Source organism: Triticum urartu, chromosome 1A (genome assembly GCF_056163025.1).
Source record: "Triticum urartu cultivar PI428250 chromosome 1A, HENAU_Tu73, whole genome shotgun sequence".
NCBI classification, from domain to species: domain Eukaryota; kingdom Viridiplantae; phylum Streptophyta; class Magnoliopsida; order Poales; family Poaceae; genus Triticum; species Triticum urartu.
In genome coordinates, this window is record NC_141873.1 from 238,788,207 (window position 1) to 238,860,295 (window position 72,089).

Here is a 72,089-nt window from a genome sequence, read left to right on the forward strand (position 1 = left end):
CGCAACCTTACAAGTCCCAACAAGCCCTACTTCACGCCAATTCCAAACTTCATGAGCATAAGAGGAGACCATGAGACGACCACAACCAAGACGACGCTACGGCTACAACAACCACTTCGGCATCTTCGCCAAGTGCTATCAAGGCATCTTCACCTTTGGACGTACGGCATCTTCGCCTACTTCCCGTGAGTTCGCCTACATCGACATCATCAAGTACAAGGCGACCACCTACGAGCGAGGGAAACACTTCCATCTTCGGAAGCCCCTCAAGGAAGATGGCCGAGCATGGGAAATTCCCGTCGGTCATGGAGACGAGCTACGAGGTGCCACATCAGACGGGCCTCCTACAACAAGACGGCGACAAGAAGGTCGAGCAAGGGGCATCCCCTTCGACCACGGCGACGAGCATGAACTTCTTCAACTACATGCAGACGACGGCCCAAAAGGACTCATTCTCCGAGTCAAGCTACGAGACCACACATGAGACCTTATCTTTGGTCTCGGAGGAGAGTGATGATGTGCCATCTTCGGCCTTCATCCATGGCTACGACTACGACATGATTGAGCGCCGAGACATTTGCACCAACATCTCTACGACACCGACATGTGACGAGATGCCCCAATTGCCATGTGAGGAGAGCCACCACCCCACATGTGATATGAGTGACTCCACCATATATGACATTGAGTGCATCTCCTATGAGAGGATGAGTGTGACCACCACTAGCCCCACACTTGAGAGCATGCCACACATCCTATGTGAGGTTGAGAGCCATTTGAGTGACTCCACCAACCATATGAGTGAGAGCATCATACCGGGAGTGAGTGAGCCAAAACACTTAGTGAGTGTGGTAGTTTACACGGCATGTGAGGCCACTATGATTTCTAAAGACTTAACCTCAACTCCGAGTGTGTTTTCTTTTTTGGTGCTAGGTCTCCTACATGATGACACGCCTATCCTCGACGAGTCCATACCTCCAATGGAGACGACGATGGCCATGGTGGACGATGATGCACCCCCTACATGGTTCCATCAAGATGAAGATGACCACAACTTCGTCTTCGACACCTCACCTACAACACATGAGCGATGCTCCAAAGGTAACATAGGTGATGGTGCTTATCTTGTCCCACTAGCATGGACTATTTTACGAATGATTTCTTGCATGATGTTGATCCACCTATTCCCATGCTTCATGCTAGTGCGACTTCTTCATGTCATCACTTACCTATTTATGATGAATATGATGATGAGCATGTTGATTTGCCAAGTTATGATGCTATGCTCCATAGGATATCATGTGAAAATTCTATTGGTCACATCATGTTTGACAATCCTTTGAACTTGTCATATGCTATTAGTGAGATCTCCCATATCGCATCATTTCAATCTCAACATAGTAGATATGCATGCCCCATTCAAATAAATCCCATTTGCACTTATGTCATAGATGACGAGATGATGGTCATTGGCTTTTGTTTTTCATGTGATGACATTGCCATGCTTCCTTTACATGATTGGCGCAATTCATCTACTATGCCATGCCATGATCACAATGTTCCAACTATGCATTGTTTTGGATGTTGTCAATATTCACCACGTGATGTTTCCATTAATGCTCATGAGGAGACCCCCATAGTTTCCTCATACATATTAGGAGATTTTGATGCATTCCATACTTTGCATGATTCCCATAATTGCTTGCACCATATGCATTCCATGAACAACAATGCTCTACATATTTGTTGTGGTGCATTACACAATTTGAGTCTCCATTATGCAATACATAACAGCAAATCTATCATGATCGATGACATGTTTCTATATCACGCCTCTCATTTATTTGAGCATTGGCTATTTTGTGCTAACCAACACTTGCATGTGTGCATCATGATGGATGATGTGTACATACACCACGCACACACAATTTTCCCTCTGTCTTTGTTTTGTGTAGGTACTCACGTCTACTCATCAACCTCTCAATCCCAAGAGTTGACGAAACAAGCTCTTGAGAGCAAAGATGACTTGGGATCCCGTGAACTATCCTTCCCACCGCTCTCTTCGTGCAACGACTACGCGCATCTCTTTTACTTGGCTCTCACACGGATAGGGGCTATATACCACTTGTCGCTTCATGCTCATTTTACCGTGTTCACTTTGCATGCTATGCTTACTTCTATGCCTTTACCATGCAATTGTGACCCTTGCGTGCATCTACCCATGATTCACCATTATGCTACTCCTATGTGTATTTGCATGCTTGGTGGAGATCCTTGTTGCTATTGCCATGTTTATCATATGCCTGATGCTATTGATTCTATTTTGCTCATATCATCCTTTCATGCTTGTGCTATGTCATGTGAATTATCCATGCACACTATTTGCACCCATGACATGCTTGACATGATTACCTCTAGTACATTGCATCTTTGCACTACTATCTTGCACCACTGGATCGCTTTGATTGCTTGCTTTGTCGCATCACCCATGTTCCACCATTACTCGCTTTCTTGGGTTGATGACATACATGTTCATGCCTCTCACATGATATATCTTGTTCATTGTCTCCTGCCTCCAATTGTTGCATCTATGCTTATTGATCTTGGAGACTTGGACACTTTACTTGTGATGCATGCTTGCTTGATTGCACCTATTCTATTTGGTTGCACTCGCATCATATGCCTCCATACTATGAAATGCTCCCTTGTTGATGTAGGGTGGAACCCTAGATGGCCGATATTTCACGAAAGGAGCAGATCCCGCGATGAACACGAAGAACACGAGGGGGAAACGAGGGGAAACATGAGAGAAACACTCAAACCAACAAGTATGATCACACACGTGCTAGATCCTCGAAACACAAAGAGATACAAGATCCGAATCCAACAAAGGACGATACATAGGGTAACCGGTTCTTCTCCGTGAGGAGGTCTTGATGGGGCCGCCCTTGAGGGGGTCTTGAATCCAAGGTGGATCTTCTCCAAAGAGGGGCCGCCGTCTCTCTCAAGGAGTAGATCCGATATGGATGAGCAAAGCTCTATCTCACAAATGAGCTAACACAACGCTGAGTATATATAGTCTAAGGGGCGAAGGGGTACATGGGCCTCGGCCCAGATGCACTACACGCAGTTTGGGAAGGCCGGATGTCCGGGCGACGGGTCGGATGTCCGGGGCTTCACGGAGAGCCGGATGTATGGGCTGGAGGAGCTAACTTAGTTGCTCTCTGTTTGGAGGGTGCCAGATTTCCAGGGACGAGGCCGGATGTCCGGGACTTGGCGAGGCACCGGATGTCAGGGATTGACGCCAGATGTCTGGGGCCTGTAGCACTTGGCGGCTGAGAGGCTGTTGTTGTAGGGGTCGTCTCCAGCGGCTGGATGTCCGGGCCTGGGGCCGGATGTCCGGGTCCTGGATCTCTCTTAGTCTTCTTCCGTCGTCGCTTTCGCGCACGCTTGGCCTTGGTCCTTGGGTTCTCCATGGTATCCTCGGGTGTACCTGAGTATGCACAAGGTCCGCGCTGGAAGTAGCATCCATGTCTTACAGGCGGAAAGGAGCGAGTTCACCTTGTGTCCAATGGCGTATGCTCGAGTGTACATGGGGATGATCGTAGGATGCTCCACATCATCTCCCCTCCTTTGGGAAAGATCCGACCTCGGATCGTGATCCTCATCACCATGGAAACGGTTGTTGTAGACGGACTTGTAGTTGGATGGAGTTGAATACATTGCGCAATCCAAGTACTCCAAGTTGTCGCTGGAGTGGTATACATGCAAGAAAATAAAACACAAACGACACTCCAAAATACAATGGTTAGTGCACACAAAGTGTCCATCATGTAATAATGAGTCCGTGCTACAAGATTGATCATGACAAGGTGCATGAAGCTTATCCAAAATATATGGAATGGTATGCAAAGCGTTCATGGGATAAAAACATTCATTATGCACACAAATGTGTTGTGCATATGATCAATGCAACCACGGTGCAAAATGATGTCATAGTGAGACGGTTTATCAATAGCACGAATATGGTAATGGATGCTCAATGTGATGTGATCATGCAATTGATGGTAGGAAATAAGATCATGATGCATGAATATGCCATCAAGGTATATCACAACAAATTTTCTAAGGAAATGCACAAGCTCATATATCATGGATGACATAGAAAGACAAGATGCAACAAGGCAATCATAATATGAGTCAATCCATGCATAAGATGCAAATTTTTCACGTGTATGATATGTCCATCGAGCATGACATGTGTGAGCACAATCAACAAATATGGAGGTGTTGGTGTACCAATGCTCAATGTCGTGGCATGAGTGGAGGTTCGAAGGTGCATCCAATAAGTCCGAGCGCTCCTCAACTTGAAGGTCCATCGAGCCAATCTCCAATGTCGCTCCTCCGTTCGTGAGATGTATCATGTAGACAACAAGAAGGAGACAACGATGAAAGAATGACCCATCCAATATGCGCATTTGAGAATGGCTCAAAGGGAATGAGTTCACCTTTATGAGAATGTCAAAAATGTTGGTGTTGTGCATCATGTACGCCTTCACATGACCAAGGTGTTTCATGACGGTGCCACCTTGTGAATCCTTCAAAATGAAAGAACATGACAAACACTTGGAAAAACAAATGACGTTAGTGTAAATGCAACACCTATCATTCAGGTGGTAAGATACCCAACAAGTGTTTTCATCATGCTTATCATAAGAAATGACAATATGTGGCATGGTATGAAAGCATAAGATGAGACTACAACCAAAGACAATAGGCTCAAGTAAACAAGCATGCATCACAAGTAATATGTCCAACTCTCCAAGACCAATAAGCATAGATGCAACAATTGGAGGCAAGCGACAATGAACAAGATGTATCATGTGAGAGGCATGAACATATATGTCATCAACCCAAGAAAGCGAGTAAGAAAGGAACATGGGTGATGCAACAAAGCAAGAAATCATAGCAATCAAGTGGTGTGAGCTAGTAGTGCGAAGATGCAACATACTAGAGGGAATCATGTCAAGCATGTCATGTGTGCAAATGGTGGTCATGAATAATGCACAAGACATATCACAAGCATGAAGGCAAGATATGAGAAAAATATCATCAATGTATTGGCGAGAGGCCATATGTAAATAGCAATGGGACATCATGACTCTCCCAACACAACAAGCAACACAAGGATCTCCACCAAGCATGCAAATACACATAGGAGTAGCATAACAGTGAATCATGGGTAGATGCAAGCAAGGGTCACAATTGCATGGCAAAATCATAGAAAGAGGCATAGCATGCAAAGTGAACACGAGAAAATGGGCATAATGTAACAAGTAATATATAGCCCAAAGCCGTGTGAGAGCCAAGTAAAAGGAATGTGCGAAGTCGTTGCGCGAAGAGAATGGTGGTAAGGATAGTCCACGGGATCCCAAGTCATCATTGCTCTCAAGATCTCGTTTCGTTAACTCATGGGATTGTGAGGTTGACGATTTTTCATGAGTACCTACACAAAACAAAGACAAAGGGAAAATTGTGTGTGCGTGCTATATGTACACATCATCCATCATGATGCACACGTGCTTGTGTTGGTTAGCACAAAATATCCAATGTTCAAATAAATGAGATGTGTGATATAGAAACATGTCATCCATCATGAGAGGTTTGTTATTATGTATAGCATAATGGAGACTCAAATTGTGTAATGCATCATGGGAAATATGTAGAGCATTGCTATGCATGGAATGCATATGGTGCAAGAAATTATGAGAATCATGCAAAGTATGGAATGCATCAAAATCTCCTAATATGTATGAGGAAATTATGGGGGTCTCCTCATTAGCATAAATGGAAACATCACATGGAGAATATTGACAACATCCAAAACAATGCATAGTAGATGAATTGCACAAATCATGTAGAGGAAGCATAGCAATATCATCACATGAAAAACAAAAGCCAATGACCATCATCTCGTCATCAATGCCATAAGTGCAAATGGAATTTATTTTAATGGGGCATGCATAGTTACTATGTTGAGATTGAAATGATGCAATATGGGAAATCTCATTCATAGCATATGACAAGTTTAAAGGGTGGTCGAACATGATGTGACCAAAAGAATTTTCACATGATATCCTATGGAGCATAGCATCACAACTAGGCAACTCAACAAGCTCATCATCATATTCATCATAAATAGGTAAGTCATGACATGAAGAAGTCGCACTAGCATGAAGCATGGGAATAGGTGGATCAACATCATGCAAGCAATCATTAGTGAGATACTCCACTAGTGGGACAAGAGAAGCACCATCACCTATTTTACCTTTGGAGCATCGCTCATGTGTTGTAGGTGAGGTGGCGAAGACCAAGTTGTGGTCATCTTCATCTTGATGGAACCATGTGGGGGTGCATCTTCTTCCACCATGGCCATCGTTGTCGTTGGAGGTATGGACTTGTCGATGGTTGGAATGTCGTCATGTAGGAGGCCTAGCACCAAAGAAAACACACTCGGAGTATAGGTTAGGTTGTTAGAAATCATAGTGGCCTCACGTGCCATGTCAACTACCTCACTCACTAAGTTATGTGGCTCACTCACTTTCCGTATGATGCTCTCACTCATATGGTTGGTGGAGTCACTCAAATGGCTCTCAACCTCACATAGGATGTGTGGCATGCTCTCAAGTGTGGGGCTAGTGGTGATCACACTCATCCTCTCATAGGAAATGCACTCAAGGTCACATATGGTGGAGTCACTCATCTCACTCATGGGGTGGTGGCTCTCCTCACATGGCAATTGGGGCATCTCTTCATATGTGGGTGTCGGAGAGATGTAGGTGCAAATGTCTCCATGCTCAATCATGTCATAGTCGTAGCCATGGATGAAGGCCAAAGATGTCACATCATCACTCTCCTCTAAGACCAAAGATAAGGTCTCATGTGCGGTCTCATAACTTGACTCAGAGTATGAGTCCAATATGGGCGTCGTCTTCATGTTGTTGAAGAGGCTCATGCTCGTCGCCATGGTCGAAGGGGCTGGCCCTTGCTCGACCTTCTTTTCGTCATCTTGTTGTTGGAGGCCCATATGATGTGGCACCTCGTAGCTCGTCTCCATGATCGAAGGGGGGCTTCCAAAGATGGAAGTGTCGCCCTTACTTGTAGGTGGTCGCCTTGGACTTGATGAAGTTGTTGTAGGCGTACTTGTAGGAAGTAGGCGAAGATGACGTACGTCCAAAGGCGAAGATGCCTTGATAGCACTTGGCGAAGATGCTAAAGTGGTGGTGGTGGTAGCCGTAGCGCCGTCTTGGTTGTGGTCGTCTCGCGATCTTCTCTTTTGCTCATGAAGCATGGACTTGGCGTGAAATAGGGCTTGTTGGGACTTGTGCATTTGCGCTTGTGGAGCATCATCATGATGATGGTGTCGTTGTTGTGCTTGAGCTTGTAGTAGATGTCGTTCGTCGTCGTCGTGCACATGGTGCTTGAAGGTTACTTGCCCTTCATGACGATGTGTATCATGAACGTGATGGTGGTCCCATGGAGATGTGGACGTGGACGATGTGCGCTTCATCGCTTGGGCACTCTGAAGATGATTGACTTGCTCGCCGTCGCCTTGATGATGATGAAGGGGAAGAACGTTTGGCCAACAAAGTCTGAATTTCGTCCATCCTTGCATCTTGCTCCTCCTTGTGCGCGGAAAGCTTGTTGTCGATGTAGTCTCTTTTCCTTGCTTTGGAGTGACGAATGTCGATGGAGAGGTTCTCGATGCGCTCTCGCAATCTTGATTGTGCGCCTTGAATTTGTCATTGTAGATCGAAGATTGATGCTATGGTGATGTAGTTGTTCACGCCATCGTTGTTGTGGAAGACCGGAGGTGAAATGCCTTGCCTATCTATCACAATACTCGAGCAAACATGAGTGGAGAAAGGAGAAGAACTATACCAAATGTACCTTGACCGATGTTGAAGATGGATCAATCATCACTCAATTATGTAACAAGGAAATTGCACAATTGGTACCAATTCTTGTCGGTTTCTCACACCTACACAAATAAGGCTTATAGTGGAGCTCGGTGAGGACAGTGGCACAAAAATTTGATGCAAAATGTTAGCAAGAGTCAATAATGTTGAAAGAGATTCATAAATTTGCAAGTGTAACGAGTAGACCAATAGCAATATGTGGCAAACAGAAACACACACACAGATAGATAAATGGGGTTGTGCAACCAAGGAATGAGGTCAAAATGTGGAATCCACGGAAAATGCTCTTGTTGCACAACTCTAGAGAGACACTAGCACGATTGCTCAATAGGCGGATACGACACTTGTGCACAACCTATAGGAGACAAAAATGCAACGACTTCTATCCCAAGTATGCTATGTATATGATGTTCCGGTGGTATGATCCAAGATGATCGGATATGACAATCTTATGAAGTGTGGTATGATGCTATGGCACTTGCTTACAAGCTTCTTTGCTCTCTCTTTTTTCTTAAAAGCTTATTCTCTTTTTTTGTATGGTCACTTTTGCACAATGTACAAACCAAGATAGCAATTGTATATATGCGGGAACAAACTTGTGGCACAAGGGATGATATGATACCAATATGATATGGTATGTATGCAATGTATGGTGTAGGTCACTAATATGCATAAGTAACGTTGCTGACAATACTCAAATGGCTAGTCTCGGTAGGAAAGTGACGCAAAATGGGCTAGGGGTTATCAATGCAATGGCAAGGGGATATACAATGGAGGGATACCACGATACCAAGAAGATATGGAGGTTACCGTCAAGGGTTTGTCATTTGTAAGCCATAGACGGATGATGGTGAAGTGGTCAATGTCGATGACGAACTCGAGGTGATGATGAGTGGCGGTGATCTTGATGGAGATACCAAGATGATGGTGACTCGTCCCTGAGTAGCCGAAACACCTTAGGAAATGGAAAACCGCAAACTCAAAATCTCAAATGTCAAATGTGAAATGCTGGTAGCGGGAAAGCGGTGGTGGTTGCGGAAGTGCAATGATGGGTTGCGGAGTACGCAATGCGGAAATGGAGGGTAAGGTGGTGGAATATACACGGTGTCGGAGTTGGAAGCACGATCCCTAAGTAGCCAAAACACCTTAGGAGACACAACTCTCAACACAACAAAATTGGGTTAAGTTCGGATAGTGGAAGTGTATGGTGGTCAAGCCTATGCGGAAGTTATGGTGGTGGTGGTTGATGTAGAAGCAACCATCCCTAAGTATCCTAAACACCTTAGGAGACTTGAATCACTACTCAAGCAAGCACAAATGCTATAAGGAACAAAATTGCTTAGGTTGCGGAAGTCGGTGGTGGTTATGCGGAGGTTGTGGTGGAAGCCCTAGGCAAAGATGCCAAAGTTCGAAAATTTTGATGGATTCAAATGGTGTTGGTAGTATTTTTGTGGGAAGGGGGATGTCAAGAGCTTTTCAACGAGCTAAAGAACATCAAAACGGACTCCGGATGAATTAGTTATGGTCAAAACGGTGAAACGTGCTGACAACAACAATCTATATGAATGACATCATCTGTAAGCACAACTTAGTGGAACTACTGCTCAAGGGTCGTCTGTATACATGGAGCAATATGCAAAAACATCCTTTACTCGAGCAACTTGACTGGCTTTTCACCTTTCTCCACTAGACTCTTGCGTATCCCAACACGATAGTCAAACCTCTCTGCAAACCGGTCTGTGATCATACTCCCTGTGTGGTAAGCATCGAAACAAAGATTCCTCGTGGCAAATTATTCAGATTTGAATCCTACTGGCTTCTACACCCGGGCTTTATGGATGTGGTCAAAAAAGTCTGGGACCGACCTATTAATTGTTCTAATGCGGCCACAGTTCTGTGTCGAAAATTGAAAATGTTACATCAAGAATTAAAGGTGTGGAGCAAGAATATCTCTAGATTATCGGTGGCAATTGAAAACACAAACAAAACCCTTACTGAGCTGGATGATCTTGAGAACCTATGAGCTCTCACTCTTCCCAAATGCAATTTCCGTAAGATCATTAAAACACATCTCCTCAGATTGTTGGACTACCAAAAATAGTATTGGAAGAAGAGATGCACCATTCGTTGGGTTAAATTCGGAGATGAGAGCACCAAATTCTTCCAAGCTGTTGCAACAGAATGTTACAGAAAAAATAATGTGGCTATTCTGCAAACTCCAGATGGTCTCATGGTGGAGGATCATACGGGTAAATAAGCCCTTCTATTTCAAGCATATACTGACAGACTTGGCACTTCGAACCCCACACAGATGCTATTCGATCTCCCTTCCCTCATCCGCCCGACTGCGAACCTCGACCACCTCACGGTTCCATTCACCAAGGACGAAATAGACCCGGTAGTCAAAGAAATGCCCGCAGACCAAGCACCAGGTCCTGATGGTTTTAGTGGAATGTTTCTCAAAGCTTGCTGGGAAATCATCAAACAGGACTTCTATACCCTCTGTGCGCAATTCCATGAAGGAGATCTTTACCTACAAAGCATAAATGATGGCCTAATCACTCTAATCCCCAAGAATGGTTCTGCCACCACAGCCAATGATTACCGCCCGATCACTCTGCTCAACTGTTGTCTTAAGTTAGTCACAAAACTTATGGCCAACCGCTTGCAAATGGTTATCCTGCACATTATACACCGCAACCAATACGGCTTCATCAAGGGGCGTTCGATCCAAGACTACTTAGCCTGGACATTCCAATATATTCATCAGTGCCAAGCATCCAAGCGGCAGGTAATTCTCCTAAAGTTAGACTTTGCTAAAGCCTTCGACACGATCGAGCATGAAGCGATGATCAACATCATGAAACATATGGGGTTTAATGATAAATGGGTGTCATGGATAAGAACAATTTTTCCTCGGGACGATCCTCCGTACTTCTCAATGGGGTGCCGGGACAACAATTCCACTACCGACGTGGCGTCCGACAGGGAGACCCTCTCTCCCCGCTCATTTTCGTCCTAGCCGCCGACCTGCTATAATCTGCAATTAATGATGCCTTTAGGAGAGGACTAATTAACCTGCCCTTCCCGTCCAATGGCAATATGGAGTATCCTATCGTCCAATATGCTGATGACATCATCCTACTAATGCCTGCCTTCCCTAGACAAGCTATGATCATCATGAACATTCTGACCGACTATGCTCAGTCCATTGGCCTGAAGATCAATTTTCACAAGTCTACACTCATCCCCATCAACTTGGATGCTGATCTGGCCAACGATATTGCAAGGATTTTTGGGTGTTCCATTGGCTCCATGCCCTTCACCTACCTCGGCCTGCCCCTCGGCACCTCCCGACCCACAATACAAGATTTCATGGCACTTGCCAGTAAAGTTGAAAGGAACCTGACCTCAACGCTTTCCCTTATGTCTTATGCTGTCAAACTGACATGGCTCAACACCTCAGCAACATCCTTGCTCATTTATGCAATGTGCACATTAAAGTTCCCACCAAAACTCATTGAAATGTTGGATAGAATCAGGAGAAGATGTCTTTGGATCAAGAAGAATGACTAAGGGGAGAAATGTAATTCTCTTGCGGCATGGGATATGGTATGTAAACCAAAAAAACAGAGGAGGCCTTGTAGTGCTCAACCTCAAGATCCAGAATGAGGCCCTACTCATGAAATTCCTTCACAAATTTTATAACAAGCTGGACATTCCTTGGGTGCAACTCGCTTGGGACACGTACTATCACCAAAAAATCCCGCACACAGTAAACCCAGTCGGATCATTCTGGTGGAGGGTTGTACTCAAGCTGACTCCTTACTTTCGTGGGATATCTTGCATTAACATTGTCTGTGGCACCACGACCCTCCTATGGAAAGATCTCTGGGCCGAACAAGTACTCCAGGAGTCACATCCCCAGGCCTTCTCACATGCAACCAATGAAGATGTCTCCGTCCGCGACTTCTTGGGGATCACGTCACTGGGGGCGGCCTTCCATCTACCGCTCTCTCCACAAGCGCTAGACGAGATACGGCACATGAAAATGATTGCATCATCGTTTCAACCCACGGCTTCCTCGTCGGACGTTTGGCACTACACTTGGGGTAAAACTATCTTCAAATTCACACACTACTACCACTTCTTCTTCAAGGATGTCCAATCTCACCAAGTGTTTGGATGGCTGTGGAAATCAAAGTGCACGATGAAGTTGAATGTCTTTACATGGCTCTTGCTCAATGACAGGCTAAACACCCGGAATATGCTAAAACGACGGCACTACAACATTGGTGAAGATCACAACTGCCTCTTGTGTGGACTAAGCATTGAAGAAACGGTCGAGCACATGATCTTCACATGCACATTCAGTAGGAAATGCTAGCATACTTTGCATATTAATTGGGAGCCCTTCCCTGGTCGGATACAAGCTATCGAGGTCCAAAAAGCCAACCACCCCATGCCTATGCTGTTTGAAAAATTTACTGTGGCGGCGTGCAGCATATGGAAGGAGAGGAACAACAAGCATTTCAGAGCAATAGATCCCTCTTTTCGGTCCTGGCTCGATAGATTCAAAAAGGAGTTTGAACTCCTTCAACATAGGGTCAAAGAGGACCATAAGCCTCTTGTACTGAACTTTGTAAACTCACTACACTAGACCCTCTTGCATTGTCTCTACTAGCTTGGCTTGGACACAAAGTCACCAAGCCTCCCCCCTCCCCACCATGTAATTATCACCCCTGTACAGTGTTACTTGAGCTTTAATACAATTACACAGTAGGAGCCTTTCCTACTGTTTCCGGTAAAAAAACGGTGAAACGTGAAAGGCTGAAGTTACAGGGGCCGGATATTCGGGGGTGGGGGTTAGATATCCGGGGTCTGATGTCCAGAACCGTGCGGAATTTGAGCTCCAGGAGCCGGATGTCTAGTCGGGGACCCAGATGTCCGGCCCGATGGCCGGGATGTCCGTCCCGACGATTCCAGATCTTTTTTGGAGCGGAAATTTTCGAATTGGGGGCGGAAATGGACGATTCCAAAGTCAAAATTGGAGAGATTTCGTGGATGGAAAGTGGGGAAAAGTGGGGATATCCTAGATCCACTTGAAACCAAGCAAATCCATGGATCAAATCCAACAAAAGTTCGTCAAGCGAACAAATCACAAAAAAAATTGGGGCTATTTTTGGTGGGGATTTTTGAATTTAGGACGAAATCAACAAAATTAGGCTAGAAAACATAACGGGGAGGCTCCGAAATCGTGATCAACGTGGCTCATGATACCAAGATGATGTAGGGTGGAACCCTAGATGGCCGATCCTTCACGAAAGCAGTGGATCCCGTGATGAACACGAAGAACATGAGGGGGAAACGAGGGGAAACACGAGAGAAACACTCAAACCAACAAGTATGATCACACACGTGCTAGATCCTCGAAACACAAAGAGATACAAGATCTGAATTCAACAAAGGATGATACATAGGGTAACCGGTTCTTCTTCGTGAGGAGGTCTTGATGGGGCCGCCCAAGAGGGGGTCCTGAATCCAAGGTGCATCTTCTCCAAAGAGGGGCCGCGGTCCCTCTCAAGGAGTAGATCCGATATGGATGAGCGAAGCTCTATCTCACAAATGAGCTAACACAACACTTCCCCTAAAATGTAGGTGGAAGGGGAGTATATATAGTCTAAGGGGCGAAGGGGTACATGGGCCTCGGCCCAAATGCACTGCACGCAGGCAGGAAAGGCCGGACGTCCGGGCGATAGGCCGGATGTCCGGGGCTTCACGGAGAGCCAGATGTCCGGGCTGGAGGAGCTCACTTTGTTGCTCTCTGTTTGGAGGGTGCCGGATTTCTGCGGAGGAGGCCGGATGTCCGGGACTTGGCGAGGCGCCGGATGTCAGGGATTGACGCCAGATGTCCGGGGCCTGTAGCACTTGGCGGCTGAGAGGCTGTTGTTGTAGGGGTCGTCTCCAGCGGCCGGATGTCCGGGGTTGACGCCAGATGTCCGGGGCGTGTAGCACTTGGCGGCTGAGAGGTTGTTGCTATAGGGGTTGTCTCCAGTGGCCGGATGTCCGGGTCCTGGAGCTGTCTCCGTCTTCTTCCGTTATCGCTTTCGCGCATGCTTGGCCTTGGTCCTTGGGTTCTCCATGGTCTCCTCGGGTGTACCTGAGTATGCACAAGGTCCGCGCTTGAAGTAGCATCCATGTATTACATGCGGAAAGGAGCGAGTTCACCTTGTGTCCAATGGCATATGCTCGAGTGTACATGGGGATGATTGTGCTCACACATGTCATGCTCGATGGACATATCATACACATGCCAAATTTCAATCTAATGCATGGATTGACTCACATTATGATTGCCTTGTTGCAGCTTGTATTTTGATGTCATTCATGATATATGAGCTTGTGCACTTCCTTAGAAAATTTGTTGTGATCTTTCTTGATGGCATATTCATACATCATCATCATATTGCCTACCATCAACTGCATAATAACTCATTCATATTGAGCATCCATTGCCATATTCATGCTATTGGTAAACCATCTCACTATGACATCATTCTGCACCATGGTTGCATTGATCACATTCACAACACATATGTGTGCACAATGATTGCATTTTCGCCCATGGATGCTTTGCATATCTTTCTAGATAATCTTGATAAGCTTCATGCACTTTGTCACAAACAATCTTGCCGCACGGACTCATTCTTACATGATGGACACTTTGTGTGCGCTAACCACTATATTTCCAAGTGTTGTTTGTGTTTGCTCTTTTTGCATGTATACCACTCCGGCGACACCTTGGAGTACTTGGATTGCACAATGTCTTCAACGTCGTCCAACTACATGTCCATCCACAACAATAGTTTCAATGGTGATGAGGATCATGATCCGAGGTCGGATCTTTCCCAAGGGAGGGGAGATGATGTCGGCATTCTGGGAACGGGGGTCCCCAGACTTGCCTGCCTGCGGCCTGCGGCGTGGCTCGAAAGGGGGCCCAGCATGGCCCATCTTTGTCAACACAGACCCAAGACCCTCGCGAGGGGCCAAGCCTCGCAGGGCGGACGACATGGAGCTTCCTCAGGCATGACCTCATCAGGCTGGCTCGCGAGGAGGCGGAGAGATCAAGGCGGGGTACCTCACGTGGTGCCCGTGATGCAAGCCATGACGACCAAAGGCGCCAGGCGGGCGCCAGCCGCGCAGTGTCCTCCTTTCCCCTTTGGTGCAAAGGGGGGCAAGCGCAGCCGCGGAGTACCGAGGCATCAGGCAAAGGTTGCCATTTCGGTGCAACAAGACCAAGACCTGGAGGACTGCAAGACGGAGGTCATCGTGGAGCCCAAGACGGCGTCACCACCAGAGCTTTGTGCAGGCGAAGACTACTTTTGTCAGGATAGCTGGTACTAGCTGTCCCCCTTCAAATTAGCCCGCCATTGTTGGCTCCCTTCCCGGTCGATATTTGGGAAGAGGACCAGGGCCTCTATAAATAGGACCAGCCACCCACATGGTAAGGGGGTTCGATCGATCGGCTAGAGATCGAAATCAGAGAGAGAATCAAGAAGAGAGAGAGAGAGAGAAGGGTGACTGAACTCCTCCTAGCAGTTCATCCCCCCCAGTCAAGAACAGACCCTCGCGAGGCTGTTCTTCCTTGTATTGCTCATCATCATCAGCCCAAGAGGCAATCCACCACACCACACACTGGATTAGGGTATTACACCACAACGGTGGCCCGAACCAGTATAAACCCTGTGTCTCTTGTGTTGTTCTTTCCATAGCTTAGATCTTAGCGAGGCGGAGGGGCGCAGGTAGGTAGAAGGCGAAATCTCCGCGTGCACCCCACTGTTCGAACCTCAAGGGTCTGCCGGAACCCGAAATCCGACATTTGGCGCACCAGGTAGGGGTGCGCCGGAATTCGTCTTCCACCGCCCCGTTCTCCTCCGACCATCGCGTCCATGTCTGACGCTCGTCGGGCCCGTGCCGAGCGCCGGGCCGCTCTCGCTTCCCGCGTCGCCCAGACGGCTCCTGTCGGCGGGCGTCCTCGCCATTCCCCATCACCTGCCGTCAATGCCGCCACCGGCCCGGGGGGGACGAGCAGCAAGCGTCGACTCAGCATCCGTCCGTGCGACAAGATGGCCGCACCGCTACTCCCTCGCTCACCCCAGCTGGTTCTTCGTCCCGCGCGCTCCACGCACCCATGGAGGCTCGAGCTGCGCTCATCGCAGCAAACGAGCTCCTGCGCTACCGTCCCGTCGACGACGTCTACGAAGAATGGCTCGACCGCGTTGCCGAGCTTGTCCGCGCCGCAGGGGGCTCTCCTGCGCCGTCCGTTCCACTGCACCGCACCCCGCCCCGCACGGGCGACGAAGCTCCAGCGGCGTCCCGGCCGCCTCCTCCTCAAGAAGGCGCCATGGCTCCAAGGTGCGTGGCCCCTGGGCGGAACCCGCTCCGTCAGGTGCCAGCGCGGCAAGAGCAGAGCGGCCAAGAAGTCCCTCGCCCGCAAGAAGCTGCCCGAGCGCTCCCTGCTCCAGCGCGTCGTGACCATGCTCCTGCTCCCGCACGTCAAGACCCCGTGCTGCTCCCAGCTGCAGCGCGTGGGGACATGCAATACCAAGCTCTCCGCCACCCAAGGCCTCCCGTGGCCACAGCAGGCTGCCGTGCCTTCACCGCCGAGCTACGCAGCGTCGTCTGGCCCGGCAAATTCAAGCCAGACTTGCCTCCTCGTTACGACGGCACGGCCGACCCTGCGGAGTTCCTCTAGCTCTATGAGCTAGGCATCGAAGCTGCCAATGGAGACGAGAAGGTCATGGCGAACTGGTTTCCCATGGCGCTCAAGGACGGGGCCCGCACCTCGCTCCTGAACCTGGCTCCACGCATGATCTCCTCCTGGGACGAGATGCGCACCCGCTTCATCGCCAACTTCCAAGGTACTCGCGACCGGCCACCCGCCGTGAGCGACATGCGCCGCATCAAGCAACAACCTGGAGAGACCCTGCAGAAATACATCCAGCGCTTCAACAACGCATGCCTCAAGATCCCCAAGGTGACTGAGGAGGCCATCATCTCAGCCTTCTCAGACGGCGTGCGTGATGTCAAGATGAAGGAGGAGCTGGCGATGCATGAAGACCTGTGCACTTCCTTGGAGCTGTTCAACTTGGCAACCAAGTGCGCCAGGGCTGAGGAAGGGCGTCTCTCCCTCCTCGAGCTGCCTACCGCAGACCCAGAAGAGAAGAAGCCCTAGGCCAAGGATGTGAAGCGCAAGGGGGCTTCCGTGCTCGCGGCAGAACCAAACACCAAGCGGGGCAGAGATCCGCCCGAATCCAAGGGCAGTCGGTACTGTGTGTACTACGACCTCCACACCCACAACACCAACGAATGTCAAGAGCTCCGAGCCATGCGAGAAGGAAGGATCGGCCGTCGCCGCGACCGCGGTGACCGGGGCTACGGTCGAGGAGGAGGAAGGAACGCAGGACGCTGGGAAGACCATGGCCCGCACCAAGGGTGGCGCGATCAACCTCGCGAGGATCGCTGTCAAGACCCGCCTTGCGAGGGAGACTGGAGGGATCAGCCTCGCGAGGATCACCCGCAAGGCAACGCAGGCCTCCCTCCGCTGCCGCCACAGCCAAGGAGAAACGAGGACCGCCATCAGGACGAGGGGGCTGGGGGCTTCTAAGAGCCGCGCGCGATCGTCAGCATCCTGGGCGGGGCTCAAGCCCCAGCCTCTCAACGCATCTTCAAGCAGTTCGCCCGCGAAGTGAATGCAGTCCTCCCCAAGCTCGAAGCCACGCGCCCTCTTAGGTGGTCGGCGTGCGCCATCACGTTCAGCTCAACAGATCAGCTCAAGTGTGCGGCTACAGCCGAAGTCCTCCCGATGCTTTGTTCCCCAATCATCAGCAACGTGGTGGTCACCAGGACCCTCATCGACGGCGGGGCAGGGCTCAACATCCTGTCCGTGGAGACATTCAACAATCTCCAAGTGCCCTACAGCCAGCTTCAACCAACCAAGCCTTTCTCCGGAGTCACCGACGGCTCCACGGTCCCGATTGGGCAGGTCCGCCTCCCTGTCACCTTCGGGGCACGCGACAACTACTGCACCGAGCTCATCGACTTCGACGTCGCTCACATTCGCCTGCCGTACAACGCCATCCTTGGGTACCTAGCGCTGGCCAAGTTCATGGCCGTAACTCACCACGGCTACAACATCCTCAAGATGCCAGGAAGTGGCGGAGTCATCACGGTGCCCTGTGAAGAGAAGGACGCGGTGTGTTCCCTGGAACGAGCCTTTCAAGCCGCGTCACTAGAAGACCCGGATCGCGAAAACAGGAAGCTTCCCGAGACCGCCCCCAAGAAGAAGAATACATCGTCAGGCGCGGCCCCTCATGTGGCAGGCCCCTCTGGGCCCGCGCCTGCCCAGGGGGAACCTCCTTCCATCGCATAGGAAAGCGCGCCCGGCGCCCTCCTCAGGCAGGGCTCGGGGGCTCACCCCTGGAGGGCCACCGACCTGGCTAAGGTCACGAGGGAGGCGCTTGGGCACCACATGGAAGCGTGTTTCGAAGCACGTTTCCCTCAAGAAGGAGTAAGGCAAGGAGAGCTAGACCCTCAGGAGTTCGTCAACAAGGCCATTCAGGAGCTATAGGAGTCAAGAGTCGTGAAAGGCGGCCGCCGCCTACCAGCAGTGGCTCCCCATCCAGGCGAGGATGGTGGGCTGCGCGTCTGCATCGACATACCAGGGCTCAATTGAGTCGCCTCTCTAGAGCGCCTCTGGCCCTCGCGAGTGGGGCACTGCGGAGGTCCACCCCACAGCTACGTTCGCATGCCTTACGGCTTGCCGAACACGGCTGCCACGTACCAGCGCCTCATGAGGGACATCGTAGAGGCTCAAGAGGCCAGGCGTTCTGCAGCCCTGGCGGAGATGGAGATGGTCCGCGAGGAGCCACCAGCGCCTCCCGAGCTTCCCGAGGCCCCTGGGCCTGGGGGCTCGTGAGGATCGGCTTCCGTAGGCCACCGAGTCTGCTACACCAACACTCCTTCATCCTCAACATCATCAGGTGACATCTTTCAAGTTTCATTTCCAGCTGGGAGCGCCCCCCCAGGGCTGCATTATTCCCAGGCCGTGTGGGTCCGTCCCTGCGGCATGTACCCCCTTTTTATTCCATGTTGTTAGCTTAGCTTGTTGGGGGCGCCCCTCGGGTTGCATCATCCCCAAGTCGCTCGGGCCTGACCCAGTGATGTCCGACTTCCCAGCATCTATTTGAATGAATCCACTCCTTCGCGGCTAATGTGTTTGACCTAGTTGCCCGCTCAACTGACGCCAACTGACGGAACTGCTCCCAAACGGCACGACGCTTGCGCAAGGGTCCGTCCCTGCAACGCCGACAAACTTGAATGACTGAGCTCTGGCCGCGGCAGCCCCGCATGGTGCCACCTCGTCAAGCCTTCAGTGCCTCATTGCCCCTCGGAAGCAACCAACGGCTGACTGTCAATTTTCATGGCAACCCCTCGTTCTTTCTATGAAGGGTCTACAGGATCTCCTAAAGGAGCTGCGTCAGGCGAGGCCCTTGCGGTGTCTCCTTCACTCTCATCCGCGCGAACCGCTTGCACGTTAAAGGGGGGGTGCCTGAGCATCGCGACTCAGGGCTCCTACTGGCTCTCCAGCCCTAACCCTCTGGCCTTGTCCATGGCATCGCGACCTGGCATTCCAGCGACGGCTGAGACTCGCTCGAGGGCTGGGACCCGAGGATGTAGAGCAGAAAGGGGAGCAAAGGAGAGAGGGGAGGGACACGCGAGGACCTCGCCGGGCAACCTCACGCCTGCCGATGCACGGACCCGGCGACACACCAGAGAGCGGCCCCTGATTCTCGAGATAAGTCACCACCTGGAAGCACCAGCTACCGTGGCACCATCCCCGGACCTGATGCAATCCCGTGTTAGCGACGCCGCTCTCCTTTCTCACCGAACGACGGCTGCTTGGGCGCCAAAGGGGACCTCCTGAGCATCGCGACTCAGGGGCTCTTACCGGACCCCGGGTCGCTCACCTCCTGGCCTTGACCACGGCATCGCGACCTGGCATACCAGCGATGGCTGAAGCCGCCTTGGGACTGGGACCTGTCGGCGCAGAGCACCAAGCCCTCGTGAGGTTCGAAAGGGGGAACTGAGCTAAGACGGAATGAGCAACTCGCACAATTCTACGACAAGGGTTATATTAACAAAACAGGATCACAAGCACCTTACAAGCCCCCACGGGACGCGTCTTTGATTCCTCGCAGGGAACAAATCCTAAAAGGACGCTAACTACATGCGCCCCTGCAAAAGACACCATCATCAACAGTGGGCCGTCAAGCACCGGCGCCAACCCCATCCAGATCAGAGTCGGCGACGGCCTGACGAGCCCGCCCTGCTCCAGGAGCGGCACCGGCTCGGGGGCTCGTAGCTGTCGTCGCTCATCTCCGGAGTCGCGAAGAGCTCGCCGGAGTCGCTGGAACCTCCGACGCCTCCGCCGCCTGGGGAGCCGCCAAGGGAGCGGTCGGCGGGCCCAGTCCTCGCCACAGCAGGGTCCCGACCACCTCTCCCGGGGCAGCACTCCAGCCGGCGCCCGTTCGCGTCAAAGACCTTGAAGAACATCACTGAAGCACCATCGTACTCCAAGTGAATCGCGAAGGCGCCTCTTGTCCTGCAAACCCGGGCGATTTCACCCCAGCCTCGAGTCATGAAGACCTCGCCCGGGGCAACGACCGCGACCTCTACCTTGGTCGCGAGGGTGCTGCAGCCGGCGTGCTGCAGCCAAAGCTCCAGGAGTTCTCCCTGCGGGATGATGGAGGCAAAGAAGGGAGGAAGGCGAATCCAAGACTGAGGAGGCATGGCAGCATGGAGCACGAACTCTCGGGAGGAGCCCTCGGTGTGGACCCCAGGGGGGACGACCCACACCTTCGTGACCCGTCTGCGCCGACGGCGGTGCCGCCCGTGGCGATCAGCATCAGCTCCTTCAGGGCCCTCGATGAGGGCGTGCAAGGGAAGCGGGAACCCCGGCGGTGCCCACTCGCACCAGGGCCTCGACACCACCTGATGGGCCCCCTCGCCCGGGCTGCGTAGGGCGAGCCGTTTCTTCGGCGGGAGCGGGTCTGGTTCCTCTTGGGGAGCCTTTCCCTTCTCTGCCGTCGAGAACCGGCGGATCGGAGCCATCGCGGCAAGACGGAGCAAGGACCGGGAAGAAGGAGAAGCAAGAAGGGATGGACTGGAAGGGCGCGCGCCGTTCCATACTTATGGCCGGCGAAGGCCAACCGCCGACCCCCACGATCGTAGGTAATCATGACCCGCTTTGCATGCAGGGACTAGTCCAATCCGTGCAGTTGCCGAGGCGCCATGGGGAGGTGGAGGCGCTCACGTCCAATCAACTGCCACACGGCGCCCAAGGCCGCAGGCTGTTAGGGCCCGCGGCGCTTCGCCCTTGCCCTTCCGCCTCCCTGCACAGCCAAGTCCGGGCGCGCCTTGGGCCCGGGGGCTACTGTCGGCATTCTGGGAATGGGGGTCCCCAAACTTGCCTGCCTGCGGCCTGCGGCGTGGCTCGAAAGGGGGCCCAGCACGGCCCATCTTCGTCAACATAGACCCAAGACCCTCGCGAGGGGCCAAGCCTCGCGGGGCGGACGACACAGAGCTTCCTCAGGCACGGCCTCATCAGGCTGGCTCGCGAGGAGGCGGAGAGATCAAGGCAGGGTACCTCACGAGGTGCCCGTGATGCAAGCCATGACGACCAAAGGCGCCAGGCGGGCGCCAGCCGCGCAGTTTCCTCCTTTCCCCTTTGGTGCAAAGAGGGGCAAGCGCAGCCACGGAGTACCGAGGCATCAGGCAAAGGTTGCCATTTCGGTGCAACAAGACCAAGACCTGGAGGACTGCAAGACGGAGGTCATCGTGGAGCCCAAGACGGCATCACCACCAGAGCTTTGTGCAGGCGAAGACTACTTTTGTCAGGATAGCTGGTACTAGCTGTCCCCCTTCAAATTAGCCCGCCATTGTTGGCTCCCTTCCCGCTCGATATTTGGGAAGAGGACCAGGGCCTCTATAAATAGGACCAGCCACCCACAGGGTAATGGGGTTCGATCGATCGGCTAGAGATCGAAATCAGAGAGAGAATCAAGAAGAGAGAGAGAGAAGGGTGACTGAACTCCTCCTAGCAGTTCATCCCCCCCAGTCAAGAACAGACCCTCACGAGGCTGTTCTTCCTTGTATTGCTCATCATCATCAGCCCAAGAGGCAATCCACCACACCACACACTGGAGTAGGGTATTACACCACAACGGTTGCCCGAACCAGTATAAACCTGTGTCTCTTGTGTTGTTCTTTCCATAGCTTAGATCTTAGCGAGGCGGAGGGGCGCAGGTAGGTAGAAGGCGAAATCTCCGCGCGCGCCCCAGTGTTCGAACCTCAAGGGTCTGCCGGAACCCGAAATCCGACAGATGATACGGAGCATCCTATGATCATCCCCATGTACACTTCGACTACTCCTCAAGCCCCAAGAGGACATACGATGAGACCTCGACCATACGCCATTGGACACAAGGTGAACTCACTCCTCTTCGAACGATCACTTTCCACATATGAGACATGGCTACTACCTCATGCATGGACCTTGAATATACTCAAGTACAACCGAGATGACCATGGAGGATCCAAGGACCAAGGCCAAGCATGGAAGAGGAGAAGGAAGAAGAAGCAGGGACAAGCTTCTGGAAAGCCACAAACTTCCGGCCTCTGCCCGGAACTTCTGGCCCCCGGACCTTCCGGCCTGTGTGGAACCTCTGGCCCCCAGAGGCCAGACCAGCCCCGAGCGCGCCAACTCTCCAGATAGCCTAGAAGCCGACCGGAACCTTCCAGAACTTCTGGCCCCACCCGGAACTTCCGGCCTGCCTGCGTGCAAAGACTCGGGCCAAGGGCGCCCATGTATCCCCCTCTCACTTACCCCTTCGTGGGCTAGCACTATATATACTCCCCCACTGTAACATCCCAAATTTTCAATTTGGAATGTTATACATTAGATCATCAATGCATATCATATTTTATTTTGCATTTTGGTTGATCCTAGAAATTCTACGCAACGCAAGGACCCACGGAGAGAGTTGGGGATTTCGTTATTTTCATATTTGAGTTTTCTCAAATTTTGAGAATAGGATCATTTGATTTTATTTATTTTATCATCAATTATTTCTATTACAAAAATATGAGAGAGGGAATAAAATGACTTTCCCAAAATAAAGAAATATTGAGGATTTAATAATAAAATCAAATAAGATTTTATTTTGGAGTTTTTCGGTGTTTTATTTGAATTTAGGAAAAATGTGCGTTTTTCAAAATTGCATTTAGGTCCCAAATAAATGTTCACCTTGTGCGGCTTGATTTTAGAAGCCCGTGAAAATTTATTTCGGAACTTTTGAAGTCGGTTTAATATTTCTTTTTATTTTTCTTCCTAGCAAAATAATTAAAAAAAACGAACCGACCTACGGGCCGTGTCCGATTAGGACTCCGGCCCGCCAGGGCTTTATAAGCCGGGGCAGCCCACCTGGGGGAAACCCTAGCCCAGCCGCCGACCCCGCCCCAGCCGCCCGACCCCGCCGCCCCCAGCCGCCCGACCCCGCCGACGCCGCCGCTCGCTGCCGTCGCCGCTGCCGGATCCCGCCGCCCGAGGTTCGCCGCGCCGCGACTTTCGTGCCATCGTTTTTTCCCTAGTTTCGGTTTTTTTAAATAGATCAGTTTTTCCGGTTTATTTAAATAGCGAGCGTTCGTCCGTTCGTTCTAGCGAACGTTCGTCGTTTTTCTTTTTTCTCAGATTAAATCCGCGATTTTTCTGATCGCGATTCTTGATCCGATTTTTGATCTAGTATAACTTTTCGCTCGTTTATCGGAATCAGGCGATTCAAGCGCCTAGAGATTCGTATCGAAACCCTCTATTTGTTTAATCAACTTAAACAAGATTTTGCTACTGTAAAATTTGCCATAGATCCAGATTACTAGAACGAAGTTGTTTTCTTTCGCCGTTTGACTTTCGTTGCTTCGTTCGATTTGATTCTTTTTGCCAACGGGAGTTCTTAAGTTGAACCTTCTGGTTAGATCTCTTATTTGAGTTTTACCTGTGCATTAGATGAGTACTTATTGTATGCTTGTTTGTTTGTCTGCGATAGAATACCCGGAGTGCGTCGCCTGTTACTTCGAATCATTAGGTTTCGCGGATCATCAGCAAGGCAAGTAACACTTTGATCATACCTTTCCTACTACCCAGTTTTATTGCATTAGATCAATCCTCACACATTGCATGATTAGGATCTAATTAAATTGTGGGATGGGAAGTAGATGAGGTAGAAACTATTACCTATTTATTATCAAACCTTTGGGAGTTACTTCTACGTTTGCTTATTATGCCATGCTATGCCAGTAGACGTGGATTGGGTGAGTGATATCCATGACAGATGTGAGATTGTTAATTAATGGTTTATCTAAGGTGGCAACTTAAACACACATCTGGGTGGATTGAGGCACCTGGGGATTCCAGGACTTGCCTGTTTTCTTTTGGACCGCCACCCAGACTCAAAGGGATCATGAGACTATTCATACTAGAAACTTCCGTGTGCAGCCACAAGCTATTATGGGCTCTAGCATAGTTGACTAAGTCGTGCAAACTCTTACAGTGGTAGACTAGCAGATGTAGGGGATGTAGGTGGTACGGTCTACCCGATCGTAAGGTGCTAACGCTTCTGAAAGACTATGTCTCGGTCATCCGTCTTCTCAAACACCATGTAGTGCGAGAAACCAAACAGAGGCGATCGAGTCTTGTGGGGAAAAGTGCGCAAACCTCTGCAGAGTGTAATAAACTAATCATGGTTAGCCGTGTCCCCCGGTTATGGACATCTTGAGTATCTAGTACTTGGATTATCATGTGTATCTCAACATGTTAATCTAAATAAATTTTGTTGGGTTATGTTTAATGATGATGCTTAATTGGGATTGAGAATGCTGTCAACCATTCTCAATGTTTAACAACTACCATGATATTTAAATAAATTTTACTCCTTTGAAGTAGGGAAAAATTGGCTTTACGCAAAACTGTAACCATAGAGCTTTCCACCAGCCAAATATGCATATAGTATAGTTGTTTCATTCCATTACTCTCTATGTGTTACCTTGCCAACATATTCCATGTGCTGACCCGTTTCGGGCTGCAACGTTAATGTTGCAGACTTTTCAGACGACGATTAAGGAGTTTTTAGGTCGTGGTTCTATACTCAGTGATGCCGTTGGAGTTGATGGACTCACTTATCTTCCAAGCCTTCCGCTGTTATCGTTATTAGATGGCCTTAAGCCATATTTATTGTAATAAGTTCTCTTTTGAGACACTCGATGTAATAAGTGTGTGATTGCTACTCTGCTATAAATCCTCCGAGTACTGTGTGGTGTCAGCATTACTGATCCAGGGATGACACCGAGCACAGAGATCAGACTGTTTGAGGTCTGGTCGCTACAGAGATGGTATCAGAGCACACGCTGACTGTAGGACACGACCACTAAGCTAAAGACCTAGATCACTATTCACTCTCTTATCTTCTGACCTCTCATCTTTTCTACTCATTTAGGATGGCGGATGCAAGGAACAAGTTCACGCAACCGGATGAAGATACACCCTTTGGACGTCACCTGAAGGAAGTCACTAGATACCTGAATATAGGAGTACCAAGCTTCACAGGAACCTACAACGCCACATTACCTGAAGAAGAGCGCTGGATGATTCAAGTTCAAGTTCCAGGAAGGACGTTCATGCCAGTCACTGAGCCCATAGAGTTTTCTTTTGATGCACCAACTTGGAGTCTAGGAAAGAGCATGGCAGCTCACATCGCCATGGGACGCATTGGAGTATTCTACCGCAAGGATCTCAAGGATACTATCTACCAAATTTGTGGGCGCCGAGATGAGCACTGGGAGATGATCAGCACCAGGAAGGATAGATCAATCGCAGCTTTTATCCAGGAGTTAAACCAGCACATTCGACGACAGGAGAACCAGATGTGCGCCGACATGATAGATCCGAAGAAGGCTAAGACTAGAATCAAGGAACTAGAGGAAGAACTCAAGGCTACACGTGAAGATTATGAAGAGGAAATTGACGTATTGGTGGAGAAGAATGACGACCTGATCAAGAAGATCAGAATATTTATGGGAGGCCCTACGCCAGTAGATGAAGACGAAGAACCCAAGGAGATTAGCCCGGAAGACTACATCATCATCGACGACACCGACTCGGAACCTGGTAGTAGCGATGATGACTATGTTGATGAAGCTGGAGCAGATATTATGGAGTCTACAACCGAAGAATATATCTAGTAGACCACCTCATCCGTAGTAGTAGTCCACCATGTAAATATAGTAGTCCGAGCACTTTTGTGATAGATAGATCGATTGTATGCCCTTGTTTGATTGAATGAAGTGAATTGTTTGCTTTTGCCTCATGTGCATATGGGTAGTGTTTTCTCTTTAGACCCCCTCTATTCTTACATCTCATCTTTTCTAAACCCTCAGATGCCTTCGAGACGTGACCCCGGGATTTGCCTTTCCACTGGAGCTCACCCAGTTGATCCAGCAGCACAACACATTGATGCAGTTGCTAGTCCAGAATCAAAACTAGGGGACCAACAACAACAACCCACCACCACCACCACCTGTTGACCACTTAGCCCATTTTCTTAGGCTGAATCCGCCGGTGTTTTCCTGTAGCACCGAGCCGATAGTAGCAGATGATTGGCTCCGCAAGACAACTAGGGAATTGACCACAGCAGGATGTGGAGAAGGTGAAGTTTGCCGCACATCAGCTAGAAGGACCCGCAGCATCATGGTGGGAGAATTTCACAGCCACTTTCCCAGTCGACACTGTCACATGGGACCAGTTTCTGCAGGCTTTTCGTACTGCACATGTTTTAGCAGGAGCTATGGCCATGAAGAAGTGTGAGTTTCGCAACTTGCGCCAAGGAGGATGGACAGTTGGCCAGTACGTGGAAGAATTTAGTAAGTTAGCACGTTTTGTCCTAGATGACGTCGCTACGGATGCAGCTAAGCAGGAGAAGTTTCTGGAAGGACTGAATGATGAGTTGAGCATGCAGTTGATGGTAGCCACCTTCAACAACTACCAGGAGTTGGTAGATCATGCTCTTATGATTGAAGGGAAGCAGCAGCAAATTGAGAATCGCAAGAGGAAGTATGGACAAGGAAAGTACAATTCAGAAGCTCCGCAGAAGCCACGTTTTACCCCTAGACCGGGAGGACATTTTCAGCATACCCATGGAGGAAGTAGCTCGCACAATCACAATGGCACCAAGAATGGAAATGGCAATGGAGGAAGCAACGGCCAGAATCGCACCAACCCATCAACCCCGGCCAAGAAGGACCCGAGCCAAGTCACTTGCTTTAAGTGTCAGAAGACCGGACATTATGCCAATGAATGTCCTGAAGGCCAAAATGGCAATGGAAGTTCTGGGAAGAAGCCGAACCCTTTTAACAGGGGACAGGTGAACCACGTTAGTGTGGAGGAGGTTGAAGCTTAGCCCGATGCAGTAATAGGTAAGTTTTTGGTTAAGTCATTTACTGCACTCGTTCTTTTTGATACTGGTGCATCGCATTCATACATCTCAAGGGGATTTGTGGATAAGTATAACCTATCAACCCAAGCCCTTAGGTCACCCATGTTAGTAACCTCGCCTGGAGCAAAGTATGTGGCTAGTTTATGGTGTGATCGGTTACCATTAAGGATTGGTAACTATGTTTTTCCCCCAGACCTAATAGTATTGGAATCTCAAGGATTGGATGTGATATTAGGCATGGATTGGTTATCAAAGTATGAAGGGAATATTGAATGTGCTAGTAAGTCAATCTTGCTTACCACACCAGAAGGGAGAAGGATCAAGTATGTATCCCGGCATGTGCCAAAGAGGACTCAAGTAAATTGCCTAACAGGAGTTGTGTAGGAGGAAGTACCAGTGGTAAGGGATTTCCCTGAAGTATTTCCAGAGGAGTTGCCAGGCATGCCACTGGATAGAGATATTGAGTTTTTGATTGAGCTATTGCCAGGCACAGGGCCAATATCAAAGAGACCATATAAGATGCCAGCAAAGGATTTGGTGGAAATTAAGAAGCAGATTAAGGAGTTACTGGATAAGGGATATATCCGCCCAAGTTCTTCGCCTTGGGGATCGCCAGTACTTCTAGTGGAGAAGAAGGATGGATCGTTAAGGATGGTTGTTGATTATCGAGGATTGAATGAAGTTATGATCAAGAACAAGTACCCACTACCAATGATCAATGGTCTGTTTGATCGATTTCAAGGAGCAAAGGTATTTTCCAAGATCAATCTGCGATCAGGATACCACCAGTTGAAGATTCGAGAACAGGATATTCCTAAGACAGCTTTTACCACCAGGTATGGGCTGTACGAGTATACCGTTATGTCATTTGGTCTGACTAACGCACCTGCCTATTTTATGAACATGATGGACAAAGTGTTTATGGAGTTCTTGGATAAGTTCGTCATAGTGTTCATTGATGATATCCTGGTTTATTCGAAGAATGAAGAGGAACACGAGGAGCATTTGCGTTTGGTACTTGGAAAGCTCAGAGAACATCAATTATATGCCAAGTTCAGCAAATGTGAGTTTTGGTTGAAGGAAGTAGGATTCCTCGGACACGTTATATCTGGAGAAGGTATAGCAGTTGATCCCACCAAAGTTGATACCGTGACCAAGTGGGAAGCCCCAACAACAGTTGGAGAGATCCGGAGTTTTCTTGGACTCGCAGGATACTACCGGAGATTCATTGAGAATTTCTCAAAGATTGCGAAGCCTATGACTGAGTTGTTGAAGAAAGATACCAAGTTCATATGGACAGAGGAATGTGAGGCTAGTTTCCAAGAGTTGAAGAAACGCTTAGTTACCTCACTAGTGTTGATTTTGCCAGACCAGACCAAAGATTATGAGGTGTATTGCGATGCTTCACGTCGAGGACTTGGAGCAGTGCTTATGAAGGAAGGGAGAGTTGTTTCATATGCCTCAAGACAACTAAAGCCTCATGAGTTAAATTATGCCATGCATGATTTGGAGTTAGCAGCCGTAGTACATGCACTAAAGACCTGGAGGCATTTCCTCATTGGAAACCGTTGTGAGGTGTACACGGATCATAACAGTTTGAAGTACATTTTCACCCAGAAGGAGTTGAATCTCAGACAAATGAGATGGTTGGAGCTTATCAAGGATTATGATATGGAATTGCATTATCACCTCGGAAAGGCTAATGTAGTAGCTGACGCATTAAGCCATAAGAGCCATGTCAATATGTTAATGACGGGAGAAATACCCAAGCAGTTAGCAGATAATCTTCGTGAACTATGTGTGGAAATAGTTCCGAGAGGCTATGTAGCAGCATTGGAGATTCAGTCAACTTTGATGGATAGAATCAGGGAAGCTCAGAAAACTGACAAAGAGATTGCCGCTATAAAGGAGAAACTGAGCAAAGGAAAAGCTAAAGGATTTCGTAAGGATGAACACGACACCCTATGGTTTGAAGACCGTGTTTAGGTGCCCAATGACCCGGAGATTAGGAAGTTGATTCTACAAGAGGCACACGATTCACCATATTCGATTCACCTAGGAAATACCAAGATGTATTTGGATTTGAAGGATATTTTCTGGTGGACCAGAATGAAGAAGGATATTGCAGAGTATGTAGCAGTTTGTGATGTATGTCAGAGAGTAAACGCAGAGCATCAGAAGCCAGCAGGATTGTTACAACCATTGCCGATACCCGAATGGAAGTGGGATAAGCTAGGCATTGATTTTATCATGGGATTGCCCAGGACTCGTTTAGGCTATGACTCGATTTGGGTTGTAGTTGATCGATTGACTAAAGTAGCTCATTTCATCCCAGTAAAGACCACTTACACCAGTGCTAAGTTGGCAAAGATATACATGACCAGGATCGTATGTCTGCATGGAGTTCCAAGGAGTATCGTATCAGATAGAGGAACCCAGTTTACCTCAAAGTTCTAGAAGCAGTTGCACGAAACTTTGGGAACCAGGCTAGAATTCAGTACAGCTTTTCATCCACAGACAGATGGACAGACCGAGAGAGTCAATCAGATTTTGGAGGATATTCTGAGAGCTTGTGCGCTAGATTACGGATCTAGTTGGGACGACAATCTGCCATATGCAGAGTTCTCTTACAACAACAGTTACCAAACCAGTTTAAAGATGGCCCCTTTCGAAGCCTTGTACGGAAGGAGGTGCAGGACACCATTGTCGTGGGACGAAGTTGGAGACCGCCAGTTGTTTGGACCTGACTTGATTAAGGAGTCTGAACAGAAGGTGAAGTTGATTCGCGATAGGCTCAAGGTAGCTCAGTCTAGACAAAAGAGTTATGCAGATTCTAAACGGAAGGAGACAGTTTACGAAGTCGGAGATAGAGTTTATCTTCGAGTATCTCCACTTCGGGGAACAAAGCGTTTTGGAGTTAAAGGGAAGTTAGCGCCGCGATTTGTAGGACCATATCGAGTTTTGGAGCATATGGGATAAGTGGCCTACAAGTTGGAATTGCCCGAAGGATTGTCAGGAGTTCATGATGTGTTCCACGTTTCCCAGTTAAAGAAGTGTCACGCGGAGATGGCTGACATACCTTCGAGAGACACAGTGCCATTGGAGACTATTCAGTTGGATAATGATTTGACCTACGAGGAGAAACCAATTAAGATCCTCGAGTTTGCCAGTCGAGTCACTCGCAGCAAGGTTATCAAGTTTTGCAAAGTTCAGTGGAGCCACCACACAGAGGATGAAGCCACCTGGGAGCGAGAGGAAGATTTGCTCAAGGACCACCCTCACCTATTTTCTAGCCAACCCAAATCTCGAGGGCGAGATTCATCTTAAGGGGGGTAGGTTTGTAACATCCCAAATTTTCAATCTGGAATGTTATACATTAGATCATCAATGCATATCATATTTTATTTTGCATTTTGGTTGATCCTAGAAATTTTACGCAACTCAAGGACCCACGGAGAGAGTTGGGGATTTCGTTATTTTCATATTTGAGTTTTCTCAAATTTTGAGAATAGGATCATTTGATTTTATTTATTTTATCATCAATTATTTCTATTACAAAAATATGAGAGAGGGAATAAAATTACTTTCCCAAATAAAGAAATATTGAGGATTTAATAATAAAATCAAATAAGATTTTATTTCAGAGTTTTTCGGTGTTTTATTTGAATTTAGGAAAAATGTGCGTTTTTCAAAATTGCATTTAGGTCCCAAATAAATGTTCACCTTGTGCGGCTTGATTTTAGAAGCTCGTGAAAATTTATTTCGGAATTTTTGGAGTCCGTTTAATATTTCTTTTTATTTTTCTTCCGAGCGAAATAATTAAAAAAAACGAACCGACCTACGGGGCGTGTCCGACTAGGACTCCGGCCCGCCAGGGCTTTATAAGCCGGGGCAGCCCACCCGAGGGAAACCCTAGCCCAGCCGCCGGCCCCGCCCCAGCCGCCTGACCCCGCCGCTCCCAACCGCCCGACCCCGCCGCCGCCGCCCGTCGCCGCCGGATTCCGCCACCCGAGGTTCGCCGCACCTCGACTTTTGTGCCATCAGTTTTTTTAAATAGATCGGTTTCGTCGGTTTATTTTTTCCCTAGTTTCGGTTTTTTTTAAATAGATCGGTTTTTCCGTTTTATTTAAATAGCGAGCGTTCGTCCGTTTATTCGTTCTAGCGAACGTTCGTCGTTTTTCTTTTTTCTCGGATTAAATCCGCGATTTTTCTGATCGCGATTCCTAATCCGATTTTCGATCTACTATAACTTTTCGCTCGTTTATCGGAATCAGGCGATTCAAGTGCCTAGAGATTCATCTCGAAACCCTCTATCCGTTTAATCAACTTAAACAAGATTTTGTTACTGTAAAATTTTCCCTAGATCCAGATTACTAGAACGAAGTTGTTTTCTTTCGCCGTTTGACTTTCGTTGCTTTGTTCGATTTGATTCTTTTTGCCAACCGGAGTTCTTAAGTTGAACCTTCTGGTTAGATCTCTTATTTGAGTTTTACCTGTGCATTAGATGAGTACTTATTGTATGCTTGTTTGTTTGTCTGTGATAGAATACCCGGAGTGCGCCGCCTGTTCCTTCGAATCGTTAGGTTTCGCGGATCATCAGCAAGGCAAGTAACACTTTGATCATACCTTTCCTACTACCCAGTTTTATTGCATTAGATCAATCCTCACACATTGCATGATTAGGATCTAATTAAATTGTGGGATGGGAAGTAGGTGAGGTAGAACCTATTACCTGTTTATTATCAAACCTTTGGGAGTTACTTCTACGTTTGCTTATTATGCCATGCTATGCCAGTAGACGTGGATTGGGTGAGTGATATCCATGACAGATGTGAGATTGTTAATTAATGGTTTATCTAAGGTGGCAACTTAAACACACATCTGGGTGGATTGAGTCACCTGGGGGTTCCAGGACTTGCCTGTTTTCTTTTGGACCGCCACCCAGACTCAAAGGGATCATGAGACTATTCATACTAGAAACTTCCGTGTGCAGCCACAAGCTATTATGGGCTCTAGCATAGTTGACTAAGTCGTGCGAACTCTTACAGTGGTAGACTAGCAGATGTAGGGGATGTAGGTGGTATGATCTACCCGATCGTAAGGTGCTAACGCTTCTAAAAGACTATGTCTCGGTCATCCGTCTTCTCAAACACCATGTAGTGCGAGAAACCAAACGGAGGCGATCGAGTCTTGTGGGGAAAAGTGCGCAAACCTCTGCAGAGTGTAATAAACTAATCATGGTTAGCCGTGTCCCCGGTTATGGACATCTTGAGTATCTAGTACTTGGATTATCATGTGTATCTCAACATGTTACTCTAAATAAATTTTGTTGGGTTATGTTTAATGATAATGCTTAATTGGGATTGAGAATGCTGTCAACCATTCTCAATGTTTAACAACTACCATGATAGTTAAACAAATTTTATTCCATTGAAGTAGGGAAAAATTGGCTTTACGCAAAACTGTAACCATAGAGCTTTGCACCAGCCAAATATGCATATAGTATAGCTGTTTCATTCCATTACTCTCTATGTGTTACCTTGCCAGCATATTCCATGTGCTGACCCGTTTCGGGCTGCAATGTTAATGTTGTAGACTTTTCAGACGACGATTAAGGAGTTTTTAGGGTCATGGTTCTATACTCAGTGATGCCGTTGGAGTTGATGGACTCACTTATCTTCCAAGCCTTCCGCTGTTATCGTTATTAGATGGCCTGAAGCCATATTTATTGTAATAAGTTCTCTTTTGAGACACTCGATGTAATAAGTGTGTGATTGCCACTCTGCTATAAATCCTCCAAGTACTATGTGGTGTCAGCATTACTGTTCCAGGGATGACACCGGAGCACAGAGATCAGACTGTTTGAGGTCTGGTCGCTACACCCACCTCCTCCTAGTTAGGGTTAGCATTGGTTTAGCTCATTTTAGAGATAGAGCATTGCTCATCCACATCGGGTCTACTCCACGAGAGAGACCGCAGCCTCTATGGAGAAGATCCCTTTGGATTCAGACCTCCTCACGGAGAAGACCTTCTCACGGAGAAGACCGGTTACCTCTTGTATTGTCGGGACCCCGATTCTAAGTCACACCGATCTAGCATGTAACACCTCATATCACTTTGCGGCCTCATGCACGGTATCCCCACGGGTGTCGCCTTACCATGTCCCGGAACCGTTTGTGCCTTTTGGCTCACGTATATGATAGTGTCGCTAGCATCCATATGACAGAGAACCCGGGCCGACATGGCTAGTCGTGAACCCAAAGCGGCACAGACCTATGGAGACAGGCATACATGAATCACATCGAGCATGTCGGTCAACAGCGTATGAATCAGGGCTGTAGCACTGGGCTAACAGGACTCCGGAAGTCACCGCGTGACATTTCCCTGAAGGGACAGACATAGGAACGAAGTGGAACACATGCCGGCCAGTCAAGTGTTCTGAGCAGTAGTGCTGGGCTAGCAGGACTCCGGTGAACCGGGCTGTAGCGGACTACTATGGCTCAAGGAAGCACTAGACTACATTTCCCCATAAGAGAGGCTGCCAAGGACAAACAACTAGATTGTCGGATCCCACACATAGCAATACACGTCACACGTACGCATAACATGCAAGTATGTGATGTACAACATGGCATCACAACATAACGCAACTCATATAGATAAAGGCTCAGAAGAGCCACATAGTATAAATACAAATAGGGGTCACATGACCCATCATTCAGAGCATACAAGCAATGGAAGCATTACATGTCTGAGTACAGACAACTACAAAAGAAAAAGGCCGAGAAGCCTGACTATCTACAAGTCCCGCCAAGGTACAAGATCGTAGCTGAGGTAACAAGCTACTCGTCAAAGTCCAAGCGGTACTACTAGTGAGACAGATGTCTCATCTGCAAAACATAAATAAAGCAAACGTGAGTACAAAGGTACTCAGCAAGACTTACATCAGATCCTATCATACATGCATTTGTATCAAGAAGGTAATGTGGGGTTTAGTTGCAGCAAGCCAGCTTTGACTCAGTGGCTATCCTGTTCTACGACAATGAGAAACTTCTTTGAGATGAGGCAGCGCACACGAGTCCACTAATCACCACATCAATACACTACTATGGATTCATCCCCGTCTCTCCTACGAGAAGGCCATCCATAGCACTCACACTTGTCTTGAGCATTTTAGCATATCCACTTTAAGTTGTCTATGTACCACGTAAGCATCCAAGAAGTCTATAACCGAGGACACGACTATTCGAATAGATGATGATAACCCTGCAGGGGTGTACTTCATCACACACGCTCTCACTAGTTATCACCATGTACACGTCATGTATCTCGGCAACCTTCAAGCGGAAGCCTGGCGAGGGTGTCGGCCACGACCTGACTAACCACGCAAGACTCTAGTCCAGGTTTATCGCCTATTTGGGTTCCATCCGCAAGGAGATCCGGCCGGGGTGTCGCTCACGGCCCCAAACGATGTGAGCAGGGTTCCCAAGCCCACCATCCGGGTGCCACTTGGTACACCGTGCCACCTGTGCCTAGTCTATCCCGAGCCCACCCTGCCGGGTGCCACACGGTAGAAAAATAGCACTACCTACAAACAACAGAAACTATTTGCAACTCCTAGACAGAGATCAAGGCGGTTAATAAGCCGAGAGAGCTTGGAGCGCCCGGAGCCCAATGTGTGGTAGTAGCTAGTCATTGTACAACTTACACAGAACTCAGTTCTTAAGGACGGTCCCAATGAGACAACCCACCATGTACTCCTACATGGCCTCTCACCGCTACCTTTACCAAATCGTGTTCACACGCTTAACTCTCAGCACCAGAACATATCATAACACTCCAATTCATTCCCGATGAATCAGACCTGGCACAACTCTAAGCAATAGCAGGCATGGCATGGTAGGAACACAACATGGCTCAAACAACTCCTACACATGCTAGTGGGTTTTAACTATTTACTGTGGCAATGACAGGTCATGCAGAGGAATGAGTTCAACTACCGCGGCATAAAGTAGCAGTTGAATCGTTGTTGTCCTAATGCAATAAATGAGAGCAGGAGCGAGAAAGTAGGATTGTATCGGAATGAACAAGGGGGGGGGGGTTGCTTGCCTCGTAGATCAATAGGGGGGCATTGCTCCACTGATAGGTGCTCCCGAACACTTTCCGAAGCAGGACATATCAAGAAGGAACGGTGTCGAAAATCAAACACAAGTATATGCAACAATATGATGCATGATCATGGCATGAATATGTGATGTTGTTTGAGTTAAAGCACCTAGCATTCATTTGGTTAAAGTCCATTTGAACCAAAGATTCAAATGCATCTTTAACATAAGCTCTTATAATTGCCATTCGTGTGTTTTCACCTATACAGCAGGTATAATTTGGTTTTTCATGCATGAAACTGGTACAGATGGATAGATTGCATTTTTCTGATGATTTTTCATATATAAATTATTTCAATCCGAGCTACGGTTGAATTTCTATGAATTTTTGAAGTTTTGAATATTTTCTGAAATTTCCTGATTTATTTTAATACCAGAAAATGAATAATTGCGTCAGGATGACAGTGGCATGACGTCAGCAAGTCAACCGTGGCTGACCGGTCAAACCTGACATGTGGGGTCCACACGTCAGTTTCATAGGTTAATTAACAGAGGGGTTATTTCTAATCTAATTAACAGATTAGGGCGCGGGACCCACTGTCAGTGTCACAGAGGGGGGGGGGGTTAATTAGCGGGGTTGAGTCGGTCAAACCTGCCAACGTTTAGCCGCCGGCGAGGCCGAACGCGGCGGAGGGCACGGGAATCGCCCTCCGGCGACCATCCGGGCAGCGGAGACCACGGGTGAGGAGCCGAGCCTCGTCCACGACATCTGGAGCAAGTGGGAGTGGCAGGGACGGCCGGAGCTCGCCGGGGCAGAGCTCGGGGCGGCGGCCGGAGTTCGGTGGCGTGCGGGCGCAGCGCTGCCGTGCACGGCAGGGGATGCGGAGGGCCTCTACGGCCTCCTGGCGTCACCAGGAGTACGATGACGCGCGTGGGAGTGGCTGGCTCGGGCTCTGGCCACCGTGGCGCCATGGCCGGCGGCGAGGTGCTACGGCCGTGGTGGCAGACGGGGCTAGAGGACGCCAGAAGAGCAGGGGAGAGGGGGGTTCGACGGCGGGGCTCACAGCGAATCCAACGGCGGGGTCGGTGAGCTCGGGGAAGGCTTGGTGCAGCCAGAACGGCGAGGGCGATCTCCGGCGGCCGGAAGTGAAGACGACGGCGAGGCGGCGCTCCAGGGCCTCCCATGGTGCGTGACTTGGTGGAGAGGACGAGGAGGACGGCGCGGAGCGTCTGGGCACGGAACGAGGGCGAGGCCGTGGCGGTGGGCGCGGCAACGGCGAGCCGTGGCGACGAAGCCGTTCGGGGGGGGTGAGAGAGAGGGATCCAGGGGAGGAGGGAGAGCGAGAGGGAGTGAGAGAGGCCGAGGGGAGTGCGTGGCATCATCGGGGGCCTCCAGCAGCGAGCGGGGAAGCAGGAGGTGGCCGGCGTGTGCTCGCGCGCGGCGAGCATGCGCTCGGCGTCCTTCTGGCGCGGTGGAGACGACGACTGGCAGCGCCAGTCAGCTGGGCCGGCCTGTTGGGCCACTGGGCTGCCTGGCTGCAGGTAAGGTCCAGGTAGGCCTTTTCCTTTATTTGTTTTCTTTTCTATTTTTCTGACATGTGTTTTGATTTGATAAAAATACCAAATCATTTTATTTAATTCTGACAATTTTTGCAGGGGCCTAAGGGATTATTCCAAAGCCCCTCACCAAAATTCAGAATTATTGGACAATATTTCATATATATAAAAATATTTATCCAACGCAAATAATTACTGGATTAACTCCAAATGTCCAAAATAAATATTTATGAGTTCCTTAAAATATTGGTTTGATTTTTACCTCTGACCAATATTTTCAGAGAGTAACATGAACATTTTCTTGGACCTTTTTGGAGAAATTTTTATCTGGATTATTTCCAGAAATGATTCCGAGGGTTTCACAAATACCCATTTCAAATTTAAATGGAATTTAAACATGATGCACAAATGGCTAGCTGGTCTAGGTCATACCAGAACTAGGGATGTGACATGTATCATCCGTTGTTGACTTTGGATCTTGTATCTTCCTTTGTGTTCATAGATCTAGCGCATGTGTGATCAGTCTTGTTGGTTTGAGTGTTCTCTTGTGTCCCCCTTGTGATTTTCCCCTCGTGTTCTTCGTTCATCATGGGATCCGCTCCTTTCATGAAAGATCGGACGATTAGGGTTCCACCCTACATAAAATGCTCTATCTCTAAAATGAGCTAAACCAATGCTGACCCTCAAATGGTGGAGGTGGAGGAGTATTTATAGTCTAGAGCCACGAAGGGGTAAGTGAGGAGCGAGGGGGTACATGGGCCTCGGGCCCGATACACTGTGCACAGACAGGCGTCGGACGTCCGGTGGCTCACGGGCGTCGGGACGTTCGGTAGTCGCCGGACTTCCGTTCGATCTGGTTCGGTTGAGGAGGCACCGGATTTACGGAGGTGGCCGGTCGTCCGATGGCGTCGGACATCCGCTGGTTTGGCTCGGGTGCGGTGTCGCCGGTCGTCCGGTCTTGGCCGGACGTCCGCTCGCTGTGAGAGGCGGGTCGTCCCGTGTCGTCCGGACGTCCGCTTGTTGGAGCTTCTTCGGTAGTTCTTGTACTTGGTGTCCTCGCCGTCTTGTCCATGGTCTTCCTCTTTGTTCCTGGTCATGCATAGCACATATATATGAGGTAGTAGCATGTCTCACATGTGGAAAGTGATGGTTCGAAGAGGAGCGAGTTCACCTTGTGTCCAATGATGTATGTACGAGGTCTCGTCATATGTCCTCTTAGGGCTTGGAGAGTGGTCGGAGTGTACATGGGGATGAACGTGGGATGCTCCGCATCACACCCGAGCCAAATCAGCGGAAGACCGACGACACTGGACGACCGGCGACCGGACGACCGCTGCCACCTCAACCGAGCCAAAGTGAGCGGAAGTCCGGCGACTACCGGATGTCCGGAAGCCCACGAGCCACCGGACGACCGGTCCCCAACGGACATCCAGTACCTGTCTGCGTACAGAGATCGGGCCGGAGGCCCATGTATCCCTCTCCCACTTACCCCTTCGTGGACCTAGAATATATATACTCCTCCACCTCCTCCTAGTTAGGGTCAGCATTGTGTTAGCTCATTTGTGAGACAGAGCTTCGCTCATCCATTCGGATCTACTCCACGAGAGAGACCGCGGCCCCTCTTCGGAGAAGATCCACTTGGATTCAAGACCTCCTCACGGAGAAGACCCTCAAGACTTCCTCACGGAGAAGAACCGGTTACCCTTTGTATCATCCCTTGTTGATCGTGGATCTTGTATCTCCTCTCATGTTTCGAGGATCTAGCACATGGGTGACCTAATCTTGTTGGTTTGAGTGTTTCTCTTGTGTCTCCCTTTGTGATTTCCCCCTTGTGTTCTTCGTGTTCTTCGTGGGATCCGCTCCTTTCGTGAAAGATCGTCCGAATAGGGTTCTACCCTACTTCATCTTGGTATGATGAGCCATGTTGATCACGATTTTTGAGCCTCCCCTCGTTGTTTTCTAGCCTAATTTTGTTGTGTTCTTCACCAATTTCAAAAATCTCAACCAAAAATAGCCCTATTTTTTTTGTGATTTGTTGGTTTGAGGAAGTTTTGTTGCATCTGATCCATGGATTTGCTTGGTTTCAAGTGGATCTAGCATCTCCCCAAATTTCCCCATCTTTCATCCACAAAATCTACTCAATTTTGACCCAAAATCCCCAAATTCCGCCCAAAATCGCGTCCCGAAACTTGCATCTCACGTTGACCCAGACCCACTGGACGACCGTCACTTTACAGACGTCCGGAGCCCCAAGACCCACCGGACGTCCGACCTTACCGGATGACCGGAACCTCTAACCCCAGATGAAATTAGTGGATTTCCGACCCGACCGGACGTCCGGCGACTGGACATCCGTCCATTTCCGGACGTCCGCTACCTGTAAAAACTGACTTGCTGAAATTTTGTTTCGGCCGTAACTAATTCATCCGAACTCCGATTTTCACATTCTTTAGCTCGTTGAGAAGCTCTTGACATCCCCCTTCCCACAAAAATACCACCAACATCATTTGACTCCATCAAATGTTTTGAAATTTGGCATCTATGCCTAGGGCTTCCACCACATCATCCGCTACACCACCACCGACTTCCGCAACCTAACCAATTTTGTTCCCGATCACATTAGTGGTTGCTTGAGGAGTCATTCGAGTCTCCTAAAGTGTATAGGCTACTTAGGGACGGTTTCTTCTTCATCAACCACCACCACCACTACCGCATAGGCCTACCCACCATACACTTCTGCCACCCCGACTTATGTACAGTCCACCACCTTACCCTCCATTTCCGCATTGCCTACTCGCAAAACCCATCATTGCATTTCCGCAATCCCATTAAGCTTCCGCAACCACCACCGCATTCCAGCTACCACCATTTGACATTTGAGATTTTGAGTTCGCGGTTTTTTTGTTTCCTAAGGTGTTTTGGCTACTTAGGGATGAGTCTCCATCATCTTGGTGTCTCTATCAAGATCACCGCCACTCATCATCGACACGGACGATAACCTCCATATCATCTTGGTATCGTGGTATCCCTCCTTTGTATATTCCCTTTCCATTGATAACCCCTAGCCTATTTTGCGTTACTTTCCTATCGAGACTAGCCATTGGAGTATTGCCGGCAACATTACTTATGCACATTAGTGATCTACACCATACATTGCATACATACAATACCATATCGGTATCATCTTGGTACCATATCATCCTTTGTGCCACAAGTTTGTTCCTGCATATATACAATTGCTATCATGGTTTGTGCATTGTGCCGAAGTGGCCATACACAAAAAAATAGAGAATAAGTGATGTAGGGTAGGAACCCTAATTGGCCGATCTTTCACGATAGGAGCGGATCCTGCGATGAACATGAGGAACACAAGGGGAAAAGCGAGGGGAACACAAAGGAAAGCACGGGAGAAACACTAAACCAACGCAAGATAGTCACACATGTGCTAGATACTCGAACACATAGGGTTCACACGGTACACGATCAACTAAGGACGATACAAGGGTAACGGTCTTCTCCGTGAGGAGGTCTTGATGTTGTTCTCCGCAAGGAAGTCTTGAATCCAAAGGGATCTTCTCCGAAGAGGCTGCGGTATCTCACGTGGAGTAGATCCGATGTGCATGAGCGTAGCTCGATCTCTGAAATGAGCTTAACCAACACCAACCCTAGCTAGGATGAATAGGAGGTCTATTTATAGTCTAAGTGGAAATGGGGGCGAAAGTTGGGGTACATGGGCCTCGGGCCTGAATCTAAACACAGCCAGGTAATGGACGTCCGCTGGGGACCGGACGTCCGGTGTCTCAGGAGCGGCGGGACGTCCGGTGGCTGCCGGTCGTCCGCTCATTCTGGCTCGGATGCTGGTGTAGCGGATTTCCGGTGGCTAGCGGTTGTTCGGTCGCCGGTCGTCCGCTGGCACCTGTCGTCCGCTCGTTTGGCTCGGGTGCAGGGGCACCGGTCGTCCGGTCTGGGCCGGACGTCCGCTTGCTGGGGTTCGGCTGGAGCATCAGGCGCCGGACGTCCGGTCCCGGCCGGTCGTCCGATGGCTGGGACTTTTCCTGCAACCCTCCTTCTTCTCGTCCATCTTCCTCTTCTTCTTGTCCTTTCTCCTTAGCTCCTCCATGATACATGAGTATGCACAAAGTGTCCATATGAGGTAGTAGACATGTCTCATGTGCATCGAAGTGGAATTGTGAGAGGAGAGATGTCTCCTCAGTTTCAAGAGCTCTTGCACGTGCTTGTGTCATGTGTCCAAGAGGTTTCATAGGAGATGTAGTTGTGCCCATGGGGATGGCCTTGGGATGCTCCGCATCATCTCCCCTCCCTTGGGGAAGATTGATGTCTACTACACAACCTTCTTCTTGTAGACGTTGTTGGGCCTCCAAGTGCAGAGGTTTGTAGGACAGTAGCAAATTTCCCTGAAGTGGATGACCTAAGGTTTATCAATCTGTAGGAGGCGTAGGATGAAGATGGTCTCTCTCAAACAACCCTGCAACCAAATAACAAAGAGTCTCTTGTGTCCCCAACACACCCAATACAATGGTAAATTGTATATGTGCACTAGTTCGGCGAAGAGATGGTGATACAAGTAGTATATGGATGGTGGATAATAGTTTTTGTAATCTGAAAATATAAAAACAGCAAGGTAACGAATGATAAAAGTGAGATTAAACGGTATTGCAATGTGTTGAAACAAGGCCTAGGGTTCATACTTTCAGTAGTGTAAGTTCCCTTAACAATAATAACATAATTGGATCATATAACTATCCCTCAACATGCAACAAAGAGTGACTCCAACGTCACTAATAACAGAGAACGAACGAAGAGATTTTGTTAGGTTACGAAACCACCTCAAAGTTATTCTTTACAATCAATCCGTTGGGCTATTCCTATAAGTGTCACAAACAGCCCTAGAGTTCATACTAGAATAACACCTTAAGACACAAATCAACCAAAACCCTAATGTCACCTAGATACTCCAATGTCACCCCAAGTATCCGTGGGTATGATTATACGATATGCATCACACAATCTCAGATTCATCTATTCAACCAACACATAGAACCTCAAAGAGTGCCCCAAAGTTTCGACCGGAGAATCACGACGAAAACGTGTGCCAACCCCTATGCATAGGTTCATGGGCGGAACCCGCAAGTTGATCACCAAAACATACATCAAGTGAATCACGTGGTATCCCATTGTCACCACAGATACGCACGGCAAGACATACATCAAGTGTTCTCAAATCTTTAAAGACTCAATCCGATAAGATAACTTCAAAGGGAAACCTCAATCCATTACAAGAGAGTAGAGGGGGGAAGAAAGATAAGATCCAACTATAATAGCAAAGCTCGCGATACATCAAGATCATGCCAAATCAAGAACACGAGAGAGAGAGAGATCAAACACATAGCTACTGGTACATACCCTCAGCCTCGAGGGAGAACTACTCCCTTCTCATCATGGAGAGCACCGGGATGATGAAGATAGCCACCGAAGAGGGATTCCCCCTCCGGCAGGGTGCCGGAACGGGTCTAGATTGGCTTTTGGTGGCTATGTAGGCTTCTGGCGGCGGAACTCCCGATCTATTGTGCTCCCCGATCGTTTTAGGGTATATGGAGATATATAGGTGCAATAAGTACGTCAGCGGGGCCACGACCCCCCTGCCTCATGGCTTACTTGTTGCTTCCCTTACGTGGACTCCAAGTCTCCTGGGTTGCTTTCCTTCCAAAAATAAGTTCCGTGAAGTTTAAGGTCAATTGGACTCCGTTTGACTTTCCTTTTCTGCGATACTCTAAAACAAGGAAAAAACAGAAACTGGCACTAGGCTCTGGGTTAATAGGTTAGTCCCCAAAATCATATAAAATAGCATATAAAACATCCGAGGTTGATAATATAATAGCATGGAACAATCAAAAATTATAGATACGTTGGAGACGTATCAAAGATCCGTCCTCGGATCAAATTCTTCATCACCATGGAAGGGAGAGAGATCTTTGACGTTGAAGATGTCGCTCACGTTTTACTTGTCGCGTGGGAGGTCGATCTTGTAAGTGTTGTCGTTGTAGCGTGCGAGCACCTTGAAGGGTCCATCCGCTCGTGGTCGAAGTTTGGACTTGCGTTCTTGGGGAAAGTGGTCCTTGCGAAGGTGTAGCCACATGAGATCACCAATGTTCAAGACCATGAGGTGCTTGTTGATGTTGAGTTTGGTCGCAAGTCGTTGTACTTGGCGCTGGATAGTATGTGTTGTATCTTCATGCACCTTCTTGAGATGAGTCACACGAGCACTTGCGTCCAAATTGATGCGCTATTGTAGTGGTAGAGGAAGAATGTCCAATGGTGACAAAGGGTTGAATCCGTAGACGACCTCGAAGGGGGAATTGGCGGTTGTGGAGTGTCTTGCTCGATTGTAGGCAAACTCGGGGATAGGTAGGCACTCCTCCCACTCCTTGATGTTCTTCTTGATGAGTACTCGAAGTAGATCGGAGAGTGTGCAGTTGGTAACTTTCGTTTGGCCGTCGGTTTGTGGATGATACACCATGGAGAAAATTAGCTTGATTCCGAGCTTGGCGCATAGGGTTTTCCAAAAGTAGATAAGGAACTTCACGTCGCGGTCCGAGACGATAGTCTTTGTCACTCCATGTAGACGCAATATTTCCCTACAAAAGAGATTAGCAACATGTGAAGCATCATCTATCTTGTTGCAAGGAATGAAATGTGCCATTTTTGAGAAACGGTCCACAACGACAAATACCGAATCCTTCCCATTTCAAGTCCTATGCAAACCAAGTACAAAGTCCATGCTAATGTCTTCCCATGGTTGATAGGGAATTGGGAGAGGCATATAAAGGCCGTGGGATTGAGCTTTGGACTTAGCTTTGCGACATGTAGAGCATCGGTTGGTGAAGTGGTTGATGTCACGAAACATCTTTGGCCAAAAGTAGTTCTTAGAGAGCGTAGCGAACGTCTTGTCGCGTCCAAAATGTCCCATTAAGCCTCTTCCATGAGATTCTTGCAAAAGCAACAAACGAAGAGAAGACTCGGGGATGCAAAGTTTGTTAGCTCTCATAAGATATCCATTTTTGATTTAATAGCGTTCCCAAAAGGTGTGCATCAAACACTTGGCATAAGGAGTAGCAAAGGTAGGATCATGCTCATACAAGTCTTTTATATGCTCAAAGCCAATGACATCTAATTCAAGTTGAGTAACAAGCATGCATATGTGAGAAAGGGCATCAGCCACAATGTTTTCTTTACCTTTGATGTACTTGATGACATAAGGAAAAGATTCAATAAATTCACTCCATTTGGCATGACGCTTGTTCAACTTGATTTGTCCCTTAAGATACTTGAGCGTTTCATGATCGGTATGAATGATAAACTCATGAGGGCGAAGATAGTGTTCCCATTCATGCAAAACACGGACTAAAGCATATAGCTCTTTGCCATAGATGGGGTAATTGAGTTGCGCGCCAGAGAGTTTCTCTCTAAAGTAAGCTATGGGGTGCTTCTCTTGCGCTAACACACCTCCCATGCCATTACCAATAGCATCACAATGAATCTCAAAAGGTTTGTCAAAGTTGGGTAAAGCAAGCACGGGAGCATGAGTAAGAAAATTCTTGAGCTCATTGAAGCGGTATCTTGGGATGGTCCCCAAACAAAAGGCTTGTTCTTATTGCTCAAAGCATGCAAAGGCGAAGCAATGGTTCTAAAATCCTTCACAAAGCGACGATAGAAACCCGCAAGGCCAAGAAAGCTATGGACTTGTTGCAAATTGGTTGGTTGTGGCCAAGTCTTAATAGCATTGATCTTGGACTCATCAACATGAACACCCTTAGAGGAAACAAGAAAAACCAAGAAAACGAGCTTGTCAATGCCAAAAAGGCATTTCTCCATATTAGCATAGAGATGCTCTTTTCGAAGAGTTTGCAAAACAGTTCGGACATGGGTGACATGCTCTTTGAGAGACTTGCTAAAAACAAGGATATCATCAAAGTAGACCACAACAAATATACCAATGTTAGGGCGAAAGACATGATTCATAAGACGCATAAAAGTACCCGGTGCTTCCGATAGACCCATAGGCACGACTAACCAATCATACAAGCCAAACTTGGTTTTGAAAGCGGTTTTCCATTCATCACCCTCTTGTATGCGGATTTGATAGTAACCACTCTTAAGATCAATTTTGGAAAATATAGTGGCACCGCTAAGTTCATCAAGCATATAATCTAGGCGTGGAATGGGATACCTATAACGAACGGTGATAGCATTGATAGGTCTACAATCGGAGCACATGCGAAAGCTATCGTCTCGTTTTGGCACAAGAATGACCGGGACGACACAAGGGCTCAAACTTTCACGCACATGTCCATGGTCTATGAGATGCTTTACTTGCCTTTGTATTTCTTTGGTTTCTTCGGGGTTGACACGGTAGGGAGCTTTGTTCGAAAGCGGTGCTCCGGGTATGAGGTCGATGTGGTGCTCAATGACTCGTAGCGGAGGTAGTACCGGAGGTAGCTCATCGGGGAAAACATCGTGAAATTCCTGCAAAAGAGAAGACAACAATAGAGGAAGAGTGTGAGAAGTTTTAGTTTGTGGTGCATTGTCCTTGCACACAAGGACGTAGTGTAGGACACTAGATGGGTTCTCACACACTCCTCTTATCTCACTTTTGGTGGCAAATAGGACTAAGTTCTTCTTTTCGCTCATCGTGGAGGTGTTCTCTTTGGGCTTGTGGCGCTCACTATCTTTTTGGTGTCCAAAGAGAAGGTGGAAAACGGTCATTGGAACAACGTCGCACTCCAAGGTGTCTTCGCAGGCGGCAATTTTGAAGGAGAATTGTACTCGGTGCTCGACTTGGATAGTGCCGGAGTCGCTAAGCCATTACACTTTGTATGGATGTGGGTGCTTCGTCTTAGGCAATTGGAGATTGGAGCAAAGTTCTTCACTTGCGAGGTTATGATAACTCCCTCCATCGATAATGACCTCGACGGATCATCCATTGATGCCGGGCTTGGTGTGGAATATGTGGCATCTTTGGTCTTCTTCTTGGTGATCTTGGAGAGTCAAGACCTTGGAGACAACAAGATGATACTTGAATCTTCATCACAAAAGACCTCTTCCTCTTCATCATTCACTTGTCGGTGCATTGCAACTTGCTCAAGAGCGTCCATTTCTCCTTCACTCATCGAGTCATAGGTGCCGTCGTCATTGAGGATCATGGTCCGCTTGTTGGTGCACTCATAGGACTTGTGGCCTCAGCCTCCGCATGTGAAGCATTTCAAGGAACTTGTCTTGACGGTCTCATCGGTTGTAGTGGATGAGGCTGAAGCTCTCGGCTTGAAGTTTCTCGTAGTAGGAGGATGACTTGGAGTTGACGAATCTTTCTTGCAACTCGACTTGTCGACATTGCTTGTATAAGTTTGGTATACGGTGTTGAAGTCGTAGAATCTTGGGTGTTGGAGAAGCCGTATGACTTGGATGAGAACTTGGCATACTTGTAATCGTCTTGCACTTGACGTTCCGCTTTGGTAGCTTGATGCACTTTCTCGATGAGGTTTGAGTATGGTTGGAAGTCGGCGATCTTCTTGATAGGATGGTTGAGTCCATTCAAGAAACGTGCCATTAGCTTCTGTTTGTAGTCGCTCGAGCGCTGATCTTCCAGCCTCCTTCCCTCCCCAAGAACCACAAATACGAAGGAGTGCTGGGCTAATTGCGTACAGGATTGAGGCTTGCTTGACGATGATTGCACGCGGAATGGCATAGAGTGTTCGATGTCAGTGTACTTGAGCCAGAGAGGGTGAAGTCGGAGTGTCGACTTGAGCGGGTCCTTCCTGATGAAGGCGAAGTGGAAGAAGAGCAGTTGAGCAACAAAGCATGAATCTCGTCCATCCTTGCGTCATTCTCTTGCTTGTGATCGTCGAGCTTGTTGTCGAAGTAGTCCCTTGTACGTTGCTCTGAGAGTCGCAAGTCGGCGGCGAGGTTGTCGATCCGTTCACTCAGTGCTTGTTGCTCTTGATGCAAAGCACGTTGTGCACCAAAGAGGTGGCTCTTGGTGACGTAGTAGTTCATGTCGTCGTCGTTCTCAATGAAGAGTGGGTTGGTAGAAGTACTTGGCCTATCCATCATTCCAAGATACAGAATGTGAGTGTTAGAAAGAGAATAATGAATACCAAATGTACCTTGATCGAAGTTGAAAGTGGATCGATGATCACTGCAATGTAGGACAAGGAAATAGCACAATTGGTACTAGCTCTTGTCAGTTTCTCACACCTACAGAAGTAAAATCTTATGGTGGAGCTTGGTTAGGATGGTGGCACAAAATTTGATGCAATAGTAAGTGAGGTTCAATAATGTTAGAAAAGATTCGCAAGATGCAATGTAACAAGTAGACCAAGCATATAAGGTACACGGAAACACACACGCAAAGAGATAAGTGGGGTCGGGCAACCTAGGATGAGCCAAACTTTGGAATCCACAAAATGCTCTTGTTGCACAACACTAGAGAGACGCTAGCACGATTGCACAATAGGCGGATACAAAGAACTTGTGCACAACCTACTTAGCAAAAATGTAACGACTTCTATCCCAAGTATGCTCTATGCAAGGTGTTTCTATGATATGATCCAAGATGATCTAGTATGACAATCTTAATGTTGTATGATGCTATGGTTCTTGCTTAAATGCTCTTTGCTTATCTTTCCACTTTGCCTAAAAGCTTGTTTGGCTCTTTGATGTTTGAGCTCTTTTCTCATGCAATGCTTGACGAACCAAGATAGCAATTGCGTATGCGATGACAACTTTGTGACACAAGAGATGATACCAATATTTGCAACAATGATGTATGTATGCTATGGGAAGTATGATCACTAATGTGCACAAGTCTCGTTGCCGACAATAATTAATGGCTAGTCTCGATGGGTAAGCAACGCAAAGGAGCAAGGCTATGATGGCTAGCAATGTAATGGCAAGAGTGATATTTCCAATACCAAGACGAGGTTACTGTTCTTGCTTACGTATGGTGTCAAAATGGTGACACGAATACCAAGATGTAGTCGATGTGGTCGTTGTTGATGAAGCGTCTGTGGCCAAGATGAGCGGCGGTGATGTTGATGTCGAACCGTACTTAAATAGCCGAAACACAAAAGGAGACGGTACTGCAACTCAAATTCTCAAAGTTCGAAGTATAAAACATGTCGGGGAGCGAAACGGAAAAGCAATGCTGGTGGTTTGTGGAAGTGGTGATGGTATATAGGTGCTAGGAGAGCGTATGCGGAAATGTGGGGCGGTGGTGGTGACTAAACTAAAAAAAATTCAGTTTCGTCAGGGAACTTCGGACGTCAGGTGGGGAAGCGGTCGTCCGGTCGTCAGACGTCTGGTGGCTAGCGGACTTCCGGTGCCTGGGCACTACTCGGGCACGGGAAGAACTTCTCATGGGCGGGGAGGATGATGTGAAATTCATCGATTGTGGGCGATTTAGTGGATGGAAAGGGTGGAGACAAGGGGGAAAAGCTAGATCCACTCAAAACAGAGCAAATCCACTGATCCAAACCACCAAAATTTCAACACACCAACAAATCACAAAAAAAATTGGGGTTATTTTCGTGGGGAATTTTCAAATTAGGATGAAAAACAACAAAAAGTAGGCTAGAAACACAATGGGGAAGCTCTGAAATCGTGATGAACGTGGCTCATGATACCAAGATGATGTAGGGTAGGAACCCTAATCGGCTGATCTTTCACGATAGGAGCGGATCCTGCGATGAACACGAGGAACACAAGGGGAAAAACGAGGGGAACTGATGTGGAGCATCCTATGGACATCACCATGTCAAGAGTCTGTTCGGCAAGCGACACGTGCGACATCTACTTCACATACACAAAGGTGAATCATCTCCTTTATGCGTGCTCACTTGACCTCTTCGAGGATGGTATACTACTTGACACTCATCTCGTGTGCATACATAGGTATTGTCGGAACACCATGGACGAGGAGGAGGAGGGCGAGCACAAGTGTACAACTACACCATCCGCGAGAGAAGCATGGAAGAGAAGGAAGAAGATGATCCGCCCAGCCCAGGATGAGCGGTACTACCGCCCACACCAAGCGGTACTACCGCTGAAGGCCCACAAGCCGTACTACCGGCCAACTTCCGCTCTACGTCCGCTCAACCAGACAAACTCATGTGATCGAGTGGCACAAGTCCGGTACTACCGCCCGAGGGACCGGTACTACCGCCCTGCTTGTGCGCAGCCGGGCCTTTGGCCTTGTATCTCTCTCCCACTTACCCCTTCGTGGCTTAGACTATATATAGACCACCCCACCTCCTTTCTAGGGTTAGAAAAGTAGTAGCTCATTTATAGATAGAGCTTTGCTCATCCATTACGGATCTACTCCAAGAGAGAGACCGCGGCCCCTCTTCGGAGAAGATCCCCTTGGATTCAAGACCCCCTATTGGCTGGCCCCCTTCAAGACCTCCTCATGGAGATGAACCTTACCTTGTATCTTTCCCGTTGTTGTTCATGTAACTTGTGGATCTTGTGTGTTTGATTGTCTAGTGGATGTGTGATTGGACTTGTTCTTGAGTGTCTCCCCTTGTGATTTCTCTCCGTTCTTCCCCGTGTGCTTCGTGTTCCTCATGGGATCCGCTCCTTTCGTGAAAGATCGGCCCCTAGGGTTCCTACCCTACATCAGGAACACAAAGGAAAGCACGGGAGAAACACTAAACCAACGCAAGATACTCACACATGTGATAGATCCTTGAATACATAGGGTTCACATGGTACACGATCAACTAAGGACGATACAAGGGTAATGGTCTTCTCCGTGAGGAGGTCTTGATGTTCTTCTCGGCAAGAAGGTCTTGAATCCAAAGGGATCTTCTCCGAAGAGGCCACGGTCTCTCACGAGGAGTAGATCCGATGTGGATGAGCGTAGCTCGATCTCTGAAATGAGCTAAACCAACGCTAACCCTAGCTAGGATGAATAGGAGGTCTATTTATAGTCTAAGTGCAAATGGGGGCGAAAGTATGGGTACATGGGCCTCGGGCCCGAATCTGGACACAACCAGGTAACGGACGTCTGGTGTCTCAGGAGCGGCCAGACGTCCGGTGGCTGCCGGTCGTCCGCTCATTCTGGCTTGGATGCTGGTGTAGCAGATTTCCGGTGGCTACCGGTCATCCGGTCGCCGGTCGTCCACTGGCACTGGTCGTCCACTCGTTTGGCTCGGGTGCAAGGGCACCGGTCGTCCGGCCTGGGCCAGACGTTCGCTCGCTGGGGTTCGGCTGGAGAATCAGGTGCCGGATGTCCGGTCCCGGCCCATCATCCGGTGGCTGTGACTTTTCCTGCAGCCCTCCTTCTTCTTGTCCATCTTCCTTTTCTTCTTGTCCTTGCTCGTTAGCTCCTCCATGATACCCGAGTATGCACGAAGTGTCCATATGAGTTAGTAGCCATGTCTCATGTGCATCCAAGTGGAATTGTGAGAAGAGAGATGTCACCTCGGTTTCAAGAGCTCTTGCACGTGCTTGTGTCATGGGTCCAAGAGGTGTCATAGGAGATGTAGTTGTGTCCATGGGGATGGCCTTGGGATGCTCCGCATCAATAAGCTTTTAAGCAAAAGAGAAAGAGCAAAGAAGCTTGTAAGCAATAGCCATAGCATCATACAACATTGCATATAAGATTGTCATATCCAATCATCTTGGATCATACCACCGGAACATCATATACATAGCATACTTGGGATAGAAGTCGTTGCATTTTTGTCTCCTATAGGTTGTGCACAAGTGACGTATCCGCCTATTGAGCAATCGTGCTAGCATCTCTCTAGAGTTGTGCAACAACAGAATTTTCCGTGGATTCCACATTTTGTGCTCACTCCTTGGTTGCATGGCCCCATTTATCTATCCGTGTGTGTGTTTCCGTGTACCACATATTGCTATTGGTCTACTTGTTTCACTTGCAAATTTGTGAATCTGTTTCAACTTTATTGACTCTTGCTAACATTTTGCATTAAATTTTTGTGCCACTATCCTCACCGAGCTCCACCATAAGCCTTATTTGTGTAGGTGTGAGAAACCGACAAGAATTGGTACCAATTGTGCTATTTCATTGTTACATCATTGAGTGATCATTAATCCATCTTCAACATCGGTCAAGGTACATTTGGTATAAGTTCTTCTCTTTCTCCCACTCATACTTTCTCGAGTCTTGTGATGGATAGGCAAGGCATTTCATCTTCGGTCTACAACAACAACGACAAGTTCGATGCCACGAACAACTCCAACGACGCCAAGATGCAAGCTCAAATGAAGGATATCAAAGACCTCATCAAGTCCTACAAGCGGTCTTCCTCATCTTCGAGAAGACGCTCAAGAGCACATGTCTCCGAGCTACCATCTCTGACAAAATCACATCGGCATCGACACCATCACCAACAAGGACGTGAAGGTCAAGAGATCAACACCAACAACCTCTCAACGACTTCACCATCTCCCTTGGCATCTTCGCCAAGCGACTTCAAGGCATCTTCGCCTACGGACATACGACATCTTCGCCCACAAGCACCTCAAGAGAAGCTCCCCAAGCTCAAGTCCGTGACTTCCACGAGCTACTACGACCTCGACATCAACCACACAATTCCTTTCTATGGGACTCAAGAACCCGAGGAGTATCTCGAGTGGGAGCGTTTGATGGATGACTACCTCAAGCTACATCAAGTTCCTCCCGAAGATCAAGTGAAGTGCGCCACAAGGAACTTCCACGACTACGCGTCCACATGGTGGCTTCACACACCTTCGGAGACCTACAACATTAGTTTGCCCAAGACGAAGAGAGCTTTGCAGCGCGAGTTCGTGCCTCCAATCTACAAGGAACTACTTCTACGCCAATTGGAGAACACCACCTGTCGGTGTCAAAACCGGCGGATCTCGGGTAGGGGATCCCAAACTGTGCGTCTAGGCTGGATGGTAACAAGAGGCAAGGGACACGAAGTTTTACCAAGGTTCGGGCCCTCTCGATGGAGGTAAAACCCTACGTCCTGCTTGATTAATATTGATGATATGGGTAGTACAAGAGTAGATCTACCACGAGATCAGAGAGGCTAAACCCTAGAAGCTAGCCTACGGTATGATTGTTGATGTGTATGTTGTCCTACGGACTAAAACCCTCCGGTTTATATAGACACCGGAGAGGGTTAGGGTTACATAGAGTCGGTTACAATGGTAGGAGATCTGAACATCCGTATCGCCAAGCTTGCCTTCCACGCCAAGGAAAGTCCCTTCCGGACACGGGACGGAGTCTTCAATCTTGTATCTTCATAGTCCATGAGTCCGGCTGAAGGTATAGTTCGGCTATCCGAACACCCCCTAATCCAGGACTCCCTCAGTAGCCCCCAAACCAGGCTTCAATGACGATGAGTACGGCACGCAGATTGTCTTCGGCATTGCAAGGCGGGTTCTCCTCCAAATTCCGTGTACCTGTTTGAATAAAGTCTGGTTTCTTGTAGATGTTGCGCTCCTTGGCTTCTACACCCAATAGTGGCCGTCTCCCACGTGTCAAACGAATAAGAAAAGTCTGAGTGGTTTTACGTTCACACCCCTAGCCGCGTAAATGATCTGCCCTATTTAAGGGGACGAGGATATAGATCCAATCCACACCTTCTCCCCTCCACGAGTGTTCATCAGAGCGCATCCGACAAAGGTCCATTCCACCATGGCCAGCCGCCGCAACTCCTCCGCCCGCCCTTCCAGCCCGAAGCCTGGATATTGGGAGAGATGTTCCACTCCGCATAGCGAGCTAGTGACGCTCCATACCAAGGGATTTCTCCCCCGGCCTATATGGTCCCGGTTCGAGCCGGTCTTGCCGTCTACAACGGCGGAGAGCAAGCAGAAAATGCCCCTAATCCATCCAAAGGAGAGCAGGTGTGCCTTGTCCCTTACTTAATAAGGGGGCTCGGATTTCCCATCCACCCATTTCTCCGGGGGCTACTGGAGTTCTACGGCCTCCAGCTACATCATCTCATGCCTGCCTCAGTATTGCATATCGCGGGCTTTGTAGCCCTCTGCGACCTGTTCTTCGGTATTGAAGCTCATTTCGGACTGTGGAAGGAGCTATTTTGCCTCGTGCCCCGTTCCAAGAAAGGGTCAATGTATAAGTGGGCGGAGCCGAAGTATGGCGCATCGCCGGGACCGGATATCTGTTTGGAACCCCACAGAAGGCGTCCGAAGATTGGCCCTCTGAATGGTTCTATATAGAAGATGTCCCGCTGCCGGATCCTGTCCGGATCGGCCTCCCAGAATTCGATAGTACTCCCTTAAAGAAGCGCCTAAGCTGGCGTCCACGGAGCCCTCAAAGGGAAAGTGACAGGGACATTGTTTACCTGATGGGCCGAATAAGATTGTTGGCCCATTCCGGACTAACCATGATCGGAGTTATGGCCGAATGCATCATGCGCGGGGTGCTGCCGCTTCAGTATAGAAGTCACCCCATGTGGGATTTCAACGGGGAGGATGACGCCACCCGCTACGGCCGTAAAGGGCCGGATTCAGTTGCCACTCTATTAAAGATCTTGTCGACTTTATACAAGGGAGAAGAGGAGGAATTTCTCCGCGTCAACCCCTAGGGTGGATTCTCTATGCACAATCCCCCAAGCTGGGTAAGTGGTCGCATTTACTTGCTCATCCCTTTAGTGTTCCCATTGTTAAATACTTAGTCTGATGGCTTCAACACAGGAACTGCGCCGGGCTATTAAGGAAATAAGCAGCCCGCCTCCACAACTCGAGGACCCAGGACGGTCTCTCGACCTGGACTCTCAAGAGGATCCGGACATATCTGTGGAGCTGATTGATGGAGTGTTCCATCAGTTGAGCGAGGACAACGCCTTGGTGGCCATTACGGCCAATTACCCAGGGCTAATCCTGACGCCCCAGGTACTTGAGATCGAAGTCCCAGTACCCCGGATAGGGGTCCATCCACGCGTGTTCAATTTCCTGACTACAACCGAACTCTGCAGGGGAGGTTTTTGAGGCGGAAGGCCGAACCTGTGGCGACAAGCCAACGAGGGGCCGCAGGGCCCTGTGGGCAGGAAAGAGGTGCAGTCCGGACCGAGGCATCAGTGCAAAGGTATGGCGCGCCCCTTTACCCCAGTTGTTATACCTTCGAGGCACATTTGACACTCGTGCCCTCTTCAGGACAAAGAGACCTTGCTGGACTATATCCGGAGAGGCTGCCAATCGCGCCTCCACCAGCCAGGCTCCAAAGCCTGGTCCGGGGCGGAGGCGAACGCAAGGCGTGTGCCAGACGTTCCTCCGACGGAGGATGTGGACGGGTTGTCTGCCACCAATTCTGAGGTGGAATGCGCCATGAACCACAGGCGTCGCCGGACAATTCTCTGCGACGATTGCTTCTCCCAAGAGGCGTTAGATGCCTTCAATTCGGGAGATGCGCACCTCCGTGCCGCTCAAAATGGTCTAGCCAGAGCCACGGAGCAATATGTAAAAGACATACGGGTAAGAAAATTTTGGTAAATATATATGTAGCAGTAGCCCCCGAGACTTGAAACAGTTAGAATAACTGGTTTAAGGATCATTTGATATGCAGGTTCTTACAGAATTCCCTACTATCCCAGGAGCTGGAAGAGTGCAAAGCCCAACTGGAGGCCGCACTAGCCGCGACAGGGGAGCCTAAGGAGGCCCCCTCTGGTAATATACATTTCGAGAGATAAGTATTTTGCGAAGCACGGCTTTGGTGTGAATCTGACAAATAAAATTGCAGATGGCGCCGGATTGAATCCGGAAAAGCAACATCTCCTACGCCAGTTAAAGGCTGGCGAGGGGGTGCTATTAAAGGTTATGGGGGAGAAGAACGTTCTCCAAGATGCCAACACCCGGCTGGGTGTCGAGCTGAAAGACGTTCGTGCCCAGCTATCAGACTCCGTGAAGGAGAATCAGCGGCTTCGGCGCGGCATATTTAGTAAGTGCTTGAATGAACCTTTTGAAAGAAAGTTCGGCGGGGAAGTCGACTGACAGAGCAATATCTATAGGTGTGTTAACAGTTCGTCCGGTGGAGGAGATGCCCGGTTCCACGGGTGACCTTCTTCCCGAGCTCTCGCAACTGCTCGATCGAGTTCGGCAGGCGATGCAAGGTGTCGCCCAGGCCCTGTGGCCATCCGTCTCCATGCCCGAAGGTATTGGAGAGCTTGCGGAGAAGCTAAAGGGAGCACGGCAGCACTTCCAATTGTGGAAGATATCAGCCTGCCGTCAAGGCGCTAGGGAGGCCTGGGCCATGGTGAAGACGCAGTACTCAAAGGCTTACCCCAACCACATGGCCGAGGTCGGTCCTATAGGGCCCGATGGGAAGGAGATCCATGTAAGCTTAGTGTACGGCCAAGTAGAGTTGGCCGCAAAGTACTCCCAGCATGACTGTAAATTAGACAGCCTATTAGATGGTATTGAACAGGAATACAATCAGTCAAAATGACTATGTAATTGAATTGACATTTATAATCCCTTCTAGCCGGATTGTAGATCATTTGTCATGGCCGACCTTTTCGCTTCAACCTCGGGGCCTGACGGTCCGGACTGTGTCCGAATTCCCATGCGGTTATATAGGAACCGGGGAATGCGTGGAGACTAGGCGTAGGGGTCATTAGTGCGTGAACAGACAAGTGCCCGACTAGTTATGTTATATTACATGGTTAGTAAGAAACATCTTCCAGGGAGAATAGTTTCGTTAGGGGTTCCTTTCCCTGGGGGGCATGCCCTAAAGTGCATGTCCATGCTGCGAAAAGAAACGCAGGAAAAACGCCTGGGGGTACATAGATAAAGAAAAAGATCATCTTTAGTTCACCAACCGAATATTCTCTTAAGAACGCTAGCTTTCGGCTTCACCCAGTCTGAGGTACACGTCCGGCTTATCCGGTTGTAACAATCGCAGAGGTGCTCCCTTTACCACCTAGCCGAATAATCGGGAACGTAGGGGTAAGCACAGGAGCCAGGCAACCCAGCTGGCCAAAACTTAAGTCATATCTATGCATATAATGGTGAATAAAAGGTACATGCGAAAGTTTGACACATGTGTTAGGCATGAAGCCCGTATAAATAAGCTTCTGTTTAAAGAAGCCCCCAGGTTTACTGAGTGCGGATAGTGCATTAATTTGTGAGCCTTTAAAGGTTATAAGAGAGAGAAAAAGGGAGAAGTAGAGAACTGTAAGACGGACAGTATATAAAAAATGGACAGAGTAAGGAGACAAACACAGGATCCGGCGCTAGGCATAGAATCTTTGGAGATGGGCTGCGTTCCGTGGGTTCGGCTCGAGTCGGTTATCCGATGCGTTTCGCAGGCGGTACGCTCCACCAGTTAGGACTTGGTCAATTATGAAGGGACCTTCCCACTTGGGCTTGAGTTTGTCCTTTTTCTTGTTCGGCAGGCGTAGAACTAATTCGCCAACATTGTAATTTTTGGCCTGTATTTCTTTGCTTTGGTATCTTCGAGCTTGTTGTTGATAGAATGCGGAACGGGCTTTCGCCACATCACGCTCCTCCTCTAATGCGTCCAAACTGTCCTGCTAATCGAGCTCGGCTTCTCTTTCCTCGTACATGCGCACTCGAGGTGAGTCATGAATTATGTCGCAAGGCAGAACTGCCTCTGCGCCGTACACCATGAAGAATGGTGTGTATCCGGTGGTGCGATTCGGCGTGGTCCGAAGCCCCCAGAGTACGGAGTCGAGCTCCTCTACCCAGTGCGTGTTAGATTCCTTGAGGGATCGCACTAGTCTGGGTTTGATGCCGCTCATGATAAGACCATTTGCACGTTCGACCTGGCCGTTAGTTTGTGGATGATAGACAGAAGCATAATCGAGCTTTATGCCCATGTTTTTGCACCAGAGTTTTACCTCGTCCGCCATAAAGTTTGTGCCGTTATCAGTGATCATGCTGTGGGGGACGCCATAACGGTGTACAACCCCGGATATGAAGTCTATCACAGGTCTGGATTCGGCCGTCTTAACAGGCTTGGCTTCTATCCATTTGGTGAACTTATCCACCATGACCAGTAAGTATTTGTGCTTGGGAGTTCCGCCTTTAAGGGGTCCAACCATATCAAGCCCCCAGACCGCAAAGGGCCAAGTGATGGGATAGTTTGGAGGGCGGTGGGTGGCATATGGCTTTGGTTTGCAAAGAGCTGGCAGCCGGCGCATCGTTGGACTAAGTCCTGAGCATCTGCCCGGGTCGTCGGCCAATAAAAGCCTATATGGAAGGCCTTGCTTACCAAGGACCGGGCTGCAGTGTGATGATCGCCGAGTCCGGCATGGATTTCAGCCAGGAGATTCCGCCCCTCCTCTTCGGAGATGCACCTTTGAAGGACTCCGATAGTGCTTTTCTTATAAAGCTCTCCCTCGTGGACTCTGTAGGCTTTGGATCGCCGCACTATGCAGCGTGCCTCATTTTGGTCCTCGGGGAGTTCCTGCCTAGTAAGGTAGGCGAGGAATGGTTCTGTCCACAGGGCGATGACGGCCATTATTACGTGGGCTAAAGGTATTATTTCAATGGCAGAGCCTCCGATTGTGTCAGAATGTTCGGTGTCGGGCAGTGCGGTTGGGTCCGGGCTGTTATTGTTCGGCTCCCCTTCCCATTCCACAGATGGCTTGAAAAGCCCTTCCAAGAAGATGTTGGGGGGGACTACATCGTGTTTTGCGCCGATGCGTGCTAGGACATCTGCCGCCTGATTATTTTCCCGGGCTATATGGTGAAATTCATGTCCTTCGAACCGAGCTGACATTTTTAGGACGGCGTTGCGGTAAGGTGCCATTTTTAGATCCTTGGCGTCGAAGTCTCCATTTATTTGGGAGATTGCGAGGTTCGAGTCCCCGCGCACCTCTAGGCGTTGGATGCCCATGGATACTGCCATCCGGAGACCATGTAGAAGGGCCTCATATTCGGCTGCATTGTTGGAGTCCGTGTACAGAATCTATAGTACATATTGAACTGTGTCTCCCGTGGGGGACGTCAAAACGACGCCAGCCCCCAGTCCAGCCAACATTTTGGAGCCGTCGAAATGCATGATCCAATTTGAATATGTGCCGTACTCTCTAGGGAGTTCGGCCTCCGTCCATTCTGCGACGAAGTCGGCCAAAACTTGTGCTTGATGGCTCGTCGTGGCTTATAAATTATGTCGAACGGGAGGAGCTCGATGGCCCATTTCGCAATCCGGCCCGTTGCGTCACGGTTGTTTAAAATGTCGTTAAGTGGTACTTCTGAGGCTACTATTATTGAACACTCTTGAAAGTAGTGTCGTATCTTCCGGGATGCCATGAATACCGCGTACGCAATCTTTTGATAATGCGGGTACCGTGATTTGCAGGGAGTGAGGATAGTGGACACATAATAGACCGGCTTTGAAGGGGGAATTTGTGTCCGTCCGCTTCTCGTTCGACGACGAGCACTGTGCTTACAACCTGATGTGTTGCTGCGATGTACAATAGCATTGGTTCGCCGGTGTTTGGCCTGGCCAGGACTGGGTTTGTTGCCAGTATGGCTTTTATTTCGTCGAGTCCGGCCGTGGCTGCGTCCGTCCATTTGAAGTGTTCGGTGCGCCGAAGGAGGCGGTAAAGGGGAAGGGCCTTTTCTCCCAAGCGGGAGGTAAAGCGGCTTAGAGCCGCCACACATCCGGTTAACTTTTGTATTTGTTTGAGGTCCTTTGGGATATCCAGTTGCGATAGAGCTCGGATCTTGGCTGGATTTGCTTCAATTCCTCTAATGGATACGATGAAGCCCAAGAGCTTTCCGGCTGGAACACTGAAAACGCATTTTTCCGGGTTGAGCTTGATGTCGTATGTTCGGAGATTATCAAATGTGAGCCTCAAGTCGTCTACTAGAGATTCAACATGTCTTGTTTTGATGACCACATCATCTACGTATGCCTCCACTGTTTTACCGATCTGGCTTGCCAAACATGTCTGAATCGTGCGCTGATATGTTGCGCCGACGTTTTTGAGCTCGAAGGGCATCGTGTTGAAGCAGAATGGCCCGTATGGTGTGATAAATGTCGTTGCGGCTTGGTCTGGTTCTGCCATCTTGATTTGATGGTAGCCAGAATATGCGTCGAGGAAACACAACGAATCATGTCCTGCGGTAGCATCGATAATTTGATCGATGCGGGGGAGGGGGAAGGGATCCTTTGGGCAAGCCTTGTTAGGGTCTTTAAAATCAACACACGGGCGCCAGGATTTGTCCTTCTTTGGTACCATCACCAGGTTTGCTAGCCAGTCTCTTAGGTACGGAAAACGCCGAAGAGCCTGTTTGACAGGTTTGAATCCTTTTTGGATATTTAAGCTGTGCTCGGCCAGCCTGCGTGGGATTCCTGGCATGTCTGAAGGGTGCCAGGCGAAATGTCCCAGCTCTCTCGTAGGAACTCTCGCAATGCAGCGTCGAGATCAGGGTTTAACTGTGCCCCGATGGAAGCTGTCTTATTGGGGTCCGTTGGATGGACTTGGAATTTGACTATTTCGTCCGCTGGTTTAAAGGAGGTAGATTTGGATCGTTTGTCGAGTACCACATCGTCCCTATTCACTGTAGAGCGCAGCGCAGTCAGCTCCTCAGCCGCTAGGGCTTCGGATAGTGCCTCGAGGGCCAATGCGGCTGTCTTGTTTTCGGCGCGGAGTGCTACGTCCGGATCACTAGCGAGAGTGATGATCCCGTTAGGCCCGGGAATCTTGAGCTTCATGTACCTGTAATGGGGTATTGCTTGGAAGATTGTGAATGCTTCCCGCCCTAGCAGAGCATGATAACCGCTGCTGAACGGGGCCACCTGGAACGTGACCTCTTCGGACCTGTAATTGTCCGGCGTGCCGAACACCACATCTAGTGTGATTTTTCCTGTACAACGCGCTTCCCGACTGGGGATTATTCCTCTAAAGGTTGTGCTGCTTCGCGTGATGCGGTTCCAGTCTATATCCATTTTTTGAAGAGTTTCCTCATAGATGAGGTTCAATCCGCTGCCGCCGTCCATGAGTACCTTGGTAAGGTGAAAGCCGTCCACTATTGGACTGAGGACCAATGCAGCTGGTGCTCGGGCTGTTCGGAATTTAGGTTCATCACTGGCGTTAAAGGTAATGGCTGTGTCACTCCATGGGTTTATTGTTGCTACTTGGTAAACTTCGGCAAGGTTGCGGAGTGTCCTTTTTCGCATATTATTTGATGCGAAAGTCTCGAAGACTGTTAATACCGTATTGTTGTCTCTGGGGTGGCTTTCTATGGCCTCCGGAATTAGACGGTTTTTTCCAATTTTGGCCACCTGCTGGAGTATCCAACATGCTCTAAGGCTGTGAGTTGGTGTGGCGTCCTCTGTACTATGAATTTTACAGGGTCCATTAAGCCATCCTTCCAGTACGGTTCCATGCCCTGTAGAGGGTTTTTGCCTTTTGGTGTTTGACCCGGGTGTCTGGCGATGATGCACCCTTTTATTTCGGACTGGGCTTGCCTTAAGGGCCGGATTGTCCCAAAATTTTGCTTCGGTTTTCCGGGCGCTTTCCATCGCACAGTACTTTCGTACTATGGACGCTAAATCAGCGAAACGTGTAATATCACGGCGACTTATGGCATTGAGTATTCCCTTGTCCGTGCAATTATTGCAGAAGATGAAATTGCGTCTTCCTCGCGGCAGCCCTTTATCCTGTTCATAACCAGGAGGAATCTGGCCCAGTAATGATGTACTGTTTCTTTGGGCTCTTGCCTGATTTGGGATAGATCGCAAAGGTTCGGGTGGGTGGGTGGAATTAAATCCGAAGCCTTACCACTTCTGAGGCTCAGAGGCCAAGGAATTTCCGAACTCGAAAATTTGGATTCCTGGATATCGTCTAATGAATCCAGTCCCTCGCCTGATTCTAGGTTCAAGTATTGAGTGATATCCTCCCCTCCGCGGACATCCGGCTTGGAGGGATCGGGAATCCGGACGTAGCGAGTCCTTAAGATAGATGAATGGTCGCCGCACTGTCCCTCTACCACGGCAACGTGATGGGTGGCTTGGGGAGAGTTAATCTCTCTCAGATCGGTTTTAGGCCCAATATGGTCGTAATCCGTAGCGAATCCCAGGGCGGCGAAGCGATCCAAGAGATCATTTATGGAGGAAAGCTCTATTGGATCTAACTGCTCGGCAAGTTCTGAGTTGAAATGAAGATTGTTTTCGATGGCTCGAGAGGTCATCGTCGGCGCAGAAGCCGAACAGGTGGTCATAAGAAAACCGCCTAGCCGGAGGGTTTGGCCAACAGCCAAAGCTCCCTTAGCAACGGTGCCGTCTTTAAAGACGGGACGAGGCATCCTTCCTGATGGCGACGACACAGAGGAACTCTCAATGAAAGCACCAATGTCGGTGTCAAAACTGGCGGATCTCGGGTAGGGGGTCCCGAACTGTGCGTCTAGGCCAGATGGTAACAGGAGGCAAGGGAAACGAAGTTTTACCCAGGCTCGGGCCCTCTCGATGGAGGTAAAACCCCACGTCCTGCTTGATTAATATTGATGATATGGGTAGTACAACAGTAGATCTACCACGAGATCAGAGAGGCTAAACCCTAGAAGCTAGCCTACGGTATGATTGTTGATGTGTATGTTGTCCTACGGACTAAAACCCTCCGGTTTATATAGACACTGGAGAGGGTTAGGGTTACATAGAGTCGGTTACAATGGTAGGAGATCTGAACATCCGTATCGCCAAGCTTGCCTTCCACGCCAAGGAAAGTCCATTCCGGAGACGGGACGGAGTCTTCAATCTTGTATCTTCATAGTCCAGGAGTCCGGTTGAAGGTATAGTTCGGCTATCCGAACACCCCCTAATCCAGGACTCCCTCACCACCCAAGGAGCCAGGTGCATCGACGAGTAATTCAAGGAGATGAAGAAAGCCTTGTGATGAGCCGGCGTGGACGACCCCATTTCGAGGAAGTTCCACTTCATGATGGGATTGCACAACGACATCTCCAAGACGATCTTACTCGAGAACTACAAGTCCCTCGACGACAACAAATTGGTGTTCTCAAGGCGGAACAAGAACTCGGGAAAGCCAAAGCTTCTCCACCCCAAGCTCACTTCGCGATGACCAAGCTCCATGAGAACGAGCATGAGGCTAGTACCACCACGATGTCCAAGCCCGAAGAGCTCCAAGACGATGCTCCCAAGTTTGACTTCACCGCCATCCCTCTTTGTGGAATTGAGGATGCCGAGTCTACTTTGACTCTTTTTCAAGATGGTGCGGCGAGGACTATGACTATGGAGCCATTCAAGGACCAAGCTTTGGAGGTAAGCGACATGGTGACGAGCAAGGATGATGCTTCCATCTTAGGAGGCGAGAGTGATGATGTGCCATCTTTGGCCTTCATCCATGGCGACGGCGATGAGATGGTCGAGTATTTCACTTCGACCACGGCAACATATGATGACTTGAGTGACTTTAGCCACCATATTGAGAGCGAGAGTGACTTCACCACTAGCCCCATATATGATGTGTTGCCACAATTTCCATGTGAGGAGGGCCACAACCCCCACCACTTGATTGAGATGAGTGACTCCACCATACGTGATATTGAGTGCACCTACATTGAGAGAGTGAGTGAACCACCATATAGAGAGAGTGAGATAGTTGACAGGTCATGTGAGGCCACTTTCAACACTAACGACTTGACCTCTACCTCTATTGTGTATTCTCATTTGGTGCTAGGTCCCATTTATGATGACACGCCGATTCGCAATGACTTCGTCCTCCCCTTGGACAAGACGATGGCCATGGTGGAATATGATGCGCCCCCCACATGGTTCCATCAAGATGAAGATGACCACCATTTGGTCTTTCCCACCTCACCTACACCACATGAGTGGAATGACAAAGGTAACATAGGTGAAGGTGATGCTCTAGTCCCACTAGTGGACATTCTTGACATTGATTTCTTGCATGATGTTGATAAACCTATTACCATGCTTCATGCTAGTGCGACTTCCCCATGCGATGATTTACCCATTTATGATGAGTATGATGATAGCCATGTGGAGTCTATTAGTTGTGATGCCATGTTACATAGGATTTCTTGTGCTAATTCTCTCAGTCACATCATGTATGCTAATCCGCTTGACTTGTCATATGCTATGCATGAGATCAATCATATGTCATATTTGCAAAAATCACTTCATAGTGACTATGCATATGCCATTAAAATAAACCCAATTTGCACATATGGCATAGATGACAAGCCTATGGTTATTGGCATTTGTTTCTCTTGTGATGATGTTGACATGCTACCTTTGCATCATTTATCTCATATGCCATGCCATAACCACCTAGCTTCGGATATGCATTGTTTTGGATGTTGTCCATTTTCTCCATATGATGTTTCTAATGTTGCTCATGAGGAGACCCCAATAGTTTCCTCATACATTTTAGGAGATTTTGATCACTCCCATCCATTGCATTATCCCAATACTTGTGTGCACAATATGCTCCCCATGAATAAAATGCTATTGTTGTGCCTTATACTTGTATGCTCAATTTGCATCCCCATCGTGTTATACACAATAACTTTTCTTTCATGATGGATGACATGTTGTTATACCATGCATCAAATTTCTTTGAGCGATGCTTATCTTGTGCTAACACTCACGTGCACATACACATCATGATGCATGATCTGTACATTTACCACACACACAATCTCTTTCGTTTGTGTCTCTTTTGTGTAGGTACCCATGAGTTCTTGTCAACCTCGCAATCCCACGAGTTGACAAACGAGATCTAGAGAGCAACGATGACTTGGGATCCCATGGAGTGTCTTTCCCACCGCTCTCTTCGCGCAAACACTTCGCGCATTTCTTCTACCTGGCCCTCACTTGCCTATGGGTTGTTGTCCATTATATATCCTTTGCCCACCTTGCCATGTTCACTTTGCATGATATGCTCATTCCTATGCTTTTTCCATGCATTTGTGACCCATGCTTTGCATTACACATGATGATTGATTCTCATACTTGTATGTGTATTTGCAAGCTTGGTGGAGATATTGCTTGTTATTGCCATGTTTGCTTTGTGCCCCATGCCTATGATGATACTTTCATCTTGCTTTGTGTTCGTGCTTGCGATATGTCATGTGCATTGTCTATGTCCATTATTTGCTCACATGACATGATTGCCATGATTTGCTCTAGTATGTTGCATCTTCGCACTACTAGCTTGCACGACTTGATTACTATGCTTGCTTATGTTGCATCACCAATGATTCATACTTGCTAATTTCATGCGGTTGATGACAACCATCTACATGCTTTGCACATGATTGTTGTTGCTTCTTGTCATATACCTCCATATGTTGCCCCTAGTCTTGATAATGAGTTTGCCCCCATAGCATTCTCACATATGATTGGAGATTTTGACATTTTTTCTTGTGAAGCATGCTTGTCTTGCCTCTTTGCACCATATACCTAGTGCCATGAATATAGCCATTGTTGCATCATATTATTCATGCACTTTTGCTTCTAATGGTTATGTGCAAGAGAAGAGAACCATCATGATGGATGATGTGTTTATCTACCATGCGCATACGTTCTTTGTTTTGTTGTGTGCATGTGTAGGATACTTGGACTTTGTGTCAACTTCCATGTCACACGAGTTGACTATTCGACCTCTTGAGAGCGAGCCTCATACATTCAACCACGACTCGCTTCTACACCACCTTTCCTACCACTTCGGCAATGTGAAGAATGCACAAGCACACGTCTTCCAGGTGACATCTTTCTTGAGCATGTATATTGCGGATCATACTACTTGTGTTGCTTGCACCATGAGACTTATTGTTCATCTTGGACCACTTGATTGCACACTTGTTAGAGATCTTGCTTCGACTTGTCATTTTCACAATTCCATGCACCATGATATATATGCCTTGTGTGCTGCATGCAATTCTTGGATTACTTGCTCCTATCACATGTTTGGTTGCAACAATGTCGTTTCTTCACATATGCCATGTCCCATTAATTTCTATATGCTTGCCTTGATTACCTCACACATGATGAACAATTGCTCTTTCTATTGTGTTGAGTTCCACACTATATTCACTACACTCCATGCACATTATGCTTGGATTGTCTTGCACTTGACCCATGTGTTTAGACACTTCATTTTATTTGGTGTTGTGAATGATTCCTATGCCTACCATAGACCTTTCATTGAGCAATTTGTGAATGCTTGCTATGAACTTGAGGTAGATGCTTCTTCTCTTGCCACACAAATTTGCATCACTACCTCACATTCACATGCTTGTCCCCATGATTTCTTTGCTTGTGCTAGATTGATATGCTTACATGCCATGTCACAATCCTTTGTCACACCATATGCTTTGCATGATGACGACACTTGTTTGGTGAATCACCTCTTGAATGCTTGGTTTTGCACTAACGCTAACCACATTTATTTCTCCAAGTGTTTTTTGTACTTGCTCATTTTGAAGGAATCACTAGATGATGCGACATTGGAGAGTGCCCACTTCAAGCTTGAAGATGATGACTACTTGGTGAACGTCCGCTTCTACACGGCGAAGCCATCTCTTTCCCATGGTGATTTGGTTTTCGATCCAGGGTCGGATCTTTCCCAAGGGAGGGGAGATGATGCGAAGCATCCTATGGGCATCACTATGGCAAGAGTCCGTTTGGCAAGTGACACATGCGACATCTACTTCACATACACAAAGGTGAATCATCTCCTTTACACGTGCTCCCTTGGCCCCTTCGAGGATGGTATACTACTTGGCACCCCTATCGTGTGCATCCATATGTATTGTCGGAACTTCACGGATGACGAGGAGGAGTGCAAGCGCCAAGGTAGAACTACACCATCCGGGAAGCGTGGAAACGATGACGCAAGAACAAGAGCTGTCGATGAAGCTCCAGCGAGCAGATGTCCGGACGACAACGGATGATGCAGAGCATCCCAAGGCTATCCCCATGGACCCAACTACATCTCCTACGACACCTCTTGGACCCATGACACTAGCACTTACAAGAGCTCTTGAAACCAAGGTGACATCCCTCCTCTCACAATTGCACTTCGATGCACATGAGACATGGCTACATCCTCATATGGACACATTGTGCATACTCAGGTATCATGGAGAAGCTAAGGAGCAAGGACAAGAAGAAGAGGAAGAGGGACGAGAAGACGGAGAAGAAGGAGGTGTCGGCGGGAACGACACCTATGGGATCACAAGAATCCCTACTACGGTTAGCGAGGCGCGGGGTCGTGAGAAGAGCGGATCTAACAGGTAGCACAAGGTTCGTTTATCCCGGTTCGGGCCGCGAGGATGCGTAAAACCCTACTCCTGCTTTGGTGGATTGTATATCTGTGTTCTTGAGCTAGCTATGGGGCGTGAGGAGCTCCAAAAAGCCGAATCCTTCTCCTGGTCGCCTCGGGCCTCCTTTTATAGAAAAAAGGGGTTGCCACAGTGGCACACAGGAGGTGGAAAGGGTACAGTGATGCAAGGTTATCCCCCGCATTACATGACAAGGCGCATTTAATGCGTCTTGCTTAGGTGTCCTTGCTTTATCGGGGACGGGGGAGAGATCTGTCTCGTCCGTCGCCGCTCCTTCTTGTGTCGACACACGCCCTGGCCAGCGATGCCTGCAATGCCACGTAGGTAGGCAGGCAGCTGAGGTGGCGCAGTGGTGGGTCTTCACGAAGATCTGCATGCCGCCACGCAGGTGCTTGCCCAGCTGGTTGGGTCGGCAGCTGCATGCATGCGGTGGTGGAGGTTTAGTCAATGTGGGCCTGATGGTGGCCCCGCGTGTGTCGTTGGTAAGGGCCTTGCCTGGGCCCCAGCAAGGGTCTTGCCGGGGCGCCTGCTGTCATCCCCGGCAAGGCACTTGCCGGGGGCCTTGTGGTCTTCCTCGGCTGGGATCCCGCCAAGGGTTGTCGTCTCCTTAGTGCGTATCTGATCTTGAATGTCTTCACGAAGATCTGCATGCCGCCACGGGGATGTCTCCCAAATCCTTGCCCTTTGGGGGCAGTGGACTCAAGGGTGATTTGCTCCGTAGGCGCGGGACGAGTCGCCGCGGCAAGGGTCTTGTCAGGGTGCTAGAACTGTCTCCCAGCAAGGATCTTTCCGGGGGAGTCCACTTCGTCCCCTTTGCTCTTCGTGGTCTTGGCCTTGGCGTTGTAGTTCTCTTGAGCTTCGGTCTTACCCTGGCTCACCTCCCTTGCCTTGCTTGGTGTGGTGGTGCCCGTGGCTCAGACTGCCCGTGCACAGTTATAGGGGTACAAAAAGTGTACCCCTCTTTTTGTACACCGACAGGAGCCCCCGGGCCTGGGCCACACATAAGCGCAACGCGTTGTTGGGCTAGGCCCAAAAACGGTGCGTGGGCAGGAGGGGCGGTTTTTACCGTGGTAAGGTTCTTCGCGAGCTGCGCTTCCCATGACTCCCGCGCGTGGCACGACGTGGGGAGGTGCGTGTGACATGGGCAGCATGCGTGGGGTTGGTTCCCACGGGCATGCGTCACACCACAGTTAATGTGAAAGGAGGCGGCCCGTGTTTTCCCCCATAAGAAAGGAATAACCGCGGGCGTGCTGCTCACTTTCTCCTCTTTCCTCGTGCCTTTTCCAATATCAGAGCCGCCGTTTCCTCTCTTCCTTCCTTCCTAAGCTTCCGCCGTCGCCCGCCGTCATTTCTTCGCCATCCCCCTTCCTCAGCCCTCTAAACTTCTTGGTCGCCATGGCGCCCAAATCCGTCAAGGGCAAGGGGGTGGCTAAGGGCGCTGGGACTGTGGAGCCGCCGGAGAGCGTGCTGTCGAGGGATCGAACGAAGTCCGCCTTTTTCTTCCCCTCGACGGTTGATGTTCAAGTGCTCCGGGCCTCCTTCAGGCCCCAATGGGGAGCGAAGACGGGGGGAGGGAAATCGGGACACCCGGCGACGCGCGTCATTCTTGCTGCTTGCGCCGATCCTGCTCCAAATCTGTATCCCTTTTTTGTCGATTATCTTTCTTGCGGGTTATGCCCTCCTTTCTCTGATTTCTTCTGCGACATTATGCACACCTTCGGCTTTTGCCTCTTGGATTTTAATCCGAATGCGGTGGAGTGCATGGCTTTCTTCGCGCATCTTTGCGAAGGCTTTGCCGGGGTGCAGCCCAACATGGCGCTCTTCCGTCATTACTTCTTCCCTCGGATCCAGCCAGGAGGTGCCGTCTCTGGTTGCGTCACCTGGATCCCAAGATCCAACGGGGCGTACCTGGACGGTGCCGTGAGGGAGAGGTGGGAGGAATGGCGTGGTCGGTGGTGCTGGATTGAAGATGAAGACCTGCCGGAATTCTGCAAGGTCCGCCGAGTGCCGCCGGTCCATGGCAGCGATTGGAGCGATGTCGACGCCGCCGACGGGAGGCTCACTGTTGCCACTACTAGGATTCTCCGGCTCACCCGGGCCGGACTCACCCTTGAGATGATCGGGGCGGACTTCATTCGTCGCCGGATCGCCCCGTTGCACAACAAGGGGAGGCCAGCCTGGCTCTTTACGAATCCGGCTAACATTATGGGACTCCGCCCCGGCCTCGATCACAACTTCACAGTGCCGGCGCATGCCCACTTCTGCCAGCGGCTTTTCCAGCTGGATGTGGGTCGCGATGGCGAGGTCGAACGGACCGGCAAGGCCGCGAGGGCTGCCGCAAAGGTTGGCAAGGCCCTCAAGGGGTCGTTTTTCAAGCTGCCGGCGGGGGTGGTCCCGTTGTGCAACAATTCACGTCGGTCTGAGATCATTGCCATGATGCCGGACTGTAATGCGCACGGCCCTGTCCCGAGCTGGAAGGAGCCGAAGGATGCTGATGTGCAGCAATTCTTTGACACCCTGATCAAGGTGTATGTCAATGATGACGCCGAGAGGTGGCTTGTCATGGACACCACCCAGGCAGAGCTGGACTACATCGCCACTAGGGCGAGGGAGGCACAGCTTGCCATGGAGGCCAGCAGCACCGGGGGTGTGGAGGACAAGGCCGCAACGGCTGTGGAGGAAGAGGAGCTCACCCGGTGGGCGGCAGCCTCTGGGGAGGTCAGCAGCGCCGACACTGGAGCTCCGCTCGTTGAAGACGCGGCCGACGAGTCGTCGTCGGAGGAGGACATGGCGGCGGGCTCGACACCAACCAGGGGAAGAGAGTGAATCCTGCGGCGGGTTGGCTCCGGCGAGCCGGTCCTGCCTGGCAGGGCTACTTGGCCTCAATTGACCCTGGAGGGGTCTGGGCGTCACACGAGGGCCACGGCAGCCAAGAGGCTGACGAAGGCCGCTGAGAAGAAGAAGACAACAGCCCCTTCCTCATCTGGGCGCGCACAAACCCCGCCGTCTTCGCCTCCTCCGGCAGATGTCGACTCGGAGGTTGACGCGGAGGTCACTTTTGATCTCGGGCCTCTCAGCCCGAAGAGGAAAAGGAAAGTGGTGGAAGAGGAGGAGGTGGATGACGAGTAAGTACTCTGTTCCTTACTGCCATTTCCATTCCTCTGAATTAAGTCACTCATCTTGATCCGTTTTTGCTTTTGCAGGGATGCAGAGACGTTGGCCCAGAGGGTGAAGAGGGCGAAGGCCTCGGCGAGCAGTCAGCCCCCAGCTGGGCCTTCAAAGATGCCATTGGTGGTGTTGAGCAGCCCAGACAGCAGCCCCTAGCGTAAGTTCGTCACCCTCCTCTCATTCGACATGTGGTAGGCGTTCGATGCTATGGTGTTGACCTTGCCGGGTTTGCAAGAGGGGAGCGGCAGCAGGAGGAGCCGCAGAGGGCTACCCCCAACACACCACCCCCATCGACTACGCCGTCGCAAGGGGCGTCCCTGGCAAGGCCATCAAGCACGGAGCCCACACCCATGGAGGAAGAGGGGAACTTGGGCGTTGGTGACTCTGCCACGGCGCCGGATGCTGGCGGGGAGGGGACTTCTGCTTTACAGCCTGGCACTGGTGAGTCGCCTGTCCTTCGTCTCTGTTTTTCCCTTATTCTTTTTCTTGGCTTCAATGCTCCCATTACTACCTAGGCCCTCCTTCAATAGGTATGGAGGACGTGGATACTGTTGTTGGGAACATTGCTGAGGAGGCCGCCAGGGATGCTGACGAGGTCGCCTCTGATGAGGCCGCCAAGGATGTTACCGAGGACACCACTGCGGGGGCCACCAAGGCGACCGGCGAGGCTTCTGCCGAGGGCGCCAACGGTGGGCCTGCCGGGGAAGCCGGCAAGGCCACTGCCGAGGAAGAGGCGGTTGATGATCAGCCTCCCTCCTCCTCAACCTCGGGCCCCGGCAGGTATCTGAAGGTGGGCGACGATCTTTTCGTCCAACTCCCAAGGGCGTTAAGTTCCCGGGCGCCCGCCGAAGGGGAAGTCTTTGACGGCGACGTGCTTGCCGCCACCGGGCTCAAGGTTGTCGATGAGTCGGGCATTGGCGGTGATGATTCTCCAGAAGAGCAGCTTTTCCGCGCTATGGGGGCCAACTTCTGAAAACTCCAGGCACTCTACCATGTCCGTCTGGACAAGGTTAAGTCCAGGACGGCAACGGTGGACCAGGTGGAGGTGGATTTCAAGGCGCGCGTTGCTGAGACATAGACCTGGTTCCACCAGACTCGGAGGAGCAGAGGGCCTTTCAGGAGGAATTGGCCAAGTGCAATGTCGAGCTCACCATGAAGATGGCTGACATCGAGAAGGCCCAGGAAAAGGTGGCGAACTTGGCTGCCGCGGCCGAGGCCATCCGGAACCAGCATCAAGCTGCACTGGATTCCCAGGAAGAGGACCTCACTGTGCGTGAGGCGAAGCTTGCCGCAGCGCTCCGTGGCAAGGATGAGGAGCTCGAGGCCCTTGTCGCGCGGCGGACTCGCGATCTGGAGCAGAGGCACAAGGAGGCACTCGATGCCCAGGCACTGACCCATGCCGGCAAAGTAAGGGAGTTGGAGGTGGCGCAGGACGAGCTGAAGGAGCAGGCCCTCAAGCTGTTCAACGAGAAGAGCACGCTCAACAGCGCCTTGGTGGAGGTGCAAGGAGCGGTCATCAGCAGGGCTGGGGAGCTCTCCGAATCGCAAAACTCCGTCAGAGATCTCAAGCTGAATCTGGAGGATCTCGAGAAGATGTTGTCGGAGATCAGGGCTCAGGAGGAGACCTTGACCAGGAGTCTGGAGGAGGAGAAGCAGCTGTGGGCGAACGAGGACGCCTCCCACCAGGATTATGTGGCGGGCGAGAACAGATGGATCAGCCGTCTGGAGGACGTCGCCGGCAGGGTCACCTCGCAGTTGGCCACCATGGGGATGCCGAACGTGAGGTACGCCCCTAAGCGCAGCGGGACCGTCAACACCAAGCTGACTCTGTTCTTCGTGGGCGTCCTTGGAGCCTTGGCTTATCTTCACTCCAGCAGAGCGACCACGTTGGCCGGGGAAGCCCGGCGACTTTGCCGGGGGGTCATGACCAAGGTCCTCACCAAGATGGCGTACTGGAATCCCAACCTCGACTTCAGTGCCGCGATGGATAGCTTGCCGGACGGTATTGACCTCACGGTGCTCAAGGAGCGCATCAAGCCCGTCATCAGCAGCATGGACGAAATCAAGAGGGTGGAAGGCCAGCGCCGGGATTAGGCATCCTGTTCTTCACCGCCGCTGTAGGTTCACAACCAAGACAAATTTCATCTTTAGTTAGAACCGCAACAATGATGTGATGTAATATAACTTTGCAGTAATCTTAATTTCATGCACGTTATTTCCCCGTTCAATTCCTCTTTGTATGCGCGCCCTACGTCGATTGGGTATGCTCACCGGCGCGGAAGCCCCTAGCGGCGTTTTGGGGACAGATCCCCATGGGCCTGCTGGGTACGCGTGCTGCCGGACGA